The sequence below is a fragment of the Prinia subflava genome, chromosome Z (assembly GCF_021018805.1).
Source record: "Prinia subflava isolate CZ2003 ecotype Zambia chromosome Z, Cam_Psub_1.2, whole genome shotgun sequence".
Classification (NCBI taxonomy): Eukaryota; Metazoa; Chordata; class Aves; order Passeriformes; family Cisticolidae; genus Prinia; species Prinia subflava.
This window is the reverse complement of record NC_086283.1, coordinates 71190863-71262951: the sequence shown is the minus strand read 5'-3', so window position 1 is coordinate 71262951 and position 72089 is coordinate 71190863. Positions and strand designations below refer to the sequence as shown.

The 72089-nt window shown below is 40.2% G+C and overlaps 1 protein-coding gene across 3 annotated transcripts; it reads left to right on the top strand.

The window, feature by feature from the left end:
* Nucleotides 1-28980: 28980 nt before the first annotated feature.
* Nucleotides 28981-63994, top strand: LVRN (laeverin). 3 transcript variants are annotated; one of them, XM_063421724.1, is made up of 20 exons: nucleotides 28981-29610; nucleotides 35077-35219; nucleotides 36404-36543; nucleotides 38659-38785; nucleotides 40935-41089; nucleotides 42444-42557; nucleotides 44673-44813; nucleotides 45116-45181; nucleotides 45315-45380; nucleotides 46482-46651; nucleotides 48088-48164; nucleotides 50207-50346; nucleotides 52398-52453; nucleotides 53739-53892; nucleotides 54763-54857; nucleotides 55524-55631; nucleotides 59314-59484; nucleotides 60994-61134; nucleotides 62373-62448; nucleotides 63123-63994. In XM_063421724.1, the coding sequence occupies exons 1-20, from the start codon at nucleotides 29018-29020 to the stop codon at nucleotides 63267-63269; spliced, it is 2880 nt and encodes a 959-aa protein (XP_063277794.1). In that variant the 5' UTR covers nucleotides 28981-29017; the 3' UTR covers nucleotides 63270-63994. The 3 variants fall into 3 exon arrangements, with proteins under 3 accessions (XP_063277794.1, XP_063277795.1, XP_063277796.1); XM_063421725.1 differs by lacking the exon at nucleotides 45315-45380; XM_063421726.1 differs by lacking the exons at nucleotides 35077-35219; nucleotides 36404-36543 and having other exon boundaries at nucleotides 38659-38696.
* Nucleotides 63995-72089: the final 8095 nt, after the last annotated feature.

Sequence of the window (72089 nt, the reverse complement as noted above, 5' to 3'; positions counted from 1 at the left end):
TTGTCCATATCCATGGCAGGGGGATTTGAACTATGTGACATTTAATGTTCAGTCCCAACCACTGAATGATTCTGTGAATATGTTTCTATACAGAAACATATTCATATAGGATATGAATATGTTTCTCTATGTTAATACAGGCATCTGCATCCTGGCTGAGGTTTCCCCTGCTGCTTTAAAATCAAGGACAGGTAAAGATTGGTTAGAGACAAGCCCTTCTGTGGACCTGCATGCTGAAACTGTAGTGCAGGGAAAGGAAGAAGAATGAAAGTTACAGTGAAAGTTGAGACTGCTGTATAGAACTGATGGTCTGAGGAAACTTCACAAGGTGTTACAATTGTCCTTGGGGCTATGAGGCTACACAAAAAGCCTAATCCAGGTCTCCAGCAAGAGATGCTCTCACTGAGATGATCTTCAGGAAAACAAATCCCCAGGTAGGCTCCAGGTAGGAGCCAAGAGAGCATTTTGCAATTGAGAGTCACACAGGAAATCATAAGGAAGGTACGAAATAGTGCTCATCCTTTCCTTCTTGGCATCAGTGCAACAGATTGCAAAAACTTGCAAGTTAAATGGGCCTCCTTGGCCTTGGAAGTTTCAGTTCTTAGGAATCTGTTACAGCACATTTAAGTAGTTTAATTCCACTATAGTATCTCTTCAGTTTGGTTGCAGTTTACTAAAATACTTAGTAATATACTTATCCAAAAATACAAGCATTGTGGGTTACCATAACACAAGTTAACAGCTGCCCCAGCTGTGTCCCCTCCCAGCTTCCTGTGCACTCCCAGCCTACTTGGAGTGGGGTGGTGTCAGAAAAGGCCTTGCTTGACACTGCAGTAGCACCGCCTGAAATGGGTCTGCTGTCTGTGCTGGTTGGTTAGAAATCCAAAACATAGCACCATACATGCTGCTATGAAGAAAATTAAATCTGTCACAACCAATTCCAAGGGAATAGTAAGAGATATAGGATGAAGGAAGATGATGTGATATGGTAGTAACTCAGTAAGACATTGCATCATGCATGAAGTCCTTATTTTAAATTCATTCTTTCATAAGTATGTATGGTGAAAGGCTTCCTGCTGAATCTCACTTAGGTTTTCCAGGAGGCAAATTCGAAAGAGAAAGCTTGGGCAAAGAGAAATTGGTAGTTTGCAGAGCAGCTTAGAAAGGATGCTGCCCAAAAGCCATAAGAAAAACAAGTGTAATTAAGGTTGTAAAAGAAGAAGGAATTAAACAGGTCATTTTAATAACTCTGGGAAGAAAAGTGGGACAGAATTGAGAAATAATTTATTGGGTTAAGTGAGAGAAAGAGATAGGGAGAGAAAATAGCCATTGCAAACCCAGGTCCTCTTTGGCTAAAGACAAAAGCAGTGAGCTTTAAACTGCTAAAATATGTGTGTATCATCTGACAGTTGCTGGTTGATCTAATTTTGCTTTTCTGACAACCATTTATCTAAAGGCAGCATGAGTGATGAGGAAGCACTAACAAAGATGAAAAGAAGATGAATGGATTTAAATGTGAGAAAACTTGCTGTTTCTTAGTGAAGTGCTACATAGTATTAGCAGCATTTGTGAACGTAAGAAAGTACTTAACACCGTGTTTGTGCACTTTCTGGTGCAAAACAGTGATAAGGCTGCTATTGGGGGAATATTCAAGGTATATAGTGGTAACAGGTGAGTTCTCCACTCTCTCTTTTCCCCTAACCCCCTTCTACCTGTGCTACCTATTAAATAAAGGACAGGCTAAAAGGAGAGGAGGGCTGGATTCCTTCCATTCCAGGGTGTTTGTCAATTTCAGTGCCAAAACTGGGATTCCCAAGTAATGTTTCTTTTAAGAAAATTTCTCTCCTGCCCCCAGAAGAATGAATAACATTCCAGAGTTGTTAAGTTTGCTTGGCATCCACGTTTTTCTTGTTTTTGGATTTTTGGATTTGTGAGAGTATAAGGGGCACAAAGCCTATTGACCAAAATCAAGAGGGAAAATAACAGTTTGTTTCATACTTCAGAATTTTGTTTAGAAATTCTTCTCAGAGTTTGACTGTAAGGGTGTTTAACATCCACTCACTGTTTTGGTGTGTGCTATGACAATCATACTTGTTCATAGGTGGACACACTTCTGGAATCTCAAATGTCTCTCCTTGTTCTTCCCACTCATCACTCCTTCCTCATCGTTTTTTAACCAAATAAATCCAAATAAGTTTGAATATGTTGGGAGGGCGATAATTGTTAATGGAGATGACAAGGGTTTTAAGTGAGTTTTCAAAATGAAGGTGCTTCACTCAATTCCTCCCAAACTGATCCTATAAGTTTTATCTTTGTTACCAAAAATTTGGTAAAATAAAAAACTCCTTAACACAAATGTAGTTAAGAAGCAGGCATTCTTTATTTGGGTGGATGCACAGAGGCATAGCTCCTCCAAGATCCATATATGCTGAATACAGGAACATTTCTGGTTTTATACTCGGTTTTACACACATACTGATTGATTGTCCCAAAATAAACATACATATGATAATCATTTCCCCAGAATCATTAACATATTTCCCCATCCCTTTATGCATGCTTTCTTCTGTCCTGGGGGTTGCTCTGGTGGTCCCTGGTGGTCATAGACCCCACTGTTCCAGGTGACCTGGCTGAGCTGGCAGGGCACTGGGCTGGTGAACTTCCAGTTCTCCTTCTTACACAATGGGCATTGTGCAATTCCATAGGCCAGTGGTTTTGGAGAACAAGCATTGTGTTAGCTCACCAGGTGTGGACAATTTATCACCTGGTAACATCTTCATTAGCTGGAAGTGCATTAAGCAGGGAGCCTGGATTCTTTAGAAGGGGAAATGCAGCCTCCAGTGAGCCCTTCAATGCATAGCATGTATGAGAGAGCTGAGGATGTGCTACTGTGGTTTCAGGCTGCAGACTCACCTCAGGGTGGATGTCAAAAGCAGAGCTGTGTCTAGACAGCAGCAGGGAGGCTGAATGCAGGATGTTTGAAGTTAGGGAAAGCAGTGAAGAAAATACATTTAGTCCGTTGCCAGAAGACATGCTAGTGGCTTTTCACTTACTTAGTGTTTTTGTTACGTGTAAATACTGTGCCAAAGGTTTGGGAGTTCCAGTGACATTTAATGGCTGAAGGACAGGACCAGTGCAATTTTTTTTCCGTCTGTAATAATTAATAAGTTAATTATTACACCATATGTTTTCTTTGCTTCAGCAAAATTGTTCTCTTTTGCCCTCCCTAGCTTCTAAGGTTCAGTATTAAAAAAGGGCTCACTTGGAGTTTTTGTAGAGATAAGATTATGATCATCATTGTCATCATTATCATTATTACTCTTCTTACTGATTTAGCAGAGGGGTTTGGGGAGGCAGTTTGAAGGGAGCATTGATTTATAGGTGATTCAATGGACAGCTCGGGTCCACAGCTTTATGTGTGGGAAGGCCTTGGTTACAGCATACATATGGGGAGCTGCAGACCCCTCACTTCAGCTGGAGAGGGAACTGTAACTCCAGTGTTTCTGTGAGAGGCCACTGAACTTCCTAGCTTGACATCAGGCAAGAGTGGTTTTGACAAAATCCAGTAATTTGATGGATTCAAATGAAAGAAATAGAAAACTTAGGGATGCGAGTAGAAACTGAAAAAGGAAATTTCTTGCCAAGGAGAGAAAAGAAGTTGAACTTCTTGCCAAGAAGTTGAAAACAAGTTTCTTTTGGGAAAAATGATTTGAGAGAGAGGTGATGGAAAAAGTCACAGGAAGGAGGACAGGCGAACACAGGCCATATGTAGAAATTTCTGAAGGAAAAAAAACCCAGAAAGATGATTCACTAATGTAGGATAGGAAGGTAGGAATCAAGATGCTACTGGAGGACTCTGGTATAAGGTGCAGTTTGTTAGAGGATTGCCAGATGAGGAAATCAGGGGGGCTGTGGCTTTGCTACGGAGCCATTTGACTGAACGAACAATATGGATCACATTAAGCTGCTGGGGAAAAATATGGATGAAGTTCTCTTTTTAGATGGCTCTGAAATGTCTTCTCCAGGTGGACAGACTTTTCCATCATAAATGAAATCTTAATACCAAAGTCACATTGATTCTATTTTGTGAACACAGTAATACAAAATCTGTACACACATGCATACATATATACATATATATAATCAATTTTATTGATGATAGAGAATTTGCATGAGTTATGCTATCATATTTGCCAGAGTATACAGTTGCAAATGAGAACTGTACAGCATCTTACCCTTGGACTGAACACATAAAAGTTGTGTTGTTTTTATTAGTGCATTGTTTTTATATAAACGTGGAGTTAAATGGTGTAAGAAAAAGTGCATGTCACTTTTGGAATTGTTCGGGTGGAGAGACTGGAAGAGGGAGGAATGTGAATCAAGGTGGGGCTCTAGGAGTTATTGCTGATGCTTATGGAGGAAAATGGGATCTGATATATACTGAAAATTCATTAACATGACATTTCAAAGTTGTGTAAGGAGTTGTTTCTTAGTGTATGGAACAGGGCTTAATGGGGCAGATGAGATAGGTAGGTAAATAGAGATACACAGATAAAAGTCCAGTAATTTATTTTTCTACTACTTTCTGAAACTCCTTTTCTACCTGTGAAAGGTACTTTGTCCTAGTTGAATAAATCATAGCCTTACTTACATGGCAGTTTTGTCAAGATGACTCTGGAGCGTACACAGTGATCAAGAATTAATCACAGCTGTCGTAATTAAATTTAATTTATCATGGTTTCTCTGTAGTTTAAAACAACAAACCTTCTCTCACCTCCAAAAAAACCCCAACAACAACACCTACACAACTGGCACACAAAATTTCTGTTTTAGGTAGCCACTCTTCTCCTTCCTCTGGTTTCTCTTGAACAGAATCATACAGAAGTAGAGCAGTCAGGAAATTGGAGTTGTAGCTGGCTAAGGTGCACTTCCAGTCTGAAAAATCACATGCCTCTAATTAAGAAGTAATAGGATACAAACCCCAAAAAAAATCCTGGATATTGTGTTTTGAAGTTTGGCTTGTGTTTGAATATGTTCTTGTCTACCCCTCTGAGTATGAGAATAACCTTGAAAAGTAGATTTTTAAACATTTTTGAGTTTGAGGTGGTCTGAGAAGGTGTGACCGGGATGTTTCCAGAATCTATTAGTGTGGTAGAACACTTGTTGAGCTCTGCCCAACTCTGTTGACACTCAAGCAGTCATACCACTTGTCTCAATGAGGCTGTTACTTCCTTATGTAAAGCTTTATAGTGACAGATTAAACGTCCCCACATAAAGGAGATTGAGGATTGTGTCCTAAACTGTTTCAGCTGTGTTGATAAATTAGTGCTGCTAAGAAATCAGCTGTGCCTGGGGAAAGGAAGAAGGACAAGCACACTGTTTTTTGAAGAGGTTGTAGAACTTCAGGCACAAAACTACCCTATTAACCAGCATTCTATTGTGACTCACTAGTGTAATTAGAAACACACTGTGTTTATTTGTATCCCTAAAACTAATCAGCTACACTTACTCCTCCTCTAGGAATATTGAGATCCATCTCATGTTTCAGTGGATCACAAATAGAGGCTAGCATTTTTGTGCTCAGCATCATGGTTTATTTAGAAATGTCACAATTCTCTACAACATAGCAATTCCCAAATGAAATCACTTGTAAATCAATACAGAATAGCTTGTTTATCTGGGAAGAGGGGCATCAATTCAGCAGTTTATCAATTTTGCAAAATTAGAGTTTTGTAGAAGGTGCTTGGTTGTGACCTCGGCTGTCAAGGAGTGAATCTGAGCTGACAGGAATTTTTAATGACAGTTTTCACTGCATGCAATTTTTGCTTAAAACCGAAGCGACTACCAAAGCAGCACTGGTGTATGGACAGCTAAGGCCCTTGAAGTGAAACAGTAGTTCCAAATTAACAAAATGTTATTATCTACTCTGAAGTTCTCACTCCCAATTACTCTGCAGGAAATCTTGAAAAATCTTGGGTTTCTCCCTAAATGGCACAGAAATAATTTTCAAAGTTGGAAAAGTTTTCAGGCACTCCTCCTAGCCCCTTCTAAACTGTAGTTGTCTTAAGCAACTCAGCAATACCTGTCAAGTGTTATTCACTAAAGATGAATTACATTAATTATTTTTATCAGACATTTCCCTAGTGAAACATAAGTGTGGGAATGAAGGTGAAATGCAACATCATGAAGACCTAGATTCTAAGGAGGTTAGTGGAGTTTAGCAAGACAATATGTTTCAAAGGTAACCATTTTGAATCAGACTTGTGTAAGAACGTTATGTATGATAAACAGCTTTTCACAGTTAGATCCTAATGATGTGAAGCCTTACTTCAGGCCTGTAGTGCGGGTTTTTTTTCCTCCTTTGTATGTCAGCATTTAGAAAACAAAGGAGTGTTTTTACAAGTTTTCATTTTTCAGAATTGTTTCCAGTTTTTGTGATTGAGACTGATTATGTTGGATGTGAGTACATTCCCTATTATATAAATATGTGATTTTGAAATGCAATACATTACAGTGCTTACTTTAGTGTAATATGACTACATAAAAACAGTTTGTTCCCCCAAGATCCAAACAAACAAAATATGTTCTGTATTTACTTCATGAGTTAGACCACAAGAAATTTGACCTTATTTGACCTTGTTTGAAAACATGCAACACATTCATCTACCTTGTATCAAAACCATTATAAAACGTGATTTTTTTTCTCAGTATGTGACATCTCAAACTAACAGAAGATGGCCTTTTTTGTTTTCTGTGTGATGCAATAGCAAAAATCTAGTACTTTCAGAAGGTAGAGAAAATTCTTGGTTTCAAGGGGCAATTAATGTTACATGGGAGAAATATGCCTGTGTTTACAGTTACCATTATTGGTTTATAAGAAACATTATATAATTCTTCATATCCCTCCCATTTAATTTAAGTTATGAAGGTTGTAGGGAGAGGTTACAAGTCAGGCTTATACCATCTGGAGTTTTTTCTTCTTTAGTCTTAAGCATCAGGAAACAAGATCAGGAAATCCAGAGCTCTGACCACAGAGAATGTGTTTTTCAAAAAAAGTCACGCTAGTTTTAACAGAGTTGAACTTCCCGTTTGGGACTCCACTTAGAATTAGTGGAAACAATCAGTGTGTATAGCTGCATACTGGGAAAGAAACCAATAAACCTACAATTTCATTTTCTGAGACCAAGCAGTACTGATCAAACCAGCTTCCTTAACACCCTTGCACCTCTGTGCATAGAACTGTGACAGGAACAATGGAAACTGAAGCTAGATCTTGCTTTGAAGACAGGTTTATTTAACTGAGTATTTTTTAATGAGACTAAGGGGTTAAGCAAGTTTCATAAAGGGTCTTTATGAACTCTGTGATCAAATTTGCCAGTGTTCTCCATGCATTTTTGTACTTTCTTGTATTCTTTTGGGACCTCTATAGTTGTGGAAGCCTCTTTGATATTTAGGGGACAAATTCCCCTAAAGAGTTCAAAATTTAGCAAAGACCTGCAAGGAGTGATCTAAACAAGTCTGTCTCTCCAGGGTCAACCTCAGTGGCAAGCTAAGCATCATTTTGAAACCACATACCATATCAAACCACAAAATCCTGACATTCCTAAATGATTCACAATATGGCTGTGTGCAAAGACAAGAAGGTCCATTAGGCCACATTTAAAAGGCACTGAACACATAACTATTACTTTCCTAAGCCAAGGCTCATGAAATAACTTTGGACCTTTGCTTGTGGTGTTCTTTTTTTCTAGCTAGCAATTTGTTTGCAAACAGGGAAGTTCTTAGAAGCAATCTCAATTAAGGTTCTTTCTTTACACAGATAAATTCCCTGCCTGTAATCTGCCCAGCTGTAGATGAAAGAACTAATAATAGGCTCTGCCTTAAGATAAGGAATTTCAGCTCTCCATCTATCTGCTTGTTTGGAGATGAGACTTCAGAAAAAAAGTAGTCAAACGAGATTTAAAACAATAAAAGGGGATTGTGTCTTTCTGCCACCTGGATTTCATGACCCAGCGTCTTCTCCAGTGGATTTGGAGAGCTAGGCTTCTGAGAGTCTATCCACCCAAGTAACATAATGCATGGAAAGATAATCAGCAGGGATGCTAAAAAATGAAACAAGGATTAAGTGTTAAAAAAAGCACATCAGCGTCTGTGTGGATGTGCCTTCCTGAGCATATCATGAAGTCCAGTTAACCTTGTTAACTGCTCAGTGGAAAGCTGCCAACATCTGTGGCACCAAAACAGGTGATTCCTGGAGGTTCTGCATACTCTGAAGCTCCTACTGGCCTGGGACTTTTTAGAGTTCACTAGGCATCCTGACTTGGGGTTTGCTCCCTTGACAAGCTGACTGACAGTTGCAAAGGCAAACAAAACAGATTGGTTGGAGTGTCATATGATAACATTATATTGTGAGAAGGGTAAAGGTACACCAGTATTTCTAGCCCTAAATTAATTTGAGTAAATCTTAAATTATTCCAGTCCAAAAAGGAATGCAAACCAGGTGCATGATATTCTGAGTTTTCCTGTTAAATAGAAGTAAGTGAATGTCTCCAAAAGGGAGAATGGTTTTTTTTAGGAGTGGGAGCTGCATTTTGCAATGTAGGGACGTTTTTTCAGCTGAAGCCTTCCTTATTTGGATTTTTAAAATGTATTTTCCTCCTACTTTTCACACAGCAGGACACCTGTATTGTTTCCTGGATCCGGAATATCAGCCATTCTTATCCAGAGAGCTTTAGCCAAAGATTACTTTCAAGCAGCAGTATCCCATGACAGTTTAATCTCAAGAAAAAGAGAACCTGTATTAGAATGCAGTTCCTAAAAGATCAGAAATTGCTATCAGAGTAGCAACATTCCATGTGCTTGCTGAGACATGGTAAGTAAACCAGGAGGAAAGACAAGCTATTCCATGAGCAGCACAACTTGTGAAGCCCAATTTCCTCCAAAACCATGTACTCTGTCACCCAGCTCCAAGCCAGTTTCCCTTCCAGTATCCCAGGATATGTGCATTTCAGTAACTTGAGATCTTTCCGTGCTCGCAGTGTTTCCAGTTCACCACTTGCCTCTATATTCTTGTCTCTTTTCCCACCCCCTGTGTTCACCCTGAGGTGAGGGGACAAACACTGGCTATAGTTAAGAACAAGCTAATGAGCCAGGCAGTGCCAGGTGTCCAGGGGACAGCCGAAGCATGTGGGATGGGTGGCCTTGCCATGCCAAAGGGAATGGTGTATAGTAGTCCCCTAAGCAAGAATGCTGGATTCCATTTTTTCCCTCTGTGAATACAGAACACCTGGTGAATTAAATGTCTTTGAGATGTCTGGTTTTGTCACAGAGGCTGAAATGGATCAACAGATTCAAAGGTGAGAAGGAGAAACTGAAAAATCTTTCTTCCTTAAATATGTTAATATTAGTGTATCTGCCATCGAGCATTGGTAGGCATAGCTTAAGCTATTTGAGATATCTGGACGGCATGTAATGATTGTAGTATGGAAACTCATATAGACAAATAAACAATTAATCTACTACAGTTGGGTAATTCCATGGGTGTGAAGTTTAGCGTGAAAACCAACTGGCTGCTCTCTTATGTTGTAGATCTGTAGGGTTCATCCATAAATTAGTAAATGGATGCAGTGTCTGTTCTTATTTCCTTAGTCTTAATTATGTGATGTATAAAGAACAAAGGTTGAGCTCTACAGGTTTTCTTCTTGAGGTTTTTGATTAGTTTAATAGAGCAACCAGATCTGTCTGACTTCCCAAAAGACGTATTATTTAGAATTGGATAAATGTATTTAGGGTTTGGAAAGTTTTGTTTTCCCAGACATGCCAACTATGTTCTAACAAATAAACACAGATATATGAAGTGATTTTTTTTAAAAATTCTAATCCATTGTGTTTATGGGAGTTATGATGTCATAAGCATGTTGCATATTATTACGCATTGTTATTAATATGAGACCATCTAGAGAAAAGAGAGCTTTAAGCCTTACATAAATACTAATCCAGCTTCTTTATGAATTTATTTCCTTTCACTATATGTAATTTTTCTTTCACTATGGATCCTCACATAAACACAGTGGCTTATTTTAAGTCCTTTTCAATATTTCTTACTAGGATTTAAAACTCGACTCATTATATTTTATATAATCTGCATCACTGTAAGTGCTGTAACTTGACTACTCTCCAGAAGTCTTCTCATGTTGATCACATTGGGATAGCTTTCTTCATGTGGCTAGGGCAATTATAATGAAGTCTCAAGAACTAAGACTGTATGCTTTGGAAAGTGGCTGTTTTAACTGGGTCTGAAAGTATAAGCTATTCTGTACAAGTAAATGCCATATAATGGAAACATAAAAATAACAACTTGAAAGATTCAAAATTGTATGTGCTTTTCTTGCAGCTCACAAAATAACTTTCAGTAATTGCTGTTACAAATAAAATTTGTTTCTGATTCAGTTGCTTACTTCTTTTGGATGACAGAGTTACTTAATGGATAGCCCTTTGCTGTCAAAGAGATTAAAAATTCTGGAGAATTAAGTACCTATCTACCTATTTATTGTGAAGAAAATTAGGCATCTGTCTGTTTCAGCTGAGATGCTTGCTTCACTCTCTGAATGTCTACAGCAAAGTTTACTACTTTGTGCAGGTGAAAAATTCTGATTTTTTTTGTATTCTTCAACTGCTCTGTTTTATTCTCTTTCTTCTTTGTATGGAATGCAAAGGTCCCTTTGTCTTTAACTATCTATTGTGTATTGTGTATGTCCATTGTACCTTTTTAGTAGTCTGTAGTAGTTTCAGTAGCCTCTAGCTATTGCTTCTACTCATTATTTGTCAGAATTTTTAGTAGCCTTTAGTTATTGTTGCCACTCATTATTACCTTGCCTTACCTGCCTGGAGAAGGGCTCTTGTCTGTGTCCCAAAAAGCTCTTCAGAGCTGGATAGATTTATCAAATGTGACATCACTCCTTTATAAAGCCTCCTGCTGGGTCTTATCATTCGTGCGTGATGGACTGCACATTGCTCATCAGTCTGAGATTCTGTGCTGACTGCTTGTGGCAAAGCATCTTCTGCCTCTCTTCTCCTGTCTTGGGAGGACTCAGCCTTAAAAAGTGCAAGGTTAAGACAGATAAGCCGCAAGTGGAAGTGAAAAGGGCCTCCTGAAATGAGTTACAGAGACAGATGCAGGGTAGAAAGTGTGAAAGTGTAATTCAAGACAACAACCTTGTGCTGCTTGTCAGTTTTTTATAGGGCTTGGAGCATGCCGATACATCCTCAAACAGTATCTCTGCTTTTCCCTGACCTCTGAGCATAGAAGAGGGTTGCTGGCTGGTGAAACTGGCTGTGCCCTACAACTGTATAGCTTAGCTGTGTTTTGATGGGTTTGGCTTTATTGGTTATTGACTTACAATAACAGAACGTAAATCGTGGTCTGTGCTTTCTGCCCAAGGCTCTCTGTTCACATGATTTCCTGCATGCAAATTCAAGATCGCGGTCTTGCCCTCACTTGTCAAACCCAGATAAATTAACCACAGGATCACAGAACCCAGAGAGATGTCTTTCCTGGTATTACAGTTGAATGAACCTGATGAGTACATCAGGCATTTTACTGGACCAATTTTCAGGTGTTTCTAAATCTTCATCTGCCCTGTGCTGTCCATTGTAAGCAACAACAATTTAATATGTAGAGAGCCAAATGACAGGTCTTTTTGGATGCTCCTAGGCAATGTATATTGTATAATCTTTCTGAGAAGTTTGGGCATGCAGCCAGTTTATTTAAAGCAACAAAGACTAGGGTAACGTTTTCTCTGTTAAGCAGCCTAACATGATAAATGCTAAAGTGGTAAAATGCTAAAATGAATTTTCTTTGGACCAAGTGTCTCCAAACACATGGTAAAGTCAGCATTGTGCCTCTGCCAACTCCTGTTTTTCTTACCATGTGCTGGCAAGGAGTCTGTGGCTCTTTCAGTATATCCTGTCTCTCAATCAAAAACAAGAGCTTGCTATGCTATGGCCTGTACATTGTGTAGAAGCCTTCTCAACCATTCCATAAATCCTTTACATTTTTTCGTGTGCAGATGGTTTACATTTTCCATTCTCTCTTATATCTGCGTTGGATAAAGTTTTTTATCTTACAGTGACTTCAATTGAAAAATAAGCACCCATCCATTATACCATTATATCATTACACCATTATACCATTATGCCATTACACCATTATACCATGTTTCTTCATTTGAGAAAGAGTCTGAGGAGAACTCTTCTAGGACTTGTGTAAATCTCTTTGACATGAAGTACTCACTGGAGGCTCTGTAAGAGTTAAGAAACAATTTATGTCGGATTCCTTTTGCACTTTCTAGTTGAAAACCTCAGAGGTGGACGATAGTATTTTTCTGAGCTCAGAAGAAATTATAAGTGATGTGGTTCAGAAAAAGATTATTTAGTACCCTTCCCATTTGCTCCTCCAAAAATGCTTTCTTTGTTTTTGTACTATAACAAGATGAGTGCCTTCTTCAGCCAGTGCTGTCGAGAAGAAGGTGTAGCTCCCATGCAGGTCATTAGTTCATTAATTCAGCAGTCTAAACACAAACTTTGGAAAGCAAAGTCATATCACTTGTAGTAATTCGGCTTTATCCCAGTGGTCATGATAAGAAACAGTTTCGTTATGCTAACCCAGAGCTTGTTCTGGCTTGCCAGCCCTTGAAAATCTAGATTTTATCTGGGAAGAGTAGCATGCTAGATGGTCACTCACAAAATAATACCGCACAGGCATTGACAATCTTTACATGGAATTTAGAGAAGCAAATAATTCATTAAACACGAATGGCAAAGAGGCAATTATCACCTCATCATTGCTTCTCTTTTTCCACTCTCTGTATTTCTTCAAGGGCACGGGGGAGGTTTATATTCGTTTCCTTTGCTCTCTCAGGCCATAACATAGACTCAGTGCAGGAGAGGGTGAACAGCTGCATGAAGGCAGGAATAAATAGTCAAGACTGAAGAAGGACATGAAGTTTTAAAACCAGTGCTGTCACTAGGGATGTGTAAGATGAAATCTCACCTTCCACAGAGCTGAAGATTTGCTAAAGTACCAGAACTCTCACAGAGACATTCTGTATATGTGTATATATCACACACCCAGAATTTTTTGCTGCTGGCTGCAGCAAAAAAATCCAACTGGTGAAAAGTTCCAACATTTCTACATTTTTTTTTTCACATTAGTTTGAAGGGTCTTTGCTGAATTACAAATGCTTCACTTTGAATTTGGAGCTTTGTAGATTTTTTGTGCCTTTTTAAAATAGTATATCTATTTTGAGTTATCATTTTATTATATACCTGTTAATAATGGCTTTTTGTTCTGTTGTAGATATTTTAGTAATAAGTATATTAAACTTTATTCAGTAAATTAATTACAGAGGTTAGGAATTTGTAGTCATTATTTAATTGTTCACTGTTTCATAACTGATACTAAAAATTACATGACTATAAAATTAAGACCCAAACAATGTAATACATTTTAAAATTAAAACAACTTGGAAATTATACAGTCTGATACTTTTGAAGTGTTTTGCTTCACATTAACTCAGAAGTATTGTTTAATATTTCTCATCAAAATTAACGTTTCCCGTGTTTTGCTCAAGATTCACACATATTCTGCTTCTGCCATGCAGCAAGATTTGCCTGGGTAGGTGTGCTAGGTAACAGCTGTACCTGTGAACTTCTGTCTGCAGTGGGCAAGAGTAAAGCTAAGGATGCAGCCTTGAACTCTCACTGCCTCAGTTGTGAGAGTGTCTTGGTTTGAAAGACAGATATCTGCTAGGAAGGGGCAGGACTTCCCTAGAGATGGAGAATTCAAATCCCCTCCCTCCAAATTATTCCAATTAAAAGGAAAATTAAAGGAGCTTTCAGGCAGAGGTATGGGGGTAGGAATATCAGTTCTTTACTAGTATATATGACAAAACGACAAACAAACAACAACTACAGCATCAATAATAAACAGAATCAAGAACCTTGAGGGCTTTCTTTTACAAAAAAGCCCAGAGCAGTTTGATCTGGGTGCCCCTGCAGGGCTCCGAGAGGCCGAACTGGAAGGGAGGAGAGTCCCGGGCTGGTGGATGAGATGAGGTCTGCGCTGGCAGCTGGAACAGCAGGGGTGTCCCGGCAGGGCTGGGCAGTGCAGGGCTACAGAGTAGCAGGAGAGCCTCAAAGCTCCGAAGAAGCAGCGGCGGTGGGGGGAGAGGCTGGAGAAAGCGAGCTCAGGATTCCCGGGTACACAGCAGATGATTGTAGATTTCCCAGGACGAGGCAGAGGCAGAGGGCAGCCTGACCGTCCTCCTCGGTGCTGAGAGCAAGAGTGCCTCCCCCTTCCCCAGATCTGTCTTTTTTGCCTTTCCCAAAGCTCATCCTCTCTCCCCTCTGAGGGACACTCCCAGGGACTCAAAAACAATAGGTGTAGCCTCGTGCTGCTATATTCCTCAAGCACTCTTTTTGTTCTGACTAAGTAGTCATCAAGGCTTTTGGAAACTTATGGGAAAAAATTCTGTGAGAAGAGAAAAAAAAAAACTAAATCTAAAAGTAAAGAAAAACTAAAATTAAAAAAAAAGTCAGAGGAGAAAAAAAAAAAAAGTGATACCAGCATGTTGGATGCAAACCCCTAGTATTGTTTTGCAACTTCCAGTCACTGTTGCTGGTTATTTGGTGCTTACCTCTTTTTCTGGACCTCAGCGAGCTGTGCACTGGCACAGCTTTTCTTTATTTCACCAGATGGTTCCAGTGAATTTTATAGTCAAGATCTGATTCCCAGGACTATTAGAGGGGCTGATCCTTTCTGTATGGCAAGATGTTTACTTAGCTCTTCCCATTTTCTTATATTGCAGTCACTTTATTGTGGTAATCAATTTTACACAGAAGAAGTTAGATACTTTTGGAAACTACCACAAAAACTTTCTAGGTTAACTAGAGAGAAGTATGTATATACAAAGCATTCAGTGTAAAAAGTTGTAACATTTGACCTCTAATAATTTCTCGTTTGGTTTTGAGGCAACAGTCTTTCAACAAACATTAAAATGTCTAATGCAAATAAGGGATCAATCATTCAGAATTTCCTCTCTTTTTTTTCCCATCCCTCCTGCTGGAACTCTATTGTTCCAGTTCTTTGTTTATTTGGACCATTCCTGCAATTCTTGCTTTTAATTTAAAAATTCCAGAAATATTGTTGTGCAGCTTGTCTGCATCCTTTTTCGTAGTTGAAGTGAAATCACTTTGCTGACAGAATCTACAACACAGAATAAGAGAATTTCTAATTGACCTAACCAGCTGTGTATGTTCACGTTCAGTGTTTTTCTTTTGAATAAAAAAGTGTGTGCATAAGTTGCGGTATTTTGCGAAGGTATCCTGAGATGTATTTCGGTGTCAGACAGCAGAAAAGTAATAATATGCACATACTTAGAGCAGCATGATGCCAAACTTTTAGAAAGGGATTATCAGAAATTTGTGCTCTTTTAATTGGCAGTATATGTGATATTCCTCAATTAGAGGTGAATGGACACCTTCATTTTATCTGTAACATTGATACTTTTACATGCCTTCATCCCACACTTCTTTCCAGTTCCAAATCTGTCACTCAGTTCCTACCACATAACCTCTTTTCCCTTCTGCTAATTTCAGGAAAGCTTTTTTTTTTTTTTTTGGCACAACAGTCATGACAAAATTTTGGTGTGGCAAACCACCACACTGGCCATGACTGGTGCCCTCAGATTTCTGCATGTGAGGTGTTCATACCTGGCAGGTTAGATGGTAGATGAGGCAATAGGCTCATTTTGGTGTCTGTGACCCATTTTCTTCAGACTGCTTGCAAGTATCATTATTTCACAACTGCTGGAAAGATACGTGGATGATAAAAATTGTGAGTTCCTCTACAGCACTGGATATATAAGCAACACTCTAACGAGAGTTCATGCAAGGAAAACTAATGGCTGCAGAAATAATAGATGTCCCTCTAAGGAGAACTTTTAGCTTGGCTCTATCTTTCCTATGCAGCTGTTCATTGTCTCATGAAGCTGTGAGCCTCTGGGGTAGTGGGGAACCTTCCTGAATTGACTCTCTCTGATGGTACTAAGGGATACAGCATCACAACAGAGATATCCATAAACACAGCTGTTAGGCAAAAGTTAGCTTGTTTTCAGTTTTATGAGGACAGTCATGATGTTAAAATGAAGTTACCATTCCCCATGGAAGTCTTTCACTCTTGCCTGCTATGATCACATCACTTTGTTTTAGGGTTGACACAATGAATTTGAGGAGAGTGCTGAGATAATTCTTGGAATACACTCCAAACTTTATTATTTCTGCTACATACCCAGAGCAAGAAATCATTAAGATATTTGAAGCAATCCCTGACTGCCATTTTATGATACAATAAAATATGTTTATGCAACTGAAGTGTCTATTATGTGAGAGAAGGAAAAGAATGATTAAGTAGTGTAACAAAAGAGGCATACTTCCACGGCTTTAGCTCACTGGCACTTTTTATAAATACAACTGTGTTAACTCAACTTTGAAAATATTTCAGTTTGAGACATAAAACCCCCCAAAAGTGACTGTATGCAGAAGTTCTGGTTTTGTTATGCTAACTCCTGAGATAGAGTCCTGAATAGTTGCCTTTGGTTCAAAAAGTTTGTTTTGGACATTCCCCCTAATATTCTTTTGAAAAACTAGTTCCTGTTGTAGAAGATACTCTAGCAATGGGATTAACCTGTAATATTCAGATTGTGATCAGAGGGAAGTAAAGAAACAGAGAATGGAGTAAGCCATTATGGTAATTGTAACTTATTGTGCATTATCATTCAAACAGAATTATTTAAGGGAAAGTTAATTACCAAGGGAAAAGAAGACATTTATCAGAAGAAACAGCTACTGAAGAGGTAATGGAAGGGGTTATACTCTTTCTTTCGGAGTTGTAATGTCCACTGTGCTCTACATTGCCTTTTACACTTGACAGTATCTTCCCAGCCCAGAGCAGTAGTGGTTAAATACTTTACACCCATATAACACCAGATTAGTTGCATTGCTGTCTATAATTTCTGGACTAGGAGACACCCACTCTCTATTCTATGACAACATTGGCCGGGGATTATGATCCAGAGACTTGCAGAACATCACTGAGATGAGATCTGCATTTGCCCTTTGTGCTTCTTGAGTCTAAATGCAGGCAAGGTGATAGGGTTCTACATTTGAGATTTCCATGTATTTTGAAATTAAATTGGACAGATTGTTGCAAAGATTTGGGTTCTAATGTACTCTTGTTTGTATCTAGCTTTAAGAAACTGCTCACAAATGTCTCTTTCTTCAGTATAGGTGAGGTGTCTCAGCCTTCATCTGCACAATACATGGGAGAAATCTCTGCTGAATAGGTTTCAATGTAATCTGTGCAATATAGGGGTGTCCCAATTACATGTTGTGTGTCATTTTTACTTTGAAATGTGTTATCTCTGGTCTGACCAAGGTGCAGAACAGGCAACAGGGGAATAAGCAAAAGGTGTGTGATGTTACTCTGCACAGTGGTTTCCAAACATTTGCTGCAATAGAAGGCCAGCACTGTTGTCGTTTTTTGACAGCCCTGGAATTATGTTCTAGCCTTTCACAATTCATGCCAAAATCATTCTGTGTTTTTAGTACTGTCACTTTCCTTGCTGCTCTTTCTTCTGCATTTTGAAATGTCTTGATTTATGGAAGAATACCCTACTAAGGCTCAGGGTAGTTATAAACTACCTTGAGATGAGTCATTGTTGTTGATGTGTACTCTCTATGCTGAGCTTCATCTTTGTCTATCAACCACAGCAGGAAAAACCTTTCCTGTGAAGTATCTGTTTATAACCGCTAAGGTGCCATCAGCTGAAGCAGAGTATGAAGCAGTAGTCAACTGAAGGAGAAAGAGAACACTTTGTTCTGTTACAGAAAGGAACACTTCAGAGTTCACATTTTATTGGCACATACGTTATTTTGTGCACATGGTAAGGGAAGAAGTCATGCAACGAGGGACCAAGGGAATATTAAATGAGTCAACGGATTGAGGAGGTGCTTGAAAAGGGTAATCAAAACCAGGAGGGCTTTTTATTTCAGAAAAGGAGACACTACAAAGAATAGATTGTTCATCCTGGACATCATTTGAAATGTGCATGAAATGGATGTGGGTTTGGTAATAAAGGCTGAGCTTGCTTGACAATCTTCCAATAGCTTCCCATGAATTCCCAGAACAAAAGTTATTTAAAACTTCCCTTTTGTAAATGAGCCCATGATAATCTTGGTATTATGTTGGACATCTGCTTGGGCTTTGAGGTTTACCTCTCCTGAAGTGTCAACTACAGGGGGTGGGACATGGATCTGGTGGGGTTCAGTTTTAAATTCTGGTTAAAATTGCAGCTGGGATCATGTACCCTTCATTCCAGTCAGAAGTGACCTCAGGGAAGAAAATTAAGACCCATTCATAATGCAAGGGACAGGCACTGAAAATGTGTGCATGTCCAATGATCTGTGATGTGTGCAGTGATCCCTCCAGGTGGACTGATGTGAGGACAAGTGTGGTGCACGATGGCTTCAAGTGAGATTTAGTGATATGCTGGTATTTAAGATGACTCTGAGTCAGTATGATACCAGGGCAGTGTAAGAATTATATTGAGCCAAAGAGTTCCTTCAAGAAGTGAATGAAACCAGTTTGGGACCACTGTGAGGTAAGAGTTTTAAGGACTGAAGTGCACCAAAAGACATAAAGAGTTTTTCTCTCCAAGTCACTGAGTGTATTATAAATTTACCAGAAGTCACTAGCTAATGCTTTAACAAATAATTACTTCTCAGATAATGTGAGGTCCAGTCACCAAAGCAGATCATCCCAAAGGCTTGCCAGGCAGTGGGAAGGGGAGAATCCTGGGGCTCCTCTTGTTTTGTGTGGTTAGTACTACAAAACCATGCTCTTTTGCAATGACAACATTGAGTTTCTCATGGCCTAAAGCTTTGAATACTTTGCCAGGATGTTCTTGCATTTTCCACAGTGTTTGTTTTGGATTATCTGCCTGCTAGGCTCCCCTCTTTCCTTACCTCACAACTAGATTTGCTAATTTCAGTGAAGAATGTGGCTAGCAGCCCATTTCTGTACTTTATCAATGTCATTCTTTCTGTTTCCAGAACAAACTAATAACATATGTTGCATGCACCCAAACTTTCTCAGGCTGAACTTGTCTTAGTTTTCAGTCATTGCTCAGTTGCGGGTTGCGTTTTTCTTGGCATGGAGACTGTTTCCATCACCCTTGTAGCAGACATGAAGAGTAGGATGCTCATTTTTGTGACACATCCCTCTGTCCCTCACAGAGATTTGATAATTTTATGGGTTAGATTGATCATAATGGCAGAAGTTCCTTATCTTGACTTTATAATAAAACTAGTATTACTGCAGTTTGGCTTCAATGATTCAGAATTTGTCCCCTGAATAAACTAGTGGTGTAGCCTGCTGCCATCCAGGCCCTGTGCCTTCCTACCCTTTCTGCTCACCTTGCCATCAGCTCAATCTTCTTTTCACCGATCTTCATGTCACTACTGCCATCTTCCTCAAAAGTGCATCCTGACTGTGCTCTCCTAAGACTTTTCCCATATCATCTCAAAAAACACCACAGTACACTTAGGAGTTGGTGGCATGGGCCAGCCTGCATCCCACACAACTCTACCAAAAGAAAGATGAGACACTTCCCAACTCTGTTACTGAGCTGTTCTCAAAGGCATCTACTCTATCATTAGTCCTGAAAGAAAGTCCTGCTTTTGTAGCTCAAGCTTCTCCAACACAGACAAATGCACAGAGGTGTTGTATTTGGTTTCTTTTTTTGTTAGTTTTTGGGGTTTTGTTTTGGGTTTTCATTGGCTTATTGATTTGTTTGTTTGTTTAGTATAAAGAGCTATCCAAAGGCTCAGCCACATCCTTTATTCTACTGTGATCTTTTCTGCACTAAAGACAGGGTCTAGGAGCTAGCAGAATTGTTATTTTACACACATTAAGTGAAAAATGTATTCCTATTTGATTGTGAGTAGAAATGTCCTAGTTCTGTATCTTATTTTATTCACATTATTTGTAGAAAACTGATTTGTACAAGTGCTCAGGGTACATTCCCTCCTTAGGTCCATCCATAGAAAAGATGTATGAATTACATTTTGTAATTTATTTATTTTGAGCCCCTTCCATGATATATGTTTTCTTGAGACAGGTCACATATCACCAAGTGTAGAGATTTGCCGTAAGTATTGAAACTCTTTGCCAGCCAATCACACAGGCTTCAGGAGATATTTTTTTAAATCGTCTCATTGGATCAGAGCATTTGGAGCTCAGATGAGATCAGATTTAGGGTTTGTCAGAGCAAACCTAGCAAGTAGAAATTAAGAACTGCAAGCTGCATCACGACAAGAACTCTAAACAGGTACTGTGGTCTGAGATGCCAGAAGAATGTACTAAGGGGTTAAATTGGAGATCTGCTTTATTCCGTTTATAAATCAGGCTCAAACCTTAGTACATTTCCTCCAAAGACCTGCCAGAAAGAGGCCCTGGAAAACAGACTATCTGGGGTCCGTAGGGATATACAGAGCTCTGGCCAATTTGATCACAAGTTGACATGTAGCCACATTCTGCACTGAAGCACAGGTTTGTTAGACCAATAAAGGAGGGAGTGTTTTGTGAACTTCTTCAAGAAGTCTGTCTTTCAAAATATGATACCTGGAATCTGGGAATAAAGATGATGTGTAAGCTTTATGTCGGTTGGAGTCTGGGGTGTTGAAGTCTCTGTCAGCATGGGAATTCCTTCCAGTAATCTTCAGGTCTGACTTGTTTAGTGAAGAATTTAATGGGACAAAAAAGTGTGGGGGAATAACTGTACAACTTTCTCAGTAAGTTTTGAAAATCTGATACATCTCAAAACGTGGCAAACAGTTTATAATCTTAGAAGACACATTTAAAACAATATTTTGTAACTTGAAGTATATATGCTTTTGTTTGTTTTTTGATGATGATGAGCCAGCAGAGCTTGCCGTAGATGCGCAGTAATAGGGGCCTGTTCCAAGCTAACTCCCAGTACAGAAAAATCAAGCATTTTCTTAGGAAAATGGGCCAAGAAAGATTAAGTTGACATTTCACCAGATATGGTGGCCCTAAAGAAGCAAAGCAGTCAGTACAGAGAACCCAGTCCCCAAAGCATGTGCATTTCCAGGGAGTTAACTTTGGATTAGCTGTGATGCCCTGGACCTCTCTCTTCTGTGTCCTGGACTGAATGCCCATCAGTGGCTGGAGGGCACAGTGTGCCCCAGGAGGGAGGCTTCAAAAGTCCTGACAGAGACTGAGCATGGCCCACAGTTCTGGAGAGCTGGATTGGCTGGCACCAGCCTGGTGCAGATGAAGAGGTTATTTCCAGCAGGAATAGCCATGACTTTCTCTTCTCCTATCCTCCTGTCCTAACAGGAAAGCAAGCCAGATATGCTGAGGTTCTGCTTATTTCCTTTTCAGCTCCCTCTGCATCTCTAGGGCTGAAGTAAGCTTTGTGAAGCATTTCCTGTACTTGGCTGTTGCAATCTTAGGCTTGCATACCATCCAAAAGCCCTCCTTGCAACAAAAGCAGATGAAATGAGAGGAGACACATGAGTCCTTGATCCAAATCCATTGGTCCAACTCCATGGGTGAGAAAAAGCTTTCAGTATCCCAATGCATCAATTTTTCAAAGTTTTACTAGATATTCCTCCTAGAGAGATGATAAATTTCAGTATGACCAGCACTCGAGGGACAAGTACTACATTCCTGGTTAATTTCAGTGAAGATCCAAAAAAAATAATGGGCATCTAAAAGCTTGTAAAACATACAATAAAGAGCCAACAATTTAAAAAATGACGCCATTCATCATATTAAGCAATATCAATCTACTAACCACTTTCATGCAATCTGACAGGATGCAAGCCTGAAAATGTTTGGAGAAATATTTGGAGAAAAGCTGATACCTCTACAAGTTGTTTTTAAGTGCAGTAATAATCAGAAAACATTAAACTTCACAAGAGAAGAAGTTAAATGCTGTCTGGAACAAAGTTTCATGGATACACTCATCCTTTTTTTATTAAATCTGCAGCAATTTTCTTTCAAAACTTCATTCCAGAGTGCATTGTTCCAATGGGGATTTTTCTTGCTAAGCAGACTGATGAAAATTTGATTCTTTGCCATATACCCTCAGCTGCAAGACTTAGTTTATCAGTCTAAATTTCAAAGCCAACTGTCACCAGCTGTAAAAAAACCAGCAAACTTTTAAAATTCAGCCTCTTTCATTGCCATCTTCTGCTCATATTCTGGTTAGTGGTTTTCATGTCAGCTATGCATAAATTCTTTGTTGCTTTCCATACTCTTTTGTGGATCTCTTCACATTTCCTAGAAATGCTTTCCTGACCCTCCCTGAGGAGGAGGTCCTTTTCCCATGTATCCTACCTTCCAACAGGGCTGCAAGTCTTGCTGGCTTCTTTGAGGACCCTCAGCTCTTTGGAGGGAGTCTTCAGCACTGTGACTCTGCTCACGGATTCATCATTATTCTGTTTTACTCACACCAATTAGAGACTACTCTGTTGTCCTTCACAAGCAGAAGTAACCAAAGCAACAGCTTTGTTTTTCTCCAGTGGCTGTTCTTTCTCCAGTGGTGAGAGCTGTTGCCCCTACCCAGCATTTCTCTGTGGATCTAAACCATCCCAGCAGCACGCAGATCTACAGAGGCAGTCAGCAAGGCCCTGGTGAATGGCTCGCAGCTGCTTGTCGTGGTTGGGGGGGAGGTGAATTTTTCCAGGGGGATGTGGGCAGGCCAATCAGTGATCAGGTTTTGTGCTGGCACTTAGATTGGTCACTTGGAGGTTTGGACACGCCTCTGAGGACACAAGGGGTTAAAAGCAGGACTCCAGGGGGGTTTGGCCTCTTTTGGGTTCCGGTTTCAGCAGAGAAACCTCTCCTCTCCCCTGCCCAGTTCCTAGGCTGGGTGGGGGAGGGGGCCACGTGGCCGGTCTGAAGAGAACCACGCTGCAGACTAAAGTAAGCTGGGGCCCCGGGGGGAGAAGAGAAGAGACAAGCTTTGAGTTGAGCTGGCCCCATCCGGGCTGGATGGAGGGGTGGAAAACTGTGGAGGTGCCTTCCTTCCCCGCCTCCGATCCGCCAGGAGAAGGGGCTCAAGTGCATGGGGGAGCTGCTGAGCCTGTGAGTGCCTGAGCCTGCAGCCCTGCCGGGAGCTAGAAACTGTTAACTCTTTCCAAGGCAGAAAGAAATTTTTCCCAGACATTAACTCTCATGGCTAGTGGCTTCAGAAGAGAGAGAGAAACAGCTTGAGACCGAGATGATAAAGAAAGATGAAAAGAACCCCAGATGAGCAGAAATTGAAGAGGAGTAGCTTTTGAGCTGGACTTTTCTTGCATAATGTTAGCCATAGACTGAACTTGAGTCTCCTTTGAACATAAACTGCATTTGGGTGGGTGCAGCTGCCTCTGCTTTTGCTACAGTGACTGGCACTTGAAGAGTGGAGCGAGCAGAGAAAAGAGGGAGAGGGTGTGGTAGTGCCCTCTGCCCTCAGGGTAGACCTGCTCTTGGAAACCTCGGCCCCAGGGGAAAAAAGGGGAGAGCTCGGCATGCAAGTATCCTTAAAAGAGCCCTGTATGCAGTTTTAGCCTATGGACAGTGGTGAGAGCGCTGGACATAGGAAAAAGAAAGTGTCCCCTGGCAGACTTCTCCGGGCGGTGCCACAGGTGACATGGAAACACACAAAGAGAGGACCTGCATTTCCTGAGGAGCAGTCTGTGGTGCAGGAGAGACTCCTCTCTACCTTGCTAAATTGAAGATTAGTGGTTTTTTTGAAGGGTAATTGTTTGATTTAAAACCCAAAGGTTTAGTCTATAGAGGGTAATGTGTAAAGAGTAGAAACTGGGGGAAGAGAAGAAATGTTCTGAGAAGTTTTTATTTCTGTCTCTGTGTGTGTTTAGAGTTTTCTGTCTCTGTTCTTATGTAATGTAATAAAATTTTGTTTTTCTGTTTTTAAAGTTTAAGCCTGTTCTGCTCTGTTCCTGATCACATCCCACAGTAGTTGTTAACGAAAAAAACATATATTCATGAATGCATTAACATCTGAGCAGTGCTAACCCATGACATTGGTCCATCAAATGAGAACAGAATTTAGAAATTTTTGCATGGTTTCGTTGTCTGCAAGACAGAGGATTACCAGTGGCCTGTCAGTCTGAAACACCAAGGAATATATTTTAATTAAAGCATGGGTTAAAAAACTCGTCCAGTTATAGATCATACATCATTACCAATAACGGCAGTATTTCAAGCATGCTTCCCTGCATACACCTTTTAAAATAGATGTATAACTTGTGGTGAAACTTTGATTTGCTGATATGGTGACCACCACACAATGACACCTCACTCAAAACCATTAACCTGAATTTTCAATGTCATGCTTTTTGATGACATTGCAATGCTTGGTCAAATGTGACCCTTTAAAATTTGAAATCTTCTCCACATTTCCTTTCTGTATTGCACTGGATGGGCCAATTAAGACAGTCTTGTCAACACAAATACAGATCTATGTTCAGTTGCTGCTCTGACAACTTTTAAGCTTTATATCCACTCACAGGTCTGTACCAAGAGTATGCAAAATCTCTTGAGGGCAGAAAGAGTGGAACAGAGTCTGGTGGTGGGTTTGGTTTCCGCTTGTTTGTTTGGGTTGCTTGTTTGTTTGCTTTGTGTTTTTGTTGACTTTGTTAAGTTTGTTGGGTTTTTTTTCTTATTAGGGAAAAAAGTGTCATTCTTTCAAGTCTGATTCTAGTGACTTTGTAATAGGTATCACGTGTGTTGAGTTTGATATTGAAGATACATACTCCATAAAGAATGAAATAAAGTATCCATGCTGAGGACTTCTTAAAGGTGTCCAGACAGAAGATAAGGTCCTCAGCTGCTCATGCTTTGTCCATGTGTATAAAACGTGTTTGCAGCTATGCTAACTGTGTATGGACACCTGTAGCTCACACTGCCTACTTCAGATGCGTGTGAAACATCCTGAAGTCTCCACTTATTCAGACCTTCAGAGCAATGGTAAAAGTTTGTTGCTTCAGCATCTTCCATGGAATAGCTCCTGCCACACATGCTGCCAGGCATTACAACATTTTTTTGCTCTGATATATTACTATTAAAGAAGGAGAATAAATGATGCAAAACAAATTACACTTTGTGAAATGAGCAGACCAAGGTTTAAAAAACAAAAGCGGGGGGGGGGGAGGTGGGGTGTGATTTCACAGTGCACATGGATTCCTCATGCCTAGAAGTTCTGATTTTGTAAATACAGAAGAAATCAGTCACTTCCCTGAAACCTGAAGAAGAAACATGGTCAGATCTATTAAAAACAAAATTTCAGAAGTGCTGATCACCCTCAGATGAATGCTGGAGTTGCCATATAAGTCATCACTCATTCTCAAATTAGGACGAACAAACCACTAAGAATGTGATGGAGGGGGTAATCTTTCAGCATAAAAATTACTTCACATTGCTTAAACATGTGATTGTCCTTTTTCTTGGCATTCAGTAGATATGGTTTATGATGACATTACATTATTTTTTATGAAAGCAATACTATTAACCTTAAAATATTGGAAAACTTTAGGAGAGGGTCACTGTAACATTTTGCTACTTGAAATATATCAAAATTCCTGGCCAGCTGCCACCAGAAATATTGTTTACCTTACTGCACCTTAATAGATAGTAGATCCCATGCTGTCAGATGTGACCTTTCTCTGTTGTTCGAAATTTAGGGGACACCAGTAGTACTTTGAACAGCTGGTGAGCATGGCACAGACCCCATCATCTGAAACAAGATAATAAAGTTTGTCAGATGCTTTGGTGCTCTTCCAAGCAGCAGAATTGTCTGACTTCAGGTGAATAGTTTGTACCTTCAGATATGTATTTAAAGCCTCTTCTGACTTAAATATAAGCCTCCTGTTCCTGTCCAAGGTCAGGATTTGGTCTGTGCTATGGCCTGAATAAAAAACTGCCTTGCTTGCCATGGTCAGAGCGCCTGGGTCAGAATGTCTAGGACCTCCTGCACCTTCAGCCCCAGGAGCATGCATTCAGATGTCTTAACTTTGAAAAGTTCAGCAGAAGGGATAAACTGTAATATTAACACCAGAAGCTCTTCACATGTTTTGTACTGCATGCAAACAATTTTCCCACTTCTAACATTCACTGGTATAAATGCTCCCACCAGGAGGGGAATGTCCATTTATGGCCTTCCTCCATCAGTCACTTAGTGAGATGATAAATTATTTGAGAGGAAAAGGTAGTTAAACAACACTTTTTAAAACATTTATTCTAAGCCATAGATATTGTGGGTGTATTATGTGTTAGTGGAGGAAAGTAGCAAGTTTGAATTCTCCACTGAAAACAAGAGAAAATAAAGAGAGTTTACAGACGTGAACTGTAAATTTTTTAACCTATCCCACACTGTTAATAAGGGCAACCCTCCCATGGGGTCTGCACTACTTATCACTGAAAAATTCCACTTTTCACAGATGTGGAATGAGATGTCTCAGTTTTAATTGCGCCTGTGCATTGTTTTGAGGAGTTGAGTGGATGAGAGTGGCTTTACTGAACAGTGTTGAGGATGAATAAAAAAATATGGAATACAGGACAGAGACATCCTCCTTAATTTTGTACAATACCTGTGCTCTTCTTCCCATCATGTCCTTCTCTGCAGTGCTTTCTCTTCTATGCTGATCTTTCTGGGAGCACACTCTTCTTACCTAGTCTCCCTAGTGCTTCTTCTATGAGAGGGTCCAGCTCTTTGGACTGGCACAACAAACTCTTTCCCAAGCTTACAATGTCAACAAAAAGGAAAAGATACTTTCCCATACGCTTGAATACATTTTTTGTGAAATATTTAAGTGACATGCAGCAGGTCATACGTTTCAGAGGGCAGTTAGTTCAGGGCTGCAGGTCTGGCAACCTCCTAGGTGTTGGCTGGAGATTATTGTAAAGTCTTAATAGCAGAGCAATGTGATGGATGTTGCAAAATATGCTAGAAGAAAAGGGGGAGGCTGCTGATGTGCAAGATGAAGAGTAAAGTTACGTGAGGCACGTGCAAGGATGATGGGTTAAGTGGAAAGAGTGCAAAAGCCTGAACCAGGGAAACAGCAAAGTCCCAGGGTGTGGGTGGGGAGGACTGGGGTAAATGAAAACCAAATGAGAAAAGCGGCAAGTAAACAAAAGCATACAAGCGAAGCTGTGTGAAAAAAGAGAAGGAAGGTGGGTGAGACAGCACCAGAAGACAACATGTTGTAAATGTAATCGGCAACAGCAGCAAAGGCATTGGGACAGGCAGCAGATGAGTGGAGAGTGGGAAGAGTGCAAGAAGAGTGGGAGAGGTGCAACCAGTGGAACAGGCTGTCAGAGGGTATTCTCCCATCCCTCAAGTGACAGGAGAACAGTCTTCTGCTGGAATATGAAATTTTCACAGTGCAGTGTCTCAGAGCTGTTCCCTAGACCTGGAGCAGCCAGCCCAGCTGTACACAGCATGAGGAAAGCAATACCTGTATTCTGTATAAGACAACAGGAAAAGTTATTTCTCTCAATTAACAACTAAACTAGCAGGAGATACAACCTTTAGAGTGAGGTCATTTAGGTGAATTTTCTTGAACTCTGCTGACCAAACAGACTGTAATACCTGATCCAATGATTCAGTTTTGCAAACAGAGATGCTTTGTGTTGAAGGTAGCTCTTGTGCAGACTACAAGCCCAAGGAAATTAGCTTGGATTCAAGACAATGCAATGGCTGTGTGTTGGTTGGAAGTAAATTAAAAGGAAGAAAAAAGGAAAGAAAAAAAAAAAAGGAGATGGGAAACCTCACTTGTAATCCTATTTACAAAGTGTCCGAGGCAACAACACCCAAGAGCCACTGTTCCTGGCTTCTGCTCCTGTTAATGCATGGCTCATCGTGATTAAAAAAAAAAAGAAGCTGCAACTGAGAAAAAAACCCAGGAAATTTTACAAGGTTTCGTTTTTCAGTCTTGCTGTCAATCTGGCCCCAGCTGGCAATCCCTTTGAGTATGTGTTTAAATAGGAACACGGGATTAATCCTGTTGATTGTAGTAGGGTTAACTATGTATGGACAGCACAGTGATGTTTATGGCCTCAACTGAACTATGCAGGAAATGAGACTGTAAACTATTTATTAAAAACTCACTTTGGTTGCGCCTTTATGTACCAAAGATTTTTCAGAATTGTTCACCTAATGTTGTAGATTTCCCTCGAGAACAGATAAGGCACTGACCATGACACTTGCGCTCTTAGACAGTGACCCCGTCATTTTCTCGTCTTTTCTCCTGACACTGAGGTAAAAAACATAGGAATATACGTGAGTTTTGTTGTTGTTGTTGTGGTTGGTTGGTTGGTTGTTGGCCGGGGGGGAGTGGAGGTTGTTTTTTTTTCCTGACTGGTGCATGGGGAGCCCCCACCACCGGCCCGACGGTCGCCTCCCGTACCGGAGCTTTCTGCAGCCCCGAGCCGCCGCCCTGCGCTGAGACACGGCCGAGACCGCCGGGAGCCCCTTCCGTCTGTCTGGGCAGCGCCGCTATCCCTCATTCTCCGGGGTCCTCGGCTTCCAGCGTCTCCCGCCACCCCCGCCGCCGGTGCGGCCACCCGTACGGACACAAGGAGCGGCTGCTCGGCTGCCCGCCGTGGCGTTTCCCCCGCGGGTTGCTGGGGCAGACGGGACGGGGCAAGCCGGCAGCTTCCCCCGGCTAAGGCTGCCGCTCCCCATCTGCCCGCCCCGCTCCCGGCACGGGGCCGGTGTGTCCGCCGGAGCAGCCCTTGGCGGAGAGGCTTCCCCGGGACGGGGGGGAACCCGACTCCCCTGGCCCGGCTCGTCCCGCCCTCGGGCGCGCTCACTCCCCCGCCCCGTAAGTAGCGGCGGCCGCGGCCGTCGAACGCAGAGCAGCGGGGATGGGGACCCGCGGCCGGGGGCTGTACGTGGGGCGGAGGGCGGCGGCCGTGGGGGCCGCGCTGCTCCTGGCGCTGCTGGTCGCGCTCCTGGCGCTCGCCGCGCTCTACGGGCGCTGCCGGCTGCAGGCGGCGCCGCCGCCCCCCTCGCCCCGCGCCCCCGGCCCCGCCGCCCCTCCGCCGCCCGCTCCTGCTGCCAGCTCCCTTCGCCGCCTGCCCCGCCACCTCCTGCCGCTCCACTACGACCTGGAGCTGTGGCCGCGGGTGCGGCCGGGCCAGGCGGGGCCCTTCGCCTTCACCGGGCAGGTGAACATCACGGTGCGCTGCCTGCAGGACACGGACGCGGCGGTGTTGCACAGCGCCGGGCTGCGGAGCCGCGGGGCCGCCGCCGTGCGCGGGCCCCTGTCCCAGCCGGGCGCCGCCGTGGAGGTGGCGGGGCTGCGGCACGAGGAGGCGGGCGAGGTGGCGGTGCTGGAGCTCCGCGGCCGGCTCCGGGCCGGGAGCCGCTACGTGCTGCAGCTGGGCTTCCAGGGCCGGCTGGAGGAGCACCCCGACGGGCTCTTCCTTACTCGCTACACCGACCGCGGGCAGAGCAGGTAGGCGGCGGCGGCGGCCGCTGCGGGGACCCCGAGCCCCTGCGCCGGCGGCGGCGGGGATGCTGCGGCCTCGGGTCGGGGTCGCCCGTGCCGTGGAGGCGGCGGGAGCTGGACGGAGCTCGCCGGCCGGGCGCGGGAGAGGGGAATGCTCCGCGCGGCTTGAGCACCTCCCAGGAACCGCATCGCGGGGTCCCGAGGGAGAGCGCCGCAATCTCCGGGCTGTGCCCAGGCCGCTCTGCTCTCCGGAGAGCACGGCGTACGCTGCCTTGGCTCTCCGTCGGCAGGTGACTTCACCTGCAGCACCGGCTGGACAACTTCTGGTCTCTCAGTGCCTTTGACTGCAGCGAGGGGGTCAGACAGTACCTGCGCCCAATGCCTGGGAGATGGAGCCCGTCTCAGGATCTTCATCCCGGCCCCACACATGTCCCTGCGATGACAACTCCCCCCTCCTCGGCCTGTGTTTGCGGGGAGCATGTCTTTATCAGCGACCGGGGATTCTGCCTCTGTATTTGGGCATGAGTTTAGAGACGCTGACCACATGCAATTTCAGAAGCATGGTGGAGTAGGATGGGTGGCTGCTTTGAACAGCCGTGCCTTGTAGGTAGTACCGCACACGAACTTGTTCACTTGCCATCAGACAACGTGTGATTGTGGTTACTATTAGGATGCTTTCATTCTCTTTTGAACTGCAAAATCAGTGCTGGGGCAGTGTGAGCTTATCAAGTACTCAATCAGCTAAAACATTTTCACCCTCAAATTAATTTTCTTTTTCTTTTTCTTTTTCTTTTTCTTTTTCTTTTTCTTTTTCTTTTTCTTTTTCTTTTTCTTTTTCTTTTTCTTTTTCTTTTTCTTTTTCTTTTTCTTTTTCTTTTTCTTTTTCTTTTTCTTTTTCTTTTTCTTTTTCTTTTTCTTTTTCTTTTTCTTTTTCGAAACTTGCTAAAGAGAAGTGAAATTTAAGATTAGAATTTAAGCACTTCCACTGGAAGACAAGTTTGTCAAAACTGGAGTTTGAAGAAGAGGCAGATGAACTGCTTGCTTTAAAGTTACCTCTCTTTTAATAATCAAAGTTGTCATGATTTGCTGAGCAAACATTGAGTCAAAAGGAAAACCAGAGTTAAAATTTGGGCATACTTGGCTCTTATCTATCAATGAGTCCACTAAAATAAATTCTATCTCAGCAGTTCATAGGCTTCTTGTTTGAGCAGGTAAAATGCAGTCACAAGATCCATACATTCAAGCCTGTGTAGAGTAGCAGCAGTAACATGAAATCACAAAATGAAGTGAATAGATTTTATTGAAGTGGGGGAGGACTGTGTGGCTCTTCTCAACAATATCACTTTTCAACTGCTAGCTCTTGTGTGAAACTTGGTACCATTGTCTGCCACATCTGGAAAATGCAACTTACACAGGTGTGATTAAAAAAAAAAGGTGACAATTTGGTAAGCCTTAGAAAAAAGTGCAGTATGATAAAACGTATTTTAGGAAGCACATTCTGTTCTTCTTTAATTGCTATTTCTTCATTCACTGGTTGTTGTTCACGGGATTATTTGTGCAGTCTAAAGTAAGAAAAATCTATAATAGTTTTATAAAAACCCAAATTAGAAAGAAAAAAGTACTTAATTACCTAATTCTGTGTTAGTGTGCCTTCTAACGCAATATTAATTCAATTAAGTCCTATCTAAGTGATGCCTAAAGATTTTTGCTTTTTAAGTATTTCTCATATATTTGTAGCTTTTTAGACCATTTACATGTGGTTATACAGATCCTGGTACTTTTTCTAACCTTTCTCTTACATTTTGGAGGAATAAGCTAATCTTCTAACACATTCCTGAAATATTGTTTAGTCTTATTTTTAAGTAGAGGACCTACAAGAGGAACTTTTTTTTCCAATCAGAATCTGAGAAGACATAACAAGAAGCGGGGCAAAGAAGCCCTGAACCAACTCCAATGGGACAGTCAGTACCCACGGGAAAAATTACCTGCTCTTCTAAATGAACAATATTTTTCAGATGTGATAATTCGTTAAACTTACAAAAATCGTAGAAGTCTGATACTGGCATGCTCACAGCCCATAACTGTGGAGGCATCTGGAAGCTTCATATAAAGTACTGCTTTTATATTTTACCATTTTACTACCGTAGCAAATGTTTTTGTCTTTTGATATCAGGTGACATAAGAAACACTAGATTAGATGCTGATTTTTTTTGATTCAGGGTGTAAAGATTTAGTGTCTGGAAAAAAAAGTTGTCATCAGCCTTGCTGCAACAGTAGAAAATAAGAAAAAAGTTTTTAAATCATTCAAATAATGTGTGTAATTAAATTTCCAGTTGTTTAGAGGGTTTATGACAAATGTTTCTTTTCATTCTTAGCTCATTCCAAAGTACTAATGAAATGTGAGATTGCAGTCTGGTTAAAAAGATGATGGTGGTATTTAGACAATGGAATAAATCAGTGAAAATCCATTGAGTGCAGATGTAATGTATTGTTTTCTTATTTGTTCCTGCACACATAACTGATATTGTTAATTGATTTTGCATACTTTTTCTGCTTTAAAAAGATTTTCTATGAATCAAGGGTATGCAATAGTATCTTGTTATTTTTCCTTCACTAAGATTTAGGTCATCACTTTACCAACCATTTCCTAACCTGATGGGTTCCAACAACACTGAAAGGATTTCACATTGTTTTTTGGAGGAGATATGTTTTGAGTGAAGTGTAAGGTCTGTCAAGGTATTAATGATAGAAAAAGTTGGATTCCAATGGATTACATAGATGGGGAGTGATATAAAAACTTTCAGTGCCCTTCAGCTGTTAGTATAAAGCCAGTTACTGTTCTGCAAGGAAACTTCCATCTCCAGCAGACTGTCCTGTAATTTTCCTTAAGTGACTCACACCAGTCTTCAGCAGACACTCGGGTCAGTTTCCTGCAGAGGCTTTCTGACCTCAGCACGTGACTGAAACCAGCAGCTGTAATAGACAAAGTCACATCTGTCTATGGTCATGCAGTCCTGTATTTCTTGCATGCTCTAGAAGCCTTAGTGATTTTAGTGATTTCTGCTTGAGAAACTTCTGGAGACCTCTCATTTCAGAAGAGTCTGAGCAAGGCAAGCTTTGAGAATTGAAGTCCCTGAAATGTTTGTTCCATCTGAACTTTGTTTTTTATTGGTCATATTTCTTGGTCAGCTAACCCCACTGCTGTTGTGCTCAAAAAGCTGTTCAGAGAACCAGCTATTTTCAGAAGTCTTAAACCTTATCTCTGTGAAAAAAGAATAAACCGAAGCTCCAGCTTCACTGAATATCCAGCATGGACATTTTCTGTTATCTATTTGACCATTGATGATTGTATGTGCTTCTACTGTTGCTTACAATTTGTACTACCCACCTGATCATGTCTTACACACAAAAGAAAACGCTGAAAAATGGGAGTGCTTGTTATGGATAAAGGATAGCCCACATCTGCAGTGCTTGCAGGAGCAAAGGAAGTGAAAAGGGAAGAAGCTCACATTTCTCTAACTTTTAAGTGTCAGAAGGGTTTCCTCTTGAAATGGGAAATCAGTATTCTGCATGTAGTTGTGGTAGTCCATACTAGGACCTGGATAGGCAGAAAGATATGGAAACCAGTTTTGCTCTTCTTCTCCAGCAATGCTGGGGTTTTGTTGTCCATCGTTCTGCACAGAGATTTTCTTGCACTGCCATGAATGAGCTCACGTATGCTTCTTCAAGGCTGGAGGATTCCATAGGCTATACTATGGAGTGCAGGCTTTATGCATGTCACTGTTCACATCAATATTTCAAAATCCTTTTGGAATTTCGCTTGGAAGCCACTCTGCACATGACCTGTGTGTAAAATGCTTGACTGGCTAGGGCTGAACAGGCATTCCAAAATGTAACTGAATACAGTATTTGGACTGATTTTTATTAGTTTCTTCTGCACCAATTACTAGAATACAGTGTAGATCTGACTCATTACACCCTGTAGGTATGGGTACTGTCCTGATGGCTCCTGGCTTGTTTGGGATGCCTCAGTCCTAAGAATAAGTGTTACTGACCCTGGTATATTAACTGTTGGGGAATACCTCAATTACAACAGGAAAATTTTTGCCCTGTAGTAGTGAGGTCACAGAAGCAGGAGATTATGCTGTTCTTGTGTGGCCAGGTGCTGGTACTGCTTAGCTGACAGGTATGGAGCTTTGAGGATCACTGCCTGTGTATTTTTTTTCTAATTCTTGGTACAGATGCCCTCATGTGAACAGCTCAGATGTACAGCTTGTTGGGAGTTCTGCCACAAAATATTGCTTTGTCTTTTGCTTCCAGCAAGTGTGAGTTGCAGAAGAAAAGTCAGAGATCACTGCAACAGTAAATTTAGGTTTTAATATTTGAAAATTAATAAGTATTAAGTACAAGTAGTATTTAGTAGATACAGACGGATTACAAGTCAATGCTCTACACTTAAAGTTATGATGGGATACAAGGATTATTGAGTAAGTTTCTTATAAAAAATTCTAAATGCTGCATGCAGGTAGAAAAATGTCACCAGCTCATCCATGTCTGGTGCCAGGTAAAGGGTCTTATGGCTTCAAGGGTAACCTTCAGAGGTGTACCTCCATGAGGGAAGATCACTGCCCTGCAGCCAGATGCTCAACAGACTGACAGCTGTAGATATTACAGTGTAAAGTGATTGGTTTGTAGCCAGTTTTTCTGCTATTGATGCAGTTCCTGCAATTTGCCAGTGCAGTCTAGTCTCCAGTTTTGGTTTGCTGCTGAATTCTCACTGACAACCTCACACAGTAGGATTGGGCAGATTTTAACCTTGGTTTAACCTACTTGCTGAGCATCTGAGTGGGGCAAAGCTCACTTGGTACAAACAGGAGGAGGGCATCTGTCACAGTATGCCACAGAGATCTGTCTCAAGTGAGGTTAGCTCCTCGGCATAAGGATCCTTTTGAATATAATTCTGGGCTTGCCAGTGCACTGGGACCACACTGGTGCTGTATTCCCATGAGTACTTCTCTATGGCATTTGTCAGAGTTGTGCAAGTGCATGTGTATGCAGTTAGTTAACAGCTATGACAATATTTGATTAAAATGTATGATTAATTAATAAGAGTGCATGCATTAGGGAGAAGAGCAGGTGTAAAGAGATACAGCCTGCTGTATGCAAAATTTTAATCGACTCTGTTTTAGCAGAATTAGAAATGCTCAAATATTTAATCTGGAAAAGGCCTGTGAGGAGAAATCCCAAATGCAGTTAAGCAAGACTGCTTTTGTTTACAAAGATCCAAATTGAACTGGCTGTTAGGTATAGGGGTTTAGTCATGACTTTAAATAATAGCCGAATCTTTTTCAAATCTGCATACCTGCATGCTTCACTTGCTGCTTTTTCTGATTTGTTGTCTCTGTGTGTTATATATGGATTTTGATCAGCTGTAGCACGCTGGATTAATCTTATTTGCATTTTTAAATACAGTATGCTCATTGCCTCCCAAATGGAACCAACGTATGCCAGGAGAGTTTACCCATGTTTTGATGAACCTGCCATGAAAGCCACCTTTAATATCAGAATTATCCATGACTCAAGCTATGTGGCTCTTTCCAATATGCCTGCTATTGGTAGGTAAACAACAAGTTGATGTATGTTTTTTTCCTCCCCCTACATTACTTTTAAAAAGGGTGCAATTCATTTGAGAAGCTTATGTCATCCAAGAAAGTGTTCCGTTGTCCATTTGCTAATGTCTTCAAAAGGCATAGAAAATCTGTGTCTGTGAGCTTAAAAATTTGGGCACTATTATTCATAGTTAATGTCTCTGGTGGTAACCATTCTGTCAAACAATTTTATCAGTTGTGGTGTGCTCTCCTCTGCAGCTGGAAGCTGTGCAGTGTTTGATTTCTGGTAGTTACTGCTTAGTTAGTGTGTCTGTCTTACTGTGTGACATCATTTTAAAGCAAAATGGGAATGCAAAGCCTATATTTGTTACATCAAGGGATTCCTTTAATTCTCAAGAGATGTTAAGATATTTATGACAAACAGATTTTTTTTCCAGGCAGAGACATTCTAGCCTCCTGTGTATGTGCAGAATAAGAACAAGAGGACTATAAGGCTCTGGAGAGCCTCCTTCTGTCCCTTGCTGGGATCTCATGTGGGATGTCTCTGGGGTATAAGATTCCAAACAAATTTTCTAAATTATTATTCCTAGAGAAATCCATTTGGTCTCTTGCCTCCTTCTTAAAAACTCTCGTTTTTTTGCAGTTCAATCCCATGAATATTTGTTTTTCAGCCATAAAAGCAAGTTTTATAACATTTGCATGGAAACTAAGTCACTTAGTAATTATAATAAGTGGGATTGCTGTGAGAATCCCTGGAAGCATTTTCTACCCCAAAGAATCTTGCCTACATCCTCCTTACTTAGAAGGAAGGTATCTGATTAAGTATTTAATAATTCTTAGGCAGACCTGACCAATATTTTGATCAGAACAGGTTGTATGTTTTAGATAGGTAGCATGGGATAAATTGTCCTCAGCTTGCCCACAGATTTAAATTGATGGAGTTTGATATCCTTCCAAAACTTCAATTAAGAAGCCCAAGAGTGGATTTTTGCTGTTTGCATGGAAGGTCACAACTCTGATACATGTCAGTAGCAACAGGTGTGGCTGCTTTCCTTCTACCAGAAACATATGAGTTAGTGCAGGAATACACCATATTAAAGAAAGGAGTAAAAAAAAAATGCAGAACACACAAAATTCCTTGTTTGTTATTGAAGAACTTTTGTTTGGCTATTTCTTTGACTTTTTTCTAGATGTATCTGAAGTGAAGGATGAAAATGGAAGCCTGTGGACGGTTACCACATTTAACACTTCACTGAAAATGTCAACTTACTTGACTGCTTTTGTGATTTGTGATTTCGATTATGTCACCAGAACTGAGCGGGGAAATGAGGTAGATATGAGGCTGCCTAACGCATTACAGAAATTTGCAACAGAAGCTGGCCCTCTGGCGCATCATGTGGTCTGAAGACATCACAGATATTAACTGTGCTAAATACCATTCCCAAGCTATCTGCTTATGTTTCAAAAACTGCTAACATTTGTCCCATTTCTGCAGAAAGCTTTCCTTTGGAACAATTAGTTTATTGTCTTGTTCTGTTCATTTCATACAACTAACTGCCCAAGTAGGTATGGCCTATGTATGTTAAAACCTAGGAGCAGCTACTCTGCAGAAAGTACTGGTTATAATTCACAATCTTCTTACTTTCTTAGGTGCCTTAGTTGGAAAACATACCCATTTCCACTGCTGTGACAAACCACTGATGTCAGTGCCTTGTTCCTCAAGGTCCTCTGAGGAGCCAGATGCTGACATCAGTAGGAGTAACACTGTGCTTCAAACATTTTGTATACTAGTATATTAAACTTCTATTTCACAGCATGCACATTTTTTTGGCCTCCAAAATTACTGGTTTTGGCTTGAAATTTCTTAATCTGTGAGTATTCAGGTTTGCTCTTAGGCTAAAATGGCCAAGACTGTTTGAGAGGAGATGTAAACAAATGTACTGCATGGGCAGCAGTTGCTTCACTTTCTTTCTTACGCTCAAAGTCAACAGGGAAAAATGCATCAATTTTTTTCCAAGATAAATAGTAAGTTCAAGCATAAAGCTATTAAATATAGAAGTTACTTTATCTCCTTATTAAATTAAAGCACTTCATGATTAGCTCACTCTTGTCCTACTGGGGAAAGGTGGAACTATATAAGTGGACAGAGATTGTTTAAGAAGCACAGTGTTGGCTATTTTTCAAAGGGAAGATTGGATTTGGTGTGTCAGACCTGCCAAATCCTGTGTTTAACTTGTTGGATACCTACACAGCTATGGCTGTGGTGGCTTTTTCTTGGGTCTAGCTCTTGGACTGACAGTACTCAGCAGAGGAGAGTATTCAAGTGAGCTATTTTTCAGAGGGAAAAGGCACCACCTGTGTTCTGTAGGACTGAGTGGAGAGGGTATTTCACCCCTTGATTTTGGACAGAAATGCTCAGTTTATGCCTCCACAATATTTGTGTGAGCATGTTTATTGTGCCTCTTCTGATGTTTCTGATACCTGAAACACTTAAAGGTCATACTAGGATTAGGATTTTAAGATGCTAGTTGTGTTTAGATTTTGCAAAATGAAGTGATTGGATATTTGAATATCTTCTGAAGTGTTGGCTGAAAAGAGGGTCTCTGTTGACTGAATATGCTTAATTTTATTTTATTTTTTTATTGTGAATTAAATCCTGATGCTTCCCAATCATGCTTTTAGGGTTTGGCTGTGCAGCTCCTCGTGAGATCATGCATTGCATTTAGATGCAAGAAATGTGAACGTTTTGAGCTGCTGGGCTCCTGGCAGGGGAGATCTTGTTCCGAGATACATGATGGAGATATAAACCTTTTCTCAGGCTACTCCATCACTTTTGAGGTAGCAGCTGCCCTTTTCAGTTTCAGGACAAAGTTGATGGGCACAGGAGAGGAAAGATTTCTTGCTGCTGTGGTCTTCCTTACTCAGAGGTACAGATGTCATCTGCTCAGATGTCACCTGCTCTCTCCAGCAAAGGGGAGGACAGTGGTCTAGGAGAAAGTTCAGGAGGAGAGAAGTTCATGTTAGGACTGCAAACGTTCTCTGGACATCTATTTCTCTCTCTTCAGGTTGGCTAAATGCAAGTTTGCCACCCAGACACACTCACTGGAATACACCGATTTAAGATGTGTAATTCTAAATAGTTTTACAGTGTTTTCCACTTAAGAAAATAAAAGCTATGCATTAATTTGTTCCTGCAAGGTATAGTTGTATTCAAATCTTTGTCCTTCTGAAGTACTGGAACTCTCCCAGCTTTTTGCAGGATCAGGGTCTGTGCCACATTTTGTTAGATCCAGTAGAATTTCATCTGGATTTTTTTTAATTAAGAGCTTCATTGCATGGTCTGGTGTGGACAGACAGCATTTTTCCAACAATGACCCACAGAAGAGAAGCAAAGAAAATTAAATGTGAGGATTGTTTAAAGTAATTCTCCCTTGTTTTATTGCAGATACGTATTTGGGCCCGGAAGGAGGCAGTTAAAAATGGGTATGTTGACTATGCTTTAAATATCACGGGGCCAATATTTTCATTTCTGGAAGACATACTTAATGTCAGCTACCCTCTGCCAAAGACAGGTGAGCTGACTTATTTTCTGAAATGGATGAGAAATGGCTGCTGATGGTGTAATGTTCAGAAGCTATGGGGTTTTTTTCCAAGATTCTCCTTTTACAGATTACCACATTCATGGAATAAAGCCTTTAAACTTTAAATCACTGAATTCTCCTTTCTGTCTTATGGCTTTTATTAACCTGTAACTCAACACTCTTACCTCACATTCCACTCATTTTTTAAAGCCTGTTTTCCTAATGGAAGGGGCAGGTGGGACAACAAAGTGGATAGAAAAGAGTAGTTCAGTCACGTGGCTGTCTTTGGGATCATAGACCACAACGTGCAAGGGTGTTGTAGCTCCTATGTCCTCCCAGTAAATAAATGCTGTCTGTATTTAGTCTGTGTCCCTGCAAAGCATTCCTTGCTTCCTTCAGTATCTTCCTGTCTTGCCTTGGGTGTGTGTTCCTGCACATTCCTGCCCAGAAAAACAGGGAGGATTGCTATGCAGGAAAACATTGTTTCTACTTCAAATGGACATTAGGTAAGTTGGTTCAGTCAAAATTCAGTCAGGAAAAACTATGACACCATGTAGTTTCACTGTACAGTTCATTTGTTACTTGTACTTGGATTCCCAAGGGTTTCAGCATGAATATTATGGGAAAATGAGTAGACTATTGAGAAGACAGAAAGCAGTTCTTACCTGAAATTTATTTTGGACCTTGCAATGATATTAGTGGATTGCAGGGCTGGGGAAAGGAATTTCCCTCTTTTCTTGACTGGATAGTTTGTTACTTGTCAAATCTGTATTTTGGCACTTGAAATAAATAAATGCTAATCTGTGTAAATTTGTTACCTCCCAGTATATTTCTAATAACTTGCAGAATTACTCACTACACTCCTTTTGGAAATTCAATATATGCAGTCTTCACTCTTTAGATTTTCTTGTTTTAGTAATCTTACAAGCCAGTTAAGGGCTGTAGATTATTCTGGTTCATGCTTGTGTTCTTCTGTTTAGCAGCAATGTCGATACATTCATTCATTAACATAAAATTATTACACAACAGAAGCAGAGGAACAGTTTTGCAGACTTCCTCTTAGGTAGGATTTCAGTTTCAGGGCTGTAAAACCATTACAATCTCCACTGTAATGCCATGCAATATCCACTGGATTTCTCAGTGTCTTTTGTTGACGTTTCATTTAAAAATAGTAAAATTAGACCAACCAAGAGAGCCTCCTTGCAAATGTAAGAGATTTCTATTGCAAACTCAAAATGTGAAATTAAAAATAAACACATTTAAACCTAGGGATCTTTAAGGGTTTGTCTACACCTGATTTTGGTGCAGTTGTAAGTGAGGTATTTTGCCCCAAGGCTGGATAAAAGCTGTCTCACCAAAAGTGAAATATCTCTGCTGTAAGATGGAGGCAATAATCCCAGTTGAGATGCAGCCTACCTGTGATGGGATTCAGCAGCATGCTTGCATTAACTGCCTTGCTTTTGGACTGCAGGTTTCTTGTGGTCAGCTGCTTAAAAATGTTCTGTATATCTCTTCCAAATTTTGATCTTTGCTGCTGAGTTTAAGAAGTATATATTTCCTTGAGACCCTGATGTTTGTCTGGCTCTCATATTTGAACTGGAAAACTAATGCCTGTGCATAAGGCAGAAGGGACAGCACAGAGGTGACAATCTTACTGTGTAAATAAAGAGATGATATTTCTAAGGCACCTTTGAAACAAGGGTGAAAAAGATACCTCTGCTCTACCAGCTGAAAGAGCAAGACTTCTTTTTTATCAGTTGCTGGGCAGAAGAAAAAGGTAATTATTATCTTACCCAAACACAGGAGAAACTCACAGAGAAAGATTTCTGACAGCCAGCAGTGAATATATTCTCTTCTAACCTCCATTTTCATTCAGAACATTTGTATGTAGAAGATACAGTACAGATCTGGGCTTTGTGGGAATTAATTATGTGGCTTCCTGAAAGAATGGAATCATAGGTGAAAAGCATGACAACAAGTGATCATTTGCAAGTGTTGCTGTAAAAAAGAAGCACTACAATGTGGTATCCTTCAACTGGGTGTTGAGCCAGGGTGAACATTAAAATCATGTGAGTATTTTATTTATGAAAATGTTTAAGATAACATTTTTTTGTGTGTATGTCTGTTTGAATCAATTTAGATCTGGTTGCACTGCCAGATTTTGGAGCAGGCGGTATGGAAAATTGGGGGCTAATGATTTTCCAAGAAGCATCATTGATGAGCTTGCCAAGTGATGAATTCACAAGCAAGAAGGCAATGATTACCTTTATTGTGTCACACGAACTTGGACACCAGGCATGTGGTAAAAAATTCTGTACACATTTTTGCCTATGACATTGTTTCCTCATGGTTGCTGATGATGCAGTTACTGATTAGTAGAAGCAAAATAATCACTTAACAGTATAGGATGTGAGCACTAGAGCACTGAAAGCCTATTTGATCATACATGCTGCTGATGAAGCAATGCTAGAACTAAGTTCTATCATCTGACAGACTGCACACTGATTGTTCAGGGCTCATTGATACAAAAATCTTAATGGGATACTTGCTTTTTTTTTCTTACACAGTTCTTGAATGCCATGAGAGAAGATACTTTAGGGATGTAGGGATGACAGTGCTCTCTACACAATAAACTTAGTACTTTGTTAGGACATTCATACTGAGTTCATCAATATTCTTTTGTAGTGGGAGTGCTCGTACATACTGCAAAAGGTGTTTGTTTTTCTGTAAGACACAGCCCATAGTACAATAGAACAAAATTAACATAAACATACTATGCACTGGATCTTTGCCCAGCTTTCATAGAGATTTCCAAAGTCTTTCTTACTTTAATTGGAATGATAATACAGTTACACTCCCTTATTGACAATGTTTAATTTCCTCTTATTTGCCCGAGTAACAACTATTCGCACACAGTCAGTAAAATCAGCAAAAAAAAGCTTAACTTGGCTGGTGCACTTTTATGTCTCTCTGACCAGGTCTGCAACTTTGCAGACCTTCATATGAGCAGAGTATTTTTACTGCAGGCTAATGAAATAAATGTCAGTACTTAACTAAAGTCTGTTTTACAATAAATTTGTAGTTCTGGTTTATAAGAATTAGCAAATAAAATATAAATCCAGAAATGATCAGTTTTTTGTTAAGTATTAAATGTCAGATATGATTATACAGCAGCTGCTTTGGAAGTTTTGTGCTTGTCATGAGAGGGAGTTGCTGGTTTTGGAAATGGTTATTTCCCCAGTTTTCTGTATCATTTCCCTGAAAATTTCACTTTTATAAGAGCATGGAAAGATGAATTTGTAATTGCTTGATAAATGCCCTACTTTAAATCACAGCTTGATATGATATTTTAGAAATTTAACTTATACTGAGAAGTGTTTAAAATTAAATATTCTATAAGAATGACATAACGCACTGAGATTGACACTCATGTTATGAAATTGTAGATGAAGTAATTTAAAAATAACTGCCCTTAACATCTGCATTTTTCTAAAGTACATCTTCTTCTACTGAATTTTTACTATCTGAAGGAACATTGAGCATTTGATTCAATTTACACATAGACATTAGATAAAGTTACTTCAGCCTGTGCATGTGTGTTTAACTGGCAAAAAAGGAGATTTTGAAATTCCTTTTCTTTCAATTTAAGTGGTTTGGAAATCTGGTTACAATGAACTGGTGGAATGATCTGTGGCTTAACGAGGGCCTGGCATCTTACTTTGAGTACCTGGGAGCTACCTTTGTCGAACCCAAGCTTTCACTGGTAGGTGCCAACACTAAACTAGCAAAGTTCCACCACCTACAAAGCAAAGGAATGTGTGCGAGATGGGAGTTAATTAAACAGTGCTATTATAAACTTCACTCCTGGGAAAAAGACCAGTGGGTCTTGATCCTTTCATTCTAGGCCTCCATCTGTGGGGACACCGTGATCATATCCAGCTCTCTACAGCTGGTGCAGAGGACAGGTGCACAGCTGGGATTTTGCATTGGCAAGGAGTGGATGTTTTGCCCTAGATCTGTCATGTAGCAAACCCTGAGTTTTCTCCTGGGTCCTATGTAGCTGATGGTTTTCCTCCTCACCTGCTAAGCTCTTTTCTAATTTTCCCAGTCCTCAGGTACCTTTACCAGGCAAAGGTTAGGCTGGGCCATTTTGAGTCTGCTCACCCCACTGGGTCCCTGGATATCTGGTTGTAGATAAGACAAATATAATGCACATAGCTAATCCAACAGCAGGGTAAAATTCCTTCCTATTCTGCCCAAAAGGCAAAAAGCATAAATCTCACAGCATATTATAAGACTCCATCCATTGTTAAACTCAGAGACATATGAATGAGGGCTGCTAATTGCAGCCATGAGATGAGGTGCACTTGTCTGTGCAATCTTAAATGTGCACAGACAAGTGTCTTCAGCCTCTGAAGGAAGGAAGGGCCTTAAGTCTGGGCAGTTACTCCAGGGTGCTTTTTATTTGGCCAAGTTGAAACACCATTTGTCAATTTCCTTTTCACATTCACCAAAGCTCTTAATTACATGTTTGACTGGAAACTAATAAAGCCATGCCAAACAAATTCTGTCAGGAGGATTTCTAGGTCATGGGATATGCTTATCTTCTTCTTTGAACTTTAACAACAGCTCGCTCTATTCTCTGCAATGCAATGTCTTAATACCACTGAAAACTGTAAAGGCCCCCAAATTTTAAATTAGAAGTAAATTCTTGATGTCTTTTTCATTTAAACATTTAATTTAGAAGCCTGCCTTTCTAAAAAATCAGCAGTTGTCATTTGTGTCCATACATTTTAATACTGGGCAATAATTCTGTTTGATACATTGTGGTTAGGTAATGTGCCTTGGGAATGCAGAATTAATCACACGGGTGTAAGAATATAGGTCTTTCCTGTGCATTTATGTGGGTCATAAATGCTCACAGAGTCACAGAACGGCTGAGCTTAGAAGGCACACATGAAGGTCATCTTGTCCAGCCTCCCTGCACAAGCAGGGTCACACAAGAGCCAACTGCCCAAGACTCTGCCCAGACAGCTTTCAAATGTCTCCAAGGATGGAGGCTCCATAACCTCTCAGGACAACCTATGGAAATGCTCAGTCACCTTCACAGAGAAAAAGTTTTTTGTGGTGTTCAGAGAGAATCCCCTGTGTTTCAGTGTGTGCCCATTGCCTCTGGTCCTGTCACTGGGCACCGCTGGAAAAGCCTGGCTCTGTCCTCTGCTCAGCTTTCCTTCAAGTAAATACACTGATGAGATCCCTCTGAGCCCTCTCTTTCCCAGGCTGAGCAGTTCCAGCTCTCTTAGCCTATTCTTACGTGAGAGGTCCTGCAGTCCTTTCCCTGAGCTGTGGACCATGGTATGTGACGTTTACTCAGAAGACGTTCTCTGAGGAGCCATTTTCCTTCCATATTTCTCAGAGTGACAGCAGCTGTGCCACACAGCTAAACCCTGGTACCTTCAGTAGCTTAGGTTTTAGGTTATTGCTCAGGGTTGCAGTAGAAGAAGTAGGGAATTTAGGAGAAAAATGCTGTTATATTCATGACAGAAGTAAATGAAATACAGGCTTTAAATTTTCAGTATTTGGTCATTTGCTGTTTAATATAGTTGACTTGTTTTTGCCTGAGGATTGCACTGTAACTGACTGTCAGGCCCTAGCCCACAGTACTTTGAAGATGTATATTTTCACTGGTCACTGATGCTGTATGTAGAAAATGTTAGGAGCAGGTATATGATCCCTTGTACTTCAAGAGAAAGTTAGGGAGTGGGGGAGTTTGCTTATAGACAAATGATTCGTAATAGTGCTAATTCCATACTCGTCATTCTCTCCAGAAAATTAGTATCTTCTGCTCAGCTCACTTAGATTTGTCTTCTTCTTGCAGGATAAGATCTTTTATGATCATGTGGTACAACCTGTCTTAAGGGAAGACAGTGAAATAGCTCGATCACTATCACAGAGGGAAGACAAGATCAAAGGATCATTTTCTTTAATGTCTCTGTTTGACAACATCACATACAGCAAGGTAAAAAAATAGAAATTTCTTCCCATTTCTTACAGATTCTAAGCTAATGGTACAAGGTAGGGTTTGGAAGAACTGTTGAACAAAACCGTTTTGTCATTCAAAACGTGATTCTGCTGCACACATAAATTTATTGGATGTTGCAAATCTACTTAGCTATGAAGAAAGTGGTGAAAACATTTTTAACCTCTGTGAAATATGAAGTGTGGGTGTAGACCAACTAACATCTCTGGAATATTTGAAAAAATATTGAAACAGTAATTGGATAATAATTCATTTTTTCTCATACTTTTTTTGTACTCCAGGGCGCTGCTATAACCTGGATGCTTTCTGGTTTCCTGACTGAAAGGCTGTTCATCAGAGCACTTACTGTAAGTTTGGAAAAACAACCCCCTTCATCTTGATTTATAAGCTCAAAAATGTAAGTTGTACAAATTGCTTGCCTTGCTAATGGTTTTTGTTGAACCTCCATTAATTCTGATGCTTCTCTTTGTTTCCTCACAGTCATATCTGAAAGAATTTTCCTTCTCAAATGCTAATCAAGATGATCTCTGGACCCATATCCAGATGGTACTCATTATATGTCTCTAGCATTCTTTCTCTGGTGTTTGGCACAGTCCAAATTTAAGGCATAAACTATTTGTAGAAGACTGCATTGGAATGTGGCTATCTGCAGTGCAGTCTTACTCCTGCATAAAATGTGCTTTGCTGGTTCTTTCAGCTAATGTCTTCTCAAGTGTTTATTTGGCTGCTTTGCTGCACCTGAGATCTGTGGGACAAGCAGTAGAGAGATGAGATAGGAAATCAGGACTAGGCAAAGTTTTGGGTTTCATGGTAATTACATAAGCCTACATGAAATCGCATCGCCTGTTGTTCTGGAGCTTAGGTGTTGCTAGATCAGAGTGTGTGATGCCTTGGGCTTCATGAGCAAAGATGCTGGTGGGTCACAGATCCAGCAAAGTCTATACCCAGGGCAGTAGCTCAGCATTTCACCCATAAGTGGTTTTGGCAGAGATCTAACTAAGAAAACAGATGATAATATTAGATTATTTTTTTAAAAATCCAGTTTCCTGGTCCTCTAAAGAAGACTTCTGTTGTGTTGCAGGCTCTGTCTTAAGAATGGGAGTGGTAGAATTTCAGATATGCAGGGTTGTCATATGTCTTAAGCCAGTGAAGACTGACTCAATTCACACTAGTTGGGACTCCAGCTCAATGTCTTTTTCAATTTGTCCTCACTAATTCAGTCTGTTTATTATGTCACTTAAAAATATTTGTGTTCCATCAGTTTTATTTGAATAAAATTAACTAATCAAGTCTGTTATAGCCATAGAGATGTGTAGGTATATTAACACTAAAAAGGGAAAGATTAGCAGCAGGTTGTAGAATGAAAAATGTCATATCAGTATTTCATAACTCCTGAGAAAGGCTTATGCTTATATTATGTTTTTATTAGAATGTCATAAAGGTTCCTTGGACATTTTTACATTGATTTTTTGCATGAGTCAAAGAACAGCAAGCTGCTAACTGTTATTTTCTCTACTACGGTATAAACACTCCCAGAAATTCCCTGAAGCAATATCAGTGAATAAGCACCTGTTCATCATCATTCTAATTTCTAATTTCTCCTATCTAAATTCTTCTAAATTCTTCTAATTTCTCCTTCTCTTTCAGGTCGTAGATGCACAGGATGAAATTTGGTTGCCAGCACCTGTAAAGCAAATAATGGATTCCTGGACATGCCAAAATGGGTTTCCAGTTTTAACATTAAATCTAACTACTGGAACAATCAGACAGGAACAATTTTTTAATAAAAACAATAGAAAGAGTACTGATTCTTACAAGTATGTTAAGCTTGTATTTTCATTGTATGTTTATACCCTGGTTTTTGCTTCAGTTACAACGTTTTGACGATCTGTTTTTTTAGCTTGTGGTTTTTTCTTGTGACGAGCAGTCAAGTAAAATCTGTTTGAGATTTTGCTGGAGTTTGCAATAGTTCTACAAATTCTGTTTGTTTGCCAAAAAGTTGCTTTCCTCTGGAACAGTGACTTTTCCAGCCACATAATAATAAAGACAGATGTAGGCAATGAGTGTGTTGCAGGGAGGATTTTTGCCTAGCATTTTCTTCTTTCCTCATCCCTCAGATCCACAGACTGAGGACCTGGATGAATCACGCTTAGCTTCTTTCCAGTGCACGTATTCCCAGTCTCATCTGCCTGACAAGGATAAAAGGGTTGCATTTAAATACTTAAATAAATCACCTCTTTCTCAGAAAGTGCTGATACCTGAACAACAGTTTTTGTTGTTAACTTCTTGTCAGTGAGCATTGCTAAGTCCCTGGTCTTTTGAAAATTTATTTAGATGTCTAAAAATGATGAGAGAAGTAGCTGCCTTTTGTCACCCACTTTGGAAACTCCTGGATAGTGTTTGAACATTTATGAAGGATCAGCTGAGATGAGTTTTGGGGTGCATGGATGGAGCCCATGAGATGAATTGCCATGTGAGGAAAAAGTGAAAAGAGCAAAATCCAAAGCAGGTTGTTTGTTTTTTGGGTTTTTTTAATTATTGCTGGTAATACAAACAAATAAATGGAATTTTGACAATAACCACTGGGTTTCCTTTGCTCCTGATCTCCAGGAACTGCAAAGCATTAATCCATTCAATATTCTTTGTTAGCTCAGATAAGGAATTCCAAGTCACAAGTGTGACTCCTTTACAGTTAGGCAGAACAAATTACCATGTGAAAGTAAAAAAGCCCAGGACCTCTATTACAGAATTTTTCAGGTGTTTGAAGCTTTCATCTCTTTTACTAGAAAGGAACATTCACTTAAAAAAGAAATTGCAGCTCTTGGAATGACAGTTGTATTGCATTCCTGGGACCTTTTTTTTGGTAGATGCACTTCTGAAAAGTAACTTTAAGGTCTCCAGCAATAGGGTGAAGTGTAATAAGACAGGAGAATAAAATTATTGCCTGGAGAAGGAAATACAGAACAGAAAGAAAATGGTATCGAAATACCCAGCAGTGAACGATATTCTTGATATGAGTGTGTAAAGTATATATAGTGTATGAGTGTATAAAGCCATGCTAAAACTGCCTTTTGGAGAAGGTAAATGCTGATCCAGCAGAAGTACCATTATCTCACAGAGTTGCATGCAACAGAGAGGACAGAAGGTAGATGGATATTCTTGTAAAATGGAACTAATCTTCACTGTAGTTTAGCATCAGCTAAGAGAGATTTTTAAATATACGAATTTTAATAATATCCTTTTATTTGTTAAGTAACACCTGGATTATTCCTATTTCTTGGATGAGAAATGGATCATCACAACCCTTAACCTGGCTAGATAAAAGCAGCAGTAAGTAATGTATTTGTTTGCACATTCTAAAACCAAACTGATAAGAATACTGCAAAATCTTTTAAAAAGAGAGGATATATTTGCATTGAATAGGGAGATAAAACTTTAATACTGAAAGGTCCCTGTTTATTCATTGTAATGATTTTGTGTTACAATAGTGGTAGATTTTCAATTAGGTCAATATAATGTTTTTTTCTACGTTGCATCAAACTTCAGTGTAAGCTTGAGTTTTTAATAATATGGTACAACACATATTACGAGTAGAGATTTCCACAGAAATTTTGATTTTATAATTTTTTACACAAATCCAAACTTTTAGGTCCTCATGCTTCTGTAATATTCTTCCCCTGACAGATCTCATTGATGTTAATGCCAGCTTTTGAGTATAGACAGGATCTGAGCTATGAAATACCAGAAAATTATCAGCTCAAGTAGATAGAAGACTGAAAAAATTAACAGTGGCTGTGGAAAGTGACAAAAATATTGTTACACATTAATATCTGTAACAATAGAAAATTGTTGTTGTCAACAATGTTAATTTTGTTTGTTTATTCAAATTAAATTTTAAAAAGAAATTATCAAAATAATAGTATTTTTAAAGTTTTAAAGTCTTATAACAGAAAGTGATTTTATGGGCAACTCCAACCAAACAAAAATATTAGTTCTTTTGCAACTCAGTGTTTTCCAATAGCGCTTTGGGTTGGTTTGTTTGTTTGTTGTGGGGGGTTTTTTGTTGCTTGTTTTGTTGTGGTGGTGGTGGTTTTGTTTGGTGTTTGTTTGTTTGTTTGTTTGTGTTTTTGGGGGGTTTGTGGTTTGTTTTGTTTTGTTTTGTTTTTTTTGTTTTTTTTTTTTTTTTTTTTTGGTTGGTTGGTTGGTTGGTTGGGTGTTGGTTTTGGTTTTTTTTTGGGGGGAGAGAGAGAGAGGAAGTATAATCAATAGAATGGGGTAATCATTTTACTTTGGCAAGTCTGCCATGTGTCAGGTTTTAGATGAGTCTGAAGAAGAGGAGAAGAAGCAGAGACTAATGCAGTGGAACACTTAAGAGAAAATCTTAAATATGCTGTGTGTATTGCAGCTCTCCACCCTCTGATTGCAGTGGTTAGAAGTTACTTCCTCTCTTATTCAGGCAGCAAGATAGCTTGAGTGATAATTAATTGGACTCTATACAGACAGGCAAATAATAAAAAATGCATGTATATTCCTCTGAATAGTGACTGAATCTTTTAGTACTTGCTCTGTCTAAATGCTGGAGTCTCAATCCTCTGTTCAGAGTAAATCACTGATGGGTGTAGATCACTCACCAGTATTGACTTACTGTCTTAACAGAGCTTGCCTTCTCAAATCAGGACATGCAAACAGAATACTCTTCTGATGAGGCAGCTTAGAGCCTTCAAGGCTGCTTTGGCTCCTTCAATGCACAGTAATCTCAGCAGCAGTCAATCAGTCAAGAACATATGAATAAGTGAGATGGACTGCAGGAGGAAGCTGTTAGTGAGTGATGTCCCTCAAAAGGACTATGGGACTATCTTCTTTAAAATAAGCATTTTCAATTATTTGTCTCTTAATTAAACTTTTTTTTTTTTTCTTGATCTTCATTTTTCTGAATATTAGTAGGTGGCAGTTCTTCTGTGAGGTGCTGAGCACTGTGTTTTGGAGCTGAGAGAAGCAAGTGTGCTGTGGTTCCATTCCCTACAACAGGCATGGGAGGGTAGTGCTCCTCCTAAGAGTTTAGTCTTGGGTAGACTTTCTGAACTCTCACAGCTGCCTTTGAGCTAAAGGGCTGGAGCAAAGTGAGTCTTCAAGCTACCCCTTAGAACCTCAAGGTGCTCGGTACCTGAGGAATCATTGGCTTGTTGAAGTCATTCTGCTGTGCATTCAGAGATCTCAAGTCCATTGAGCTTTTGGGGGATTCTTTTTGAGTCCAGCCTCAAACTTGTGTCTCATATCTCAGAGGAGCACCATGTCCATTGTTTGTAAATGCAAAAGAAGCAGTGCATGGAAAAAAACCCGATACATTCTAATGTCACTTTATTTACACTCAGAAATGTTTTCTGAAATGCAAATGTCAGAGTCAGAACATGACTGGATTTTGCTAAATGTAAATTTAAGTGGATACTACAGAGTGAACTATGACCAAATAAACTTGAAGAGATTAGCACGCTTGCTTGAAAATGATCCAAAGGTAAGATTGCGTTTGTTTTCTCAAGCTTATGAGCAGACTCTTTCCATGTATTTTTTCATGCAGTTTTTGCCTGAATTCACATAGATGAAAACTTGGAAAAATTACAAACTCACCACTGCACCATTAAAGTCACTGGTTTTTTGCACTGGAAGATGACAGGCCTGAGTAATTTCACATAAACATGAAAAACAACTTTATATAACATTTTGTCTTCAAATTTGTGTTAATAGCTTGTGGTTCTTCTGCTGTCTCTAAATCTGGCTCAAGGAGCTTCCGGTATGAATAGGCGTCTGAGCTTGAGCTAGTATAAAATAACCATGAAGAAGTAAAATTGTGAAAATTTTCTTTATTTCTATGTTCTGTCAAACCACAATGTTTCTGTCTGTGGAATAAAAAAAAATAAACCTAACCTTTTTTTGGTGGGCTTTTTGGTTAGTTAGTTGTTTGTTTGGGGTTTTGTGAATTTTTGTTTGGGTTTTTTTGTTTGTTGGTTTGTTTTGGATTTTTTGTGGATAGTTTTCCTAGAAGTTCAATTCTATTCTATTTAAGCTCTTTCAGTCCTCTGTAGATACTGACTTAGAGTAGGTTTCATCCTGCCTTTGACTTGCCGTAGCCTGAACTGAAGGTGGAAGTGGTACAGACCAAATGTGACTCTATATGGGGTCGCAGGCTTTCAGTGTTGCCTAATCCTACAGTGAGCCAGAGGCTGCAGTAGTAGTGTCACCTCCTGGGTTTTGGTAACAAAAGTGAAAAACTTTAACCTTTAGACCTAACAGTAATCAGTACAATCTTTCTCTAGAGTCTGGACACAAGGCTGATCAGAGCACATTAAACCTTCCTACAGCACAGTGGCTTCATATCTTCTAGTCTTCTTTCTTTCATGGCAAATCTACATTATGAGGACATTGGGTGTGTGCTGACTTGGGGCCATTTTTTGGTACCATATAGTTGCAAAAATGTAACTACGGGCCAGACAGGAGGTGAAGAAATAGTCTATTAACTATAGGTTTTGTCACATTGAAAGAAGACAGGTTCATGAGTAGCATGGGTTATTAAAGACAACAAAGTAGTTATTTTGGATTGACTGTGACAAGTGCATTAACTGCAGAACAGCTATTGATAGTACTAACAATAGGACTGCAATCACAAGCCTAATTTCTTGAGTGAATACATTCAGCATGGCCAAGGATGCACACCTCGCCGTAAGGCATCCCTTCTGGGAAGGAGGAGGAGGACACACACATCGATCTGTGCCTACAATTTTGTGTCAAATCCTCACAATCCCCAGTCATGTACAAAATCAGGGTGCATTCTATGCCTTATTAACTAACCACAATTGTGCAAAGTGCAGTGGGTGGCACTGTGGTCAAACCCCCTGTTTTTTGTGGTAATGCTTCCTGGTAGGAAGTGTTTTTGGTAGCAGTTGTGCAAAACTTTCTGTTCCTTGTGGTCACACTGTATCTGATATTTCTTGGTATCAAGAGGCGGAACAAGAATAGGCAGCTTCCATCCAGCTTCACATTCCTGGGGTGTGGAACTGGGAGGAGACAAAGGAGGACAGCTCTCTTGTCACAAGAGCAAGAGCTGCAGGCAGAGGCCATGCACACCCATGGCTGTGCCTCAGTCATTTATGTCATGGTTGTGCCAGACACTCTGCTCCGCACTGAGTACAGATTCTGTATTTAAATCTCAAAAGGAAAAAATGTACCAAAGTTGTGTAACTAGGATATTTTTAGGCATTTCCATGTTTTAATTTTAATTACAGTATCTGAGTAAGAGGGGTTTTGAAGTTCTCTGATTAATGTACTGTAGTTGAATGTTTATATACAACACAGTATATGTTATGTAGCTCTGTGTATAGATAGATAAAAACATCTCTTAAAGCATATAAATAATTTCAGTTTAAAATTCAGGTTCCATTTTGCATTGTTTTGTAGGCTGTTTTGATTTAGAAAACCTGTTAGGGATCCTTCTGAAACATCGTGAAGCTTTTTGTAAACTCTCAATGACATGCTGAAATCAACTAACACTACACCAAATGCTTCCTGCAGGCTATTCCCGCTGTCAGCAGGTTCCAGCTGATAGATGATGCTTTTGCATTGACAGAGTAAGTATGTTTCCAAAATGTTACCGAAATTGATTAACCATTATGATTTCACTTGAGATTTCTACTTTTGCTTCCTTCATTCCTACCCACATGTGCCTCCTAATAATTACTGCTTTGACAAAATGGTGGGAGAATTATTTAATTCCTTCTTTTGTCACTGCTGAATAATTTACTTCAGAATTTCTTTTGTTTCAGCTCCAAGGAAATTATTTTAAATAGTGGCAGTGCCATGAGTTCTTTAAGGATTAAACTGTATTTTTTTTAATGGAAAAAATATTCCAAAAGAAGATTCCGAATCTTCCTTCATTTATTCTGGGCTATCTCAGTTGTGCTGTACTGCATCACTCGAAACCTCTTTAATCTCTCTTGCTGAGTCATGGCTTGGTTGTTCAGCTCTGTGGTGCTAAAGAGGCCAGCAGAGGTGTAGGGAGCTGAGAAGCATTAAATGTGTCTGTGCCTCACATGTACCAGAGGCACCAAAAGCAACAGGCACCTACGATGAGGGTGTCCCTATGATGAAGGACCTCAAGGACAACGTGGCCAAAGCAAACTGCCCTGCTTCAGGGCCTCTGGAAGTGCCTCTGAGAGGAGGAAGTAAAAATTCCTATTCCTCCTCCCATAAAAATGTCCTTTTTCATAAGAGCTCAAAACTAGTACCTAACAAGGAATGTAACTGTGAAGTACAGAACTGTGCTGCTATACAAGTACACCAATAATACTTTTATTTTTGGAGGAGGAATTCTGTTGTGAAAAAATGAATTCCATGCTTATTCCACACTGAGGAACAGAAATGCCATGCTGACATAGTAAATGCCACAAATAGTGTGCATGTGAATTAAATGTTTTGATTTTTAAAGTATTACGCAAAAGAACATGTAAAGAAAATAAGTTTTTTTCATAATAAAAATAAAGTTGTATAGTAACTAAAACACTGCTTTTCTGCTTAATTTTTTTTTCCAGTAGGACAGACACATGCTGTTAATGTGCTTCTGCAGACATGAGCAGATACAGCTGCCATGCTTACTGCCATGATTAACTCTTGCTTTGATAGTGGCACAGTGCTTCTTAATAGATGTTTTGAGCGTTCAGCTCCTACAACCACCATTCGTTTATATTTCTTGTATTTTTATCAGTGCCTTTTCTAGGTTACTTTCCACACAGAATCCTGGTATTTTATTGTCTGTTTAATAAAAAAACAGATATATGTGATAGATAATTAATGTGAATAAGTATGCTAATATGTGTGGGGTTTTTTGTTTTGTTTTGTTTGTTTTGTTTTACATAGCTCTGGATATGTTCCAATTGAAACAGCACTTGAACTAACAAAATACCTTGCCAGAGAAGATGAACTCTTCATATGGAATGCAGTATTGTCAAACCTAATACCTAATAATTTGGAAAGTACACTGAAGAACCATGAAGTATTTCCACTTTTAAAGGTAAGATAATTTTCTTAGTTACCAAAGATATTGCATATATATGCAAATATGTTAGTCTAAAATTAATGCTTTTTGAATTCTCAAGGATACAGTGGTGACTATGAGTTAGAGTACTTGTGATTCCTTTTGCATACTTTATCAAGTTTTTTTAAAATAGGAGGATGTACTTGATCATATATATTAGTCAATGATAAATCTCATTGAATCTTGAGTTGATTCTTATTGAAAAGCAGTAATACTGTCACATTCTTTACATTAAGCTTCATCCTTGCTTTTTTGAAACTGTGAATCTGGAAAATAGAACAATCAGTAGTAAGTGAAAAGACCAACACTGATACGTATAAAAGGCATATAGTTTATTAGTGCTCTGTGCTTCATACTGCTTTCCATTCACCTTCATGGAGTGAAAGAAGGTATTGTGTTTAGGTACTAAATGAAATTACTTTGTCCTGTATTTGACTTACTTTAGATACTACTGTCACATTTATTTCCTTGACTTCTATCTGAAGATTTCACTTATGTGAAATCTTTCACAATTCCACTGTAATAGTTCTGTTAAGCAGTAAAAAATAATGGTATTTTAAATTAAGCAAGAAGAAAAAGTATTTCCTATTGAGAAGGGTTTTTTTCCTTTTTCTCTGTGAATTTGTTGTCTTTCATAAGAAGTTCAAAGGTGCTAGTGATGTGAAATATTAATGTGCCAGTTTGAAGTACATGCATGTTGCATTTTAGATCCAGTTTATATTTTATTTAGTGTCCTGTGTTTTCAAGATATTAATAGTGGTAATTTTTTAGGATAAAGCTAAGTAAATAAGGAAAATAGAACTTGTATCTAAATGAAAGTAATTTTTCTTCCCCTTCCTTTAAAAGAAATACCTTTTAAAGAGAATGTTGCCAATATACCATTATTATGCGGGTTTTATTCGTCAAAATGTTGATGCTTTGGAAGATGACTATTTTGCTCAGTAAGTATTCTGCTCTTCTTAAGAGTTTTTTTCTGGTGGGATTGTATTCAATACTTTGCAGTTTGTTCATGTAAATTTAAGTACAAGATATAGGAATAATTCTCTAACTAATGTAAACATAACTGAATTGTTATTTTACTGTCCTGTAAGTGTGTGTTCTTTATGATCACACCTCCAGTGAAACTGCAGTATCAGGATACGGGCATAAAGGCTGACAGTTTAAGGATCTTAGTGGTAGCTCTTGTTTGTCAGAATAGGCTCAACAGGCTAGTTGAAGAGAAACTGACAGCAATGAACTTTAAATATGATTTTTGGATCAATTAATAAAACTTTAAAATACTTCATTTTGCAAGGCCACTACAGCTACAGGCTTAAACATCAGAGTGATTTGGACTAGACGCAACCAGAATCTTAAGACTTCCAAGAGGGATATAAATGACACAATAAACATACAAAAAGTATAGTATGTTAGTTGCCTCACTAATATCCACTAAAATTAATGTCTGGAGACAATTTAATTGTTTTATTAAAACTCAGTTGTTTCTAGTAGAGGTTCTTGTGGGTTAATGGCATCATGTTCTGAAACTGTGGTGGTCAGGCACAGTTCAAGTAGTCCAAATGTGGTATGCATATCTTTTATTCTTACTGTTTTAACTTCTGTTCAAGAGTGTATTTGGAAAAACTCTTGGCAACAGCATGCTGGCTGGGCCTCCAAGACTGTTTGGACCTGTCATCTGAACTTTATGCTAAGTGGAGGGACAACCCTGAGAACAAGTAAGAATGGTGATCTGCTCTTAGAGGTGTGCATGTCTAAGGGAGGTGGAAAGTTACAAGGGGAGGCAGAATGAGAAATCTCTCTGTACACTGCTCTTATTTCTTGACAGAACGAGAGAATTTAAGACAACTATGCCTGTCCAACCTCCTCCTCTTCCTCAAATCCCAGCTTTATGGTGGTTTCATAATTGCTGCTTTTTACATAGACTTTACAGGCTGGAGGTTGCAGATTTTGCCATGAAGACCAAAACCTGGTTAGCCATGTAACAGGTGAACCTCCTGTTAGCACTAATATCCCATGTGCCCCAGTCTCTTTGCTGTAGTACAGCCTTGGGGTTGTCACATACACCAACTCAGCTTTTAAGCTTCTCTTAACAATACTGAGTGATGTTTGCATGATACAGCCTTCTGTCCATGGTGAGCCCAGCAAAGTGCTTTGCATGTTCTGTGTTCACACAAAGAGGGGCTGGGAACAGATGTCAGTCCTTTTGCTGGTACTGGAGCCTAGTGGCCAGGGGTCTGGTCTATGAGAATGGACTCTGGACCAGGAAGAGGCTTTCTGTATTCAAGTATTGCATCATTGAAAAAAAAAAATTACAATGTATTGAAATTCTTATTCTCTTTTCCTCTCTCTTTCTCCTGATGTCTTTCTATGCAATAGTCAAATAGTATTGGCACTGGTGAGTGAATATTTAAAATTTATTTTTATTTGCTGTAGCTGTGATAAATATTTTGGTTTTATTTGATATATCTTGATACATGTAATTGGCTAAGTGAACTGAACTTGTACTATTATGTTTGAGTTTACTAAAATAGCTTCATAGTTATCATCCTCATAAAAGCCAAACTGAGTTTTACAATTAGACTGAAAAAATTAAATATCCTACATACATTTTGTTACATTCTAGAGAGAATATTCTTGCAATTCCACACTAGAAGCAATAACGTTGTGCTGAATTGTCAGTCTGTTTTCAAAATAATCATCTTCCTCTACTAATAACATTTAAGGTGATGGAATACTACATACCTTGTTTGACTTGAATAGCTGAAAAATCTGTGAAATATATAAGCAGATTGGGTTTTGAATTTGATGAAAAATATTAATTTTGCTGTCCTTCTTGGCATCAAGAAAAGTTCAAATGGATTTTACTGCGCTATATGTGTGGAAAAAATGGAAGTCTGAATACGGTTAAGTGAAAAAATGATCATGTTTTAAGGAGAAAAGCTCAAAGAAGACAGGACACTTCTTAGGTTTCAAGTGGCAGACCACTGTTCCCATGCAGCTAATGAAGAGACTTTACATGTGCTGGGTAGGAAAGGAAACAGACACAATACAGGTTTGACCCATATTTCACGGAATAATCCCTTTAGATGCTCTTCTGTTCTCCACGCCGAGAGCAAATTCATAACAGCACACTACAGCTGTTTTGCCACAGGTGGAACCCAGAGGGATTCTCACATTTGTTGAACAAAATAATGCATTTCTGTTTCAGACTGGGTGATCAACTTTCAGCTGAACATTTCCAAACTGTTCCTGGCAGAACCTAACTGGACTTGATACAGTGCATTTTTATCTGTTTTGTGGAAATAACTAGAGCTAAAATCCCCAGCCAATTTCTCTCTTTTACTCTTTTTTCATTATAAGAGTGTAGTGAAGCTTGCTAAACTGATGTATTTTCTTAGGTGCTCTTACTGGCCTGTCTTTTGAAAGAAGGAAACTAGCCTAGGGGGAGCATATGGTCAGCATTTCTGTCCATTTTACTTTTTTACTAAAGGTTCACATATACTGCTGCTACCCTCAAAAGTTAAGAACTCACTGTGTTATTTCTGGATTGGTTCCAAAAAAACAATGCAAAATAACCTGCCTTCCTTTCCAGCAGCTTTTTGCATCTTTCCCAAGATCCAGAAATGAGGGATCCTGGCAGGCCAATAATGTCAAATCACGCAGCCACTCCCAGGAAAAAGATCAAGATGTATAAGTCACACCCCTCACTTAATATAACCTCAATCTCCAAAGTCCCTCTGGACCATACTGGACACACTCTGGGAACTAAACAAAATAAATCACTTTGGGGCCACCACAGATGTCTCCAGCCAGCAAACCATTGTTTGTTGCCTATCCAGCCTGCCTCGAATGTTGCACATCAGAGCTGCAACCTAATGCTACACAGAACTTTACAGTTATTGATGAACATTTTCTTGCAACTACTGGAACAGCTTCAGTAGCAAAATAATTAGCTGTACTTTGGCCAAAATAGCTTTACCCTGTTATCAGCTTACCATTTTGTCTTACTGCAACATTATGAAAAGATTATTAAACAAAACACCAGACCCTGTAACTCAAATCTGTCAGAGAAAGATTCACAGGACAATACTTTAGCCTGACATAACTACTCTACATGTCATTCTTAGTGGCAAATCTCTTATGTCCCAGCAAATATCCAGGTAAATTAATCCAAACTAATTTTTTTAAGTAAACATAGAATATGCCCATGCTTTGTGTTACTATGATAGTGAAATCCTCCACCTGCAACAGAACTACCAAAATCTCTGCATCTTGTCTTTCACTAACAAGTGATGTCTGTCATGTAAAACACCCAAATCTCTTCCTCTTTCCTACTAGTCCTTTTTTTTCCAAAATTTATAAGTTCCTTTTCTTTACCCTGTACTCTAAAGATTGATGCCATTTATCCTTGTCTGACTGACTTACTAACTCTGTTGGCACCATTCTCATTTTCTCTAGGATAGTCTGCTGAAACTCAGGAAATTTTCTCAAATCGCACTTAAATTTGAATTTGCTGTTTCCAATTTTGGGCCTGAAGATTGGCTTTTCTGACCAGAAACTTACCTGTTTTTCCAAGCGTATCCCAAGATCAAAGGGAGGATAATTTTTACACCTCCACTTACAATCTTGGTTTAATGTAACAATAAGCAGACTAAGTATGACATAGGGAAGTCAAATGTTTTGCTTGTAGCAATGGGACCCATTCTTCTGTAGGAAACTAGTCCAAAATACCATTAGCTGAAACTGTTTTCAGACAGCCTGCATAGTAGAATATTGCTATCACTGGAAAGTTTTTACAATGTCTTAATGTCAGGGACACATCCTTGCTACAGGAGAAATTTCCTGTTCAACCTTTGCATATGGAGCATTATACTGGTAATGTTTGCATTTATTTTCTTTTATGAAATTAATTGCCATGTTGAAGAGTCTTCCCTGGGGTGGGAGTAATAGGAGGCTGCCTGTTGCGTGGGAAAATGTCCCTTCTATTTCCTTTTGTGCTGCAAATGGCTCTTCCTACTGGATGCATTCACTGAAGAAGCTTAGAAAAGGCTTGTCTGGGATGATGTATATGTAATTAGTACACTCTTTAATGGTGTGATCCATTCCCTAGGCTATGATGGAGAACAGTGGCATTGACACTGTATGTACACAAAATAGTTTGGTTCAACTGCTCTAAAAATGTTAGGGTTTTTAGTTTTCTTTAAACTGCATACTTTTAAAATGCTTAAATCATAAATAAAACAATCAGATTTCCTATCCTTATTTATGCTACTATTTTATATTTTCATTGTTGTGTATCTTTTAACTGTAAATAAACATTTGATTTCAGTTGTGCATTAACAACAGGGTTTGCCTCTACAACCGTACAGTACCTTTAAATCATATTTTGCCTTGCAGAATTCCTTTCTTAATTAGAAGAACAGTCTCCTGTTATGGTGTTGCAGTGGGAAGTGATAAAGAATGGAATTTTGCATGGGAAATGTACAACCGTACCGACTGCACTGAGGAAGATGAAGACATTCTGCTCAATGCCATGAGCTGTGCCAAAGAGACATGGTTACTTTACAGGTGACCTTGATGAAAGTATATATTTGTGTATGTAGAAGTAAATAATAAGAACAAAAATACTTTACTGTGCAAAGCTGGTGGAAATTTGCCTGCCACAGAAGTATGTGTCTTGTTGACCACTGGTAAAGTTTTAAAGGGTTTTGTTAGGGAGCGAGTATGAAAAATGGAACAAACACAAATAAACCATCTTTCTGCAAAGCCAACATGTGGGTCATCAGGTCTTAAGTCCTGACACCATGTGAGCCAACCAAAAAGTTAAGACATATATGAAAGAGCCTTGTCCAAGTGTGTCCAGAACATAGTTTGGAACACTGTGTTTGTTTTCTTTTATTGGCATTTGTATCTTTGTCAGAAAAAAGATGTTGAATTTTCTAATCAGTCATGTTTACATTACCTAAAGCATTTGTCAAGGGATGGTCTAAAGAATTATCATCTAAATATTCACATAAACTCCATGGATCTAAAGGTGTGGAAGTAGCATTTAGTCCTTCCAGCCACCTGCTCCAGTATGGTGGTCATTTGGAAAGACAGAAAAATAGGACTGAAAATAAGACAAGAAATGTTGCAAAGTGATGTCTAACCAGCTATACTAATTTCCCCCTTAAACTACAATCCTTTATTGCTTTTTTTCTTGGAACAGGCTAGCACCATTCACTGATAAATCAGGGAGTTGTGATGAGCTTTTTTTCTCCAGGTACTTTAGTAGCTGATAAACCAATCTGTTTTTTGAAATGTCACCCAGGGAGTGTTTTGGGGTGAAGAATGTTAAGCTGTGCTTTTCCTGGTCCACACAATTCTTTGTCCATTATGTTAGGCATAGTGGTGGCATACAAAGGGGAGAAGCCCAACTCAACTACCCATAAAACAGCTGCCTCCAAGACCCTATGAGAAAATAACTCTAAAAGGATTCATTTAGAAGTAGGAACATGCAAGGTCAAACATTGAGGCAACAAAGAGAATAATTACTTCTCAAGATATTCAGGCGTTCAGGCATTCACTGCCACTCACATCATTAGAAGACACCTTTTGAAATACTTCTGAAATCCTGCCTTAGTCTTCATGAAAATCTTATTGAATCTTGTTACCGGGGACCCTATAAACAGGTCATTTTTGTATAAAAGTGTCTCACTGCTTCCGTACTCTGTAGGCTCCATCTGAGCCACAGTGAAGTGAATTGTCTGAAGGTGAGGAGAGTCTGCCCTTCCACAACCTTGTCTGGTAGGAGCAGCTGTCTTTCTGGTGCAAAGATAAGGAACACATCTATGTCCATTTGATATACTACACTCTCACTTTACTAAGAAGTGAAGAGTCAACATGCAAGAACTAATGTTAAGGAGAAAACCCAAGCTGAATACAAAGCTCAGAGTGGCATCCACATTGGTATAACCTTCCACATGCTGATATTTGTTGAGATAGGGATTTTTGTGAACTGGATTATATTTCCAGATTGCAATAGTGTATTGTAAAACAGCAAGAGACAGGTTAATTTCTTTCCTGCTTTTTTAACAGATTCTTGCAATATGGACTCAGTGACACATTATTTTATTCCAATTGTACTTCAGTCATCATCTCACATGTAGTGACTAAGGATATTGGGCATCGTATAGCCTGGGAATTTGTTATGGAAAATTGGCCACTTTTAAATCAAGGGTAAGCAACAAGTTTTGTCTTCCTTTAATTTCTGTGGCTCTTGGGCTTCTTCCTCTATCTTTATGTTTGAGCTGTAAAATTCAGGTGTGGATTTTCTTTCCAGTGATAGCTATTTGTGATTGATTCAATTAAGTATGCAGAGCAGACTTTTCAGAGGATTCAACTCTTATCAGGGTTTAATGCCAAAGAATAGCTCATCAAACACACAAGACTTTAAAAATTAGTCTGTTCATGATTGTTTCTGTGCTTTTAAGTAATCCTGGGAATTCTGACTGTAGAAGTGGGTTTATCCACTAGGATTTTACAATTGGTTATAAATGCTATAAATTGTGGGTGTAAAATGCTGAAGTAAAATCCTCACCATTTTTCCAAGGAGAGTATGAAGAGATGGGGTAGTTAGAGCATGCAGACATGCAAGAGCTACTAGGACCAACCACAGTGTTATTCCCTGACTTAAATCTTAACCTATCACCAGCCTACCTGCACTCCTGTAGGGAAACTGCAGGTGAGCTTGGGCTATCTGTTTTGAGCAAAACAACCATTTTGATGTCTGTTTGAAGACTCTCTCTCCCTGGAAATTGTGAAAAGCAGTAGGGCTGTGACAGAGTACATTCCAGCTGCTTTGATAGCAAAAGAAGCCATTGTGATCCATTAATAGCAGCATAACGAAAATCAATCATTTAGGAACATTCAAATGTGTAAATCATTGCTAACACTAGAAAAGGCAGTTGTAGCAGATTTGGGTCATATCAGTTTGTTCCCTTACAGAGCTTTTCTGTATTCTAAATTGATGAAAAATTTGTTGCAAAATTGTCCCCTTATTTTCAAACTAAAAGAATAGTGCAAGTGTTTATTTATATGCCACCCTCAAGACAGCAACAGGAGCACCAGCTTGTTAGATGCATAAGTGGTTAGCATTTTTAGCTCAGTTTGGCTGTATGGGCTCAGAGAGATTATCTGTTTCATGCAAAGAATTTGCACTACTAAAGTACAAATACCAGATTTTACTGGGAAGTGAAAATGAAGAGTAATTATTGTTTATCATGTAGCTCAAATGTCTAAATTGAATACTAATGGTAGGTCTGTAAAAGAAGAAAAACAGTCCATAGTTGCAAACTTCAGCTTAGTTGGTGCTTGCAGCATACTAAATACTCATTAAATAGTGTGTTTTCAAATGAGACGCAATTTAGTATCTTTGCTAATGTGGTATTTGAAGGTCGTTTATCTCAATTTTACAGATATGGGCATGAATTATTGCATGATGTACTAAAAGTCATGGGAAGATTTGTGAAAACAGATGTACAGATCCAAGAGGTAAACCAGAGAAGCATTTGGTCTCAGCTTCATTGCCAGTTTGTAAATACAAGTTTTTGTTTTTTAAAGAAATCATTGAACATAATGTTGATGTCTTCCAAACCTTCATGTCTGGAGCAGAGTGCCCACAAATTCTATCAAAACTGTCTCATTTTCCTCTATATAATCTGTCTGTAGAGACAACCTCTGCCATATCTACTGAAAATGTACCAGCACTTGGGCTGCTGGCCTGCTATGTTATCATACTGACATCTGTTTAATTTCTCATATTGTTCAATCATTGCTTCCCCCGAATATTTATTTACTATTCTTCAGTCCTCTCTTGTCTTTTGCCTATTAGATTGATGAGAAAGAATTCTTGTTCTGTGATTGTAGAACAGGCAGCACAAGAGGATCCTTCTTCCCAACTCGCCCTAGAGACAGTGTGGTACCACCAGTACCAGTGAAGTTGGCTGCATTTGAAAGGATTTTTAGAGGGCAGCAAAAGGGCGCATTCTTGATATATAAGGAGATTTCCCATGTTAGTGTAACCAGTAACCTTGCCCCAGCCTCTCTTTAGTCTCAGTCATCTGCCCCTTTTCTCTGCGCTTCTGTCTAAAGCATCTGCCAGGCACACAGTTGCTTGCTGCACATGAAGTTACTTTTGAACTAAGCTCATGTGTTTATTTCTTTAGTTGCAGGTTTTTTATAATGCTACTTTGGAAGAGGATGAGAGAGAGGCTATTACTGTGCTTCTGGAATCTGCAAAGCTTGAAAATATTGAAAAGAGAAAACTACTTATCAAAGTTGCCAACTGGTTAGAGAAAAACATAGATGATTGACTTGGAGAACAGTTTCCAGTTTATTACATGTGATTCACTATTATATTGGTTTTCATTATAAGCTGTAATTAAAGGTAAAGCACATTTTAATGAGTCCTGTGGTTGTCTTCCCACTGGAAAATCTGGATAAAATAATTCACAAAGAAATCAAGGATTTAGGAAAAGAAGTTATCAACATATTTACATCTTATATCTAAAATAATTTTCTGCTGAATGAGGTCTTAGGAATGCATTGCTAATAATAATCTAACAAATAGATACAGTCCTGAATCCTTGGGGGGTTTTCTTCTGAATACCCAAATGAAAGATGTGCTGCATGTTTGTGGCAAAAACACATCAGGAAGCTGAATAAGTTTATATTCTGTTTTGTTTCATTTGTACAATGATCTGTAACCTGTCTGTCTCCTCTTCTATATTTTTAAATTGCAAAGAGGACAACAATTTAGAACAATTCTGTGAAACATATACTTCAGAATTACTTCAGACCTGTAGGGAGGAAAGACTAAAGAATCCTCAAATTGTAATTTTGATTAAGAAAATAATGCCTTGTCATTCAAGTTTTATTTTTTCTCAGCAGATCTGTGTTTAATGTGTCTACATTTGTGTTTGATTAGGAACTGCTTTTGAAGAGGCCCTGCTGCTTGGCTCCATTTAGCATGCTTCAGCCCCCAGAATGGTCTTGGAGTGTGTGAGCTGGATTGCTTTTGTATAAAATTTATCTAGGAGATGATGAGTGTATGACATTTGATGGTCATGGCACTAGTGTGCAAATAATTTAAACTAACCCTTCTGGAACACAGTAGCAACAGGGAACAAAGGGACGCGGCCCCCCTATGCAGCCAAAGGAGATCGCTTTTATTGTAGAAATCGCACGCTTTTTACGTCTTTACCTTTTATCTCTGACACGACTGAAACCAAACCGAGGCCCAACGGAACTCGACAGAAGGAAGGCACGCATTGGCTGGCCCCGGGGCTGTTCACGCGTGCCTCCAGCCAATCACCTTTCTGCTCGTGGGCTGTCCACGCGTGTCTCCAGCCAATCACCATCTCACTTCCAACCGCCCCTCAGCTGACTCTCTCCTCACTCCCAAGTGCCTCTCACCCCTCAGCCGACTTCCAGCCGTCCAGCTGTGCCTTTCGCGCAGGGCTTCCTGGTGAGCACAAGTCTTAAACGCTGTTAGAGTTACAACCCCATCTCCTAGAGATCATCACTGTTCCAATTGCTCTGAGGTGCTCGCTGGTCACAGAGTCACCGAATACACCGAGCTAGAAGGGGCCCATCAGACTCAGAGAGCCCAATTCCCTTGCTGTAGATACAAGGTTAATCACCTCGCTTACACATTGTTTCGGAGGTGACAGGTTTCAGTCCATTAGTATTAGCAAAACGTATTGGCTTGTGCTTAAAAAGAAGCATGCGATCCTTAGTCCATACAAATAATTTATTTGTGGGGTAAGAGCATTATGACAAAATTACAGTGTCAGTGATCAGTTAACATGTTGTGGATCAGGAAACACTATTATGTGGGAATGCAGGAGAAAAAATAAATTAGAATACTGCTCTATGAAAAGACAAGAATACACTCCAGACATGTTACTACAAAGGAGTTTTCACTGGCCTCTAAATACATTTAGGAAAAATGCTGCTGTGATGACTGCACTGAATGTCCTCTGCTCTCCATGATTTTTTTCCAAAGGAAAATTCAAACTATTTTGAGACTGCTTGAGAAGCACTTTCCTGTATGAGAATTACCAGCTGGTGACACAAGTTTGTGCTGGAAACAACTGACATCTTAGCATTTGATCTAGTTAAGGATAATACAAAAAAAATTTGCATGCATTCTTGCAAGTCTTCTTCAACCTGACTGAGAAAGCAAAGGAAGTTGTCAAGGCTGTGGTGAATTACAGGGGTGAATTACATATCATAGAATCTATAGGATGGTTTGGAAGGGACCTTAAGGATGATGCAGTTCCATCCCTCTGCCATGGTATGGGACACCTTCCACTAGACTGGATTGCTCAAAGCACTGTCCAGCCTGGCCTTCAACACCTGCAGGAGTGGGAAGTCCACAGCCTTCCTGGGGAACCTGTGCCCATACTGAAGCTGTTCTTCTTCAGCATTTTCTGTGATTCCCACTAGTTAATCACTGGCCCTCTATGTCTCATCATGTGGGTTAAGCAAAGCTCAAGAAACATCCCATAACTTCACCTTACACCCAGCAGGTCCAAACCATTTCTCTCCAGCCATGAGCTACCACATTGCCTTTGTAATCAGTCTTCCATGCTTTTGTCACTTTTTTCTTCATCCTACTGAACAAAACTTTTAATTTGAACTACCAATATGTAAAAATTACTAGAAGAATTTAAAATAAGAAGTTATTTTCATATAATGGCTCCTGACTATATATTTCACAATTTCAGTGTAGTTTTCATGGCAGAAGCAGAATGATGAAGGTGGTTACCGGGCAAGCTGCCTGAGTAGGAGCAGATCCGAATCACTTCCAGAATCCACACATTTACACTTGATGGCATTTATCAGTGAGTGGCAGCTCTGCTGCTGTTGAGTACAAGCTGAGTGCAGAGGTTTGGAGAGCGGCAACTGGGAAATACAGCAAGAGAAGAAGAGGTGCATGGGAGGAATCTGGGAAACCTGCTTTATTGCAGAGAGAATTGGGGTGAAAGCAAGTTCATTGGAAATGAACATGAGGCCATCAGGAAATCAGCTTTAATTGTACTTATGCAGACTGTGTAGGTGTTATGGGGCACATAAGCATGAAGATGTGCATGAATGGGGCAATTTCCAGTAAAAACAGATGTGCTGTTGGTAGATAGGATGCATTCAGTAGGCCCTGCGTGGGGTAAAAAAGCAGACATGATGTGAAAAGACCAGATTTTTTTGCTCTAAGTCTTGCTCTCTGCCTTAAGAGAGTGGGAGTCAAAAAATTACACTTATTCTGCCCATATTGTGTGTACGTGTGACAGGGCAGCAGACTGGTGAGCTGGCAAGAATGCACACCAAGCCCAGTGGAGAGGGGGACTTTGGAGCTGTTTAAGTCAAGGTTCACGAGCACCAGCCAACTTCTCTGCATCTCCTGACAGTCCTCTTGCTTCCCCACTCTGGCTGTGCCTCCTTTCCCTCCTGGCAGCCTGAGAAACCTCTCAGGCAAGTGAAGGGAAGGCAGCTGGTTGTGGGGCCTGGGTGGCCAAGGAACAAACCCCATGCCATGGATTTTCTTGGCTGCACTCATGGCACATTGATGAGGAGCAGCCTGCTGCTTCTTCCAGGGTTGTTGGAAGTCCCAGAATAGTGAGTGTAAGGTAGTGAAAGGGGATGTGGGCTAAAATGCCAAAAAACCAAACTAAGATGTAGCCTTGCCACATTTCTGCTGTGCAGTGACTCACAAAAGACAAAAGGAGCTGTCGTCTCTGCATCCGCTATCTCAGAGGTGTAGGGGCTCCTCCAGAGCCAGGTGTGATGTATGGACCCAGCCTCTTCACCAAATTATTGGTACTGTAGTTCGGGCTCCAAAGGGAGCAAAGGTCTAGACCATGACCGAGCTAAAACTTCTCCAGTTCCAACGTGTTCTCTGGTAGCCCATGCAGGAAAAGGGTGACCTGAGCATTCATGCTATACACTTGGAAACTGGAACTGGAAATATGTGATTAACATAGCAACAGCAGACTCATTTGTCAAGGAATGAAGGGGGTTGTGGGCACAAGGAGTCTCACCTTTATCTTTTCCATCACTTGTAATTTGACTGCAAGCCATCTTATTTATCTGATAAATAAGACAGCCTGTGTGAGTCTTCTCTGAGCTATCTGCCTGCTAAGCAGCTAGTGGCATTCGGGTGATCTGCACTGGAGCTAGGACAGCTCTCAGGGTTGCTTCTGAAGATTGAAACACCCTTTACCAACATAGTGCGTAACCTTGTATCATAGCACACTAACACTCTGCACTAGTAACTTTGAATCATTACCATATCTCCTGTGCAGTAAATAACAGAATGAATCTATTGTTAAACAACCATTTGGTAAGTTTCACTTCCACAATATCTTACTCCAATAAAACCACTGCTGCTGCTATGTTTTTTTAAGTTTTGGATACCTTCCCTGCATCAGAGGGACTGTGGGCTCTGGTCTTTGGGGGGTCACTATCTCTCATTCTCTGTGATGAGACAAGGACCTGAGTCGGCAGAGGGGGAGGCTGACCTTGGCTGGCTGTGGGATACCCATTGTGATGGAGGAAGAACATGAGGTAGAAAAGCTCACAAGACAGGGAGATCACTTACTGACTACCATCAGGGTCACGTTGTAGTTAAAGAACAGCACTCCCCAGTTTAGTGCTCCCACTGAGACTCCAAACCACATGCTGCCTGCTCATTCCCTCCTTCCTCCTCCCTCTGCAGCTTGATGGAGAGGACAGGAGGCGCAAAAGGCAAGGTTGATATGAATAATTGACTGCAAACAGCAACGAGATGAACACAACAGTAACAGGAATAATACCAATGACTGACAGTACAAGAAAGAGGCAAAGATTCACACAGAAACACTATCTGACCTGTCCGTCCACTGATCCTGGAAGGGACACCTTCTCTTCAGAAAAGAATCCCTTCCCTGTGGGAAATAAGAAAAGCCTTACAGAATAAGGACCTTTTCCACCTTTTTTAAATCCTGTACACTTCTGTTCACTTTTGTTCATCAAAAAACACTTTGGGAAGGGTTCAGCTGTGGGTCAGATGAGTGGGTTGATGGTCACCACGTGAGCGAGGCAGCGCTTGGCTGGGGAGACACGTGGACCCAGCATGATGAGAGAGCTGGTTGGGTAAAGGGATGTGTGAGCAGTGACACCACAGTGGCAGGCAGCAAATTAATGCTTATGTTGGCAATTGATAGAGACAGGACTCCAGTGCTTGCATGCAAGAACAGATTTATTGATTCCACAGATTAGTTTATATACCCTTACAACTGTAGTTAAAACTAGTAACAATCACGACATATATGTTGCTTAGTAACATTGCTTAATCATAGCTTTGCATAGAATTGCACAGACACAGTCTTGCATGATTCCCTTCAAACAGAGCATACCAAGCACACTGTTATCTTTTGCTTTCTCCTTGTTGCCGAGGCTTGAGGCCTACCAGGGTTAAAATACCCATGTTGGTTACAAGCTGAGCAGTGGTTTCAGTCCTGCTCCCCAGCTGTATCCCCATATGCTTATTTCAGTTAAGTTTACAGTATAAAAAGGTTTGGTTCTTTACAATTAGCTATTCCTTAGAGCAAACAGGGAGGTCTGTGTATCTCTGTTCCCCTTTGCTAAACTTCCTTTGTCCCTCGCAAAGATGTGGTGGTACAGAGTAACACTCATAACATCATTGTCCTGGACATGCCCCCTCCCGGTTATTGCAAAAATTAACCGTGTTCTAGCTGAAACCAGGACAGGGCAAAATGGACTTCACTTGGGGAAAATAATTTGATTTGTTGCTATTAAAATAGATGCCTAATATCTGTTGTCCATAAAAATAGCCTTTGATAGTCCCCCCACCCTTCCTTTTTCCCATGCTCGTCTTCATTCCCAACTCTTTCACCTCCACTCCTTGAGTAGACGAGCGGGAAGGAGGAAAGCAGGTTGAGGTCAGTCCCGAGCCGATCCCTTCTGACATCCCTTCCTCCTCACTGTTTCTCTTGCTCCAGCGCGGCGCTCCTCTTACAGACCGCAGTTCCTGTAGAGACTGTCATCCACCTGCCCAGCCGCGGTGCTCTCCAGGTGGCTCCCCGCAGGCGTCGCTCCCCTCGGCGCTTGCACCGCTGTTCCTCCTGCTGAGGCTTCCCCTCGCTCCTCTGCTCGCAGGGCCCTTTCCTCCGCAGGTTTCCCCCGGGGCGCCGCCCGCTCGGCTCCGGGGCTGTAGAGGCAGGGCGGACACCGGGGCCGCTCCCACAAGGTCCGAGCGACAGGGTCGACTCTGGAGGAGCGCGAGGTGGGCGAGTGTGGGCGCAGCCGGGAGGGAGCAGGCGCAGGCGGGGAGGTCCCGGCGGCAGCTCCCGCCGCGGGGCTCAGGGAGATGGGAATGTCCCTCCCCCGATGTCGAGGAAGCTCTGTGGACACGGGCCACGAAGGCGATACTGCCACACCTCTGCGTTGGGTGGGTCTGTCTGCCTGTGGGAGACGGAGCCGTGAGGGGTCTGACTGCAGCTGCAGAGCCGGGCCGATCGGCAAGGAGGATTTGCAGCCTTCTCTGGACGAGGGGAGTTTGCCCTCCCCTGGTGCCTCGTACAAGCCTTGCACGTTCTCTTTTTGGCCATCTCGGCCACTAAAATCATATGCCGGACTTTCATGTGCTTCTTCCACCGCCCCTTCAACCCACCCCATCCTTCCCAGTGACTTGCCGATTTGAAGGTGCAAAAGAGGCAGAAAGACCTGATAAACCTGGTTGTTTGGGAAAAAAAATAGAATAAAGGGAGGAGGAAGAAGAGGAAGAAGAGGAAGAATCTATGTGCCTCTGTCTGGGTTATAAAATACCGCTGAGAATTATCGAGATTTCTCCCGAAATGCACGACTACAGAGAATGGGTGGATACAGCTGATTAAGATAAAAAGACATGTTGGACTATTTGTCTAAGCCACAAAAGGAGAATATATAAGACTTCGCAGTTTCAGATGTTTATTAGGATTTAGCTGTGTTCTAGAGAAGAGTAATGAAAGCCATTAGCGATTACAGCACACTGAAAATTGGCATCTGGAGGTATCAGGAGAAGGCTGACTTGTCTGCAGTAGTGCAACAAATAAACTTGAAAGGCAGCAAGCTGAAATATGACGTTGCATTTTGTTTCAGTAATTGGGGAGCATATTTATTTTTGACTTCTGGAAACAGTGAATAGAATCAAGAACACTTTGTTTGAAATGATAAAATATTTCCTTACTACATGCATGTCCTAAAAAGGTATCACTTTCTAAATTTTTTAAAAATAAAAAATGCAGTAGTTTATTACAGGATATTTTTCTTTACTTGCCATTAAGAAAAAAATTTAAAAACCTCTAAGAAATATATTTGCTGTGTTATGCACAGATACCAATGAGAAATTAGAACTCTTCATCCCAGTTTATCCAATTTCTTTATTCCCCTTTTTTGTGCTAAGTACTATATAAAAGCCACAATTAATGAGACAGAAAGTGTGAGGTCCTTTGAGACAATTACCTGGCACTGTATTCAGCCTGCTTCTCTGGGGAGCATGTTTTGATTGTCTTCTGTTTCAGTCTCTCTGGGGCTGATATCATACTTCCACTATCAGAGTAATTGTGCAGCGGTAAATCCAGGCTGTGCCGTTCCCCTCCTCTCTTTTGTAAGTATAGTTTAAGATTACAGAGACCCTCCTTGCTGTCTTGCTGTCTACTCTGAACTGAACAAAAACCCTTCACAACCACAGGTTTTCAGAAGGTAGGTAAGTACCTGGCAGTTCTCTTCTGCCTACTGTATGACAACCAGAAATTGAATGTGATTTTATAATGAACTATTTAACTTCAGCTACAGGAGCCCTCACTTCCAGATACAGCAGAAAGTGTCTGGGTTTGGGAGGGACAACTCATGAGGATTTGTGTTATTTTTCTTGGAGAGGGATATATTTGCTCCTCTGGACCCCTGTTAAAGAATAGGCCATTGCAAACATGCACCCTGTTTGTCAGCGTTGTGATAAACCAGCTGGAGTTACAAGAGATGAGATCTATTTCTTCATCTGCTCTGTGTTTCCTATCTGGCTTGAAGGAACCTGTTACCTCTGAACACACATGCATATTGGTGGGTGTGAGAAAAGGCACAGAATAGATGCCAAGTGGTCTTTCCACAGCTTTACAGTTCAGTCCATGTTTGCTCTGAGAAAGACTGGTTTATTCCCATCCTTAATTTGACTGACATCAGATGTCCTATAGAAATTCCAAGGTCTATACTTGAATGTGCCACAAAATTGGCAGCTGGTTCCTGAGCCCAAAGACATCTCTGCAGAGCTAGGCTGTGAGGAATGTGAGACTATTGCAATGGGTCTGTCTAATCCGTGTGTGTATGGGGGGATTAAAGTCATAGGGGTAGCACCTCGTCTTGCCCTGGTGAAGGCAATGAACATGTTCACATACCTCGGCCAGAATGTCGCCAATGACACAAACAAATACAACTTGAAAATAATGTAGATTCATTCTCAAGCCCTGCAGAGACACTAGGTTTAGGCTGTGGAGATCAAACAGCCTGATGTACCTGGAACACTCGTCACCACATATCACACCAGCTGAAACATTTGTCTGTGTAATCTGCAGGGATCATAAACAGAAATATTAAATTCTTGAAAAAACACATATAGGAATATAGGAAACTATTTCTTTTATGAGAATCGTAAACAAATGTAATTCTTTCCTAATCTAAACAATTTCTGAAACAGTTCTCTGAGCAGAAACATCTGTGTCATGGATAAGACTCTTAATATAACACAGCCACTGATTTTCTTCCTTCCTTACTCTGCTTTTAGCCTGATCAACTGTTTCAAGACTCTGTGCTGAAATTGCCAGTTCTTAGCCATACACTGTAGCCATAATGGGATGTTCAGCTGTGAGTAATCACCTCCAGAAAAGCACTTGCTGTATTTAAAAAGTAGGGGAGAACACAGGTTTTGATGGAGGAAGAGTGCAGTAGATAGTTGTCCTCAGAGTTAAACTTTTTATGGAAGAGACCAATGTTCAGTGCATTGTCCCTGGATTAGCACTACAGTCAAACTAAAAATAGTAGAAGAAAAAAAACCTGTTTCAGGACTAAGAACACTTTCCTTTGTATAATTAGGTTCTCCA

Bases quoted from the DNA above. Each gene is read 5' to 3' on its own strand.
- LVRN (XM_063421724.1), top strand. From the start codon at position 29,018: ATGGGGACCCGCGGCCGGGGGCTGTACGTGGGGCGGAGGGCGGCGGCC. The intron at 42,558-44,672 runs GTAGGTGCCAAC...TTCTTCTTGCAG, and splicing joins TCGAACCCAAGCTTTCACTG to GATAAGATCTTTTATGATCA. The intron at 59,485-60,993 runs GTGACCTTGATG...CTTTTTTAACAG, and splicing joins GAGACATGGTTACTTTACAG to ATTCTTGCAATATGGACTCA.